At 44.6% G+C, this 60,481-nt stretch overlaps 10 protein-coding genes, 1 long non-coding RNA gene and 2 other non-coding genes across 34 annotated transcripts; 3 read left to right on the top strand and 10 right to left on the bottom strand.

The window, feature by feature from the left end:
- Positions 1 to 1,729: 1,729 nt before the first annotated feature.
- MIR7732 (microRNA MIR7732) lies at positions 1,730 to 1,834 on the bottom strand. Its single transcript, NR_127017.1, has one exon. It is a non-coding gene; the product is annotated as a microRNA MIR7732 (primary transcript).
- A 1,143-nt stretch (positions 1,835 to 2,977) lies between these two features.
- LOC106866489 lies at positions 2,978 to 7,510 on the bottom strand. 13 transcript variants are annotated; one of them, XR_002964304.1, is made up of 7 exons: positions 6,852 to 7,507; positions 6,692 to 6,771; positions 6,404 to 6,491; positions 5,848 to 5,883; positions 5,708 to 5,756; positions 5,577 to 5,612; positions 4,729 to 5,478 (listed from the first exon to the last, which is right to left on the bottom strand). It is a non-coding gene; the product is annotated as an uncharacterized LOC106866489 (long non-coding RNA). The 13 variants fall into 13 exon arrangements; XR_002964310.1 differs by having other exon boundaries at positions 4,729 to 5,042; positions 5,429 to 5,478; positions 5,721 to 6,491; positions 6,852 to 7,496; XR_002964309.1 differs by having other exon boundaries at positions 5,835 to 6,491; positions 6,852 to 7,496.
- Positions 7,511 to 7,519: 9 nt separating this feature from the next.
- Positions 7,520 to 12,227, top strand: LOC100832560 (E3 ubiquitin-protein ligase CCNB1IP1 homolog). Of its 6 annotated transcripts, none has more exons than XM_014900310.2 (10): positions 7,520 to 7,696; positions 8,990 to 9,086; positions 9,703 to 9,790; positions 9,905 to 9,977; positions 10,277 to 10,322; positions 10,419 to 10,449; positions 10,711 to 10,966; positions 11,055 to 11,218; positions 11,444 to 11,711; positions 11,878 to 12,227. In XM_014900310.2, exons 3-10 carry the CDS (start codon positions 9,721 to 9,723, stop codon positions 11,882 to 11,884), a joined length of 915 nt encoding a protein of 304 aa, XP_014755796.1. In that variant the 5' UTR covers positions 7,520 to 7,696; positions 8,990 to 9,086; positions 9,703 to 9,720; the 3' UTR covers positions 11,885 to 12,227. The 6 variants fall into 6 exon arrangements, with proteins under 6 accessions (XP_014755796.1, XP_014755797.1, XP_010234083.1 ...); XM_014900311.2 differs by having other exon boundaries at positions 8,959 to 9,086; XM_010235781.3 differs by lacking the exon at positions 8,990 to 9,086 and having other exon boundaries at positions 11,471 to 11,711.
- A 1,998-nt stretch (positions 12,228 to 14,225) lies between these two features.
- Positions 14,226 to 15,991, bottom strand: LOC100826451 (heat stress transcription factor C-2a). The gene is made up of 2 exons (XM_003571097.4): positions 15,580 to 15,991; positions 14,226 to 15,299 (listed from the first exon to the last, which is right to left on the bottom strand). The coding sequence occupies exons 1-2, from the start codon at positions 15,802 to 15,804 to the stop codon at positions 14,580 to 14,582; spliced, it is 945 nt and encodes a 314-aa protein (XP_003571145.1). The 5' UTR covers positions 15,805 to 15,991; the 3' UTR covers positions 14,226 to 14,579.
- A 7,574-nt stretch (positions 15,992 to 23,565) lies between these two features.
- Positions 23,566 to 23,639, bottom strand: TRNAV-AAC. Its single transcript has one exon. It is a non-coding gene; the product is annotated as a tRNA-Val (tRNA).
- Positions 23,640 to 25,589: 1,950 nt separating this feature from the next.
- LOC104583484 (dirigent protein 1) lies at positions 25,590 to 26,413 on the bottom strand. Its single transcript, XM_010235779.3, has one exon. It carries the CDS (start codon positions 26,371 to 26,373, stop codon positions 25,786 to 25,788), a length of 588 nt encoding a protein of 195 aa, XP_010234081.3. The 5' UTR covers positions 26,374 to 26,413; the 3' UTR covers positions 25,590 to 25,785.
- Positions 26,414 to 27,687: 1,274 nt separating this feature from the next.
- On the bottom strand, positions 27,688 to 31,450 carry LOC100829812 (trifunctional UDP-glucose 4,6-dehydratase/UDP-4-keto-6-deoxy-D-glucose 3,5-epimerase/UDP-4-keto-L-rhamnose-reductase RHM1). 2 transcript variants are annotated; one of them, XM_003571780.4, is made up of 3 exons: positions 31,276 to 31,450; positions 28,602 to 30,162; positions 27,688 to 28,466 (listed from the first exon to the last, which is right to left on the bottom strand). In XM_003571780.4, exons 2-3 carry the CDS (start codon positions 30,150 to 30,152, stop codon positions 28,014 to 28,016), a joined length of 2,004 nt encoding a protein of 667 aa, XP_003571828.1. In that variant the 5' UTR covers positions 30,153 to 30,162; positions 31,276 to 31,450; the 3' UTR covers positions 27,688 to 28,013. The 2 variants fall into 2 exon arrangements, with proteins under 2 accessions (XP_003571828.1, XP_010234080.1); XM_010235778.3 differs by having other exon boundaries at positions 28,602 to 30,157; positions 31,276 to 31,449.
- Positions 31,451 to 34,870: 3,420 nt separating this feature from the next.
- Positions 34,871 to 37,880, bottom strand: LOC100827388 (putative nuclease HARBI1). Of its 2 annotated transcripts, none has more exons than XM_014900230.2 (3): positions 37,700 to 37,880; positions 36,148 to 36,668; positions 34,871 to 36,058 (listed from the first exon to the last, which is right to left on the bottom strand). In XM_014900230.2, the coding sequence occupies exons 2-3, from the start codon at positions 36,628 to 36,630 to the stop codon at positions 35,360 to 35,362; spliced, it is 1,182 nt and encodes a 393-aa protein (XP_014755716.1). In that variant the 5' UTR covers positions 36,631 to 36,668; positions 37,700 to 37,880; the 3' UTR covers positions 34,871 to 35,359. The 2 variants fall into 2 exon arrangements, with proteins under 2 accessions (XP_014755716.1, XP_003571822.1); XM_003571774.4 differs by having other exon boundaries at positions 36,148 to 36,644; positions 37,700 to 37,879.
- A 123-nt stretch (positions 37,881 to 38,003) lies between these two features.
- On the top strand, positions 38,004 to 42,835 carry LOC100824302. Of its 2 annotated transcripts, XR_002964296.1 has the most exons (3): positions 38,007 to 39,188; positions 41,310 to 41,498; positions 42,308 to 42,835. XR_002964296.1 is itself a non-coding variant. In XM_010235777.3 (2 exons), exon 1 carries the CDS (start codon positions 38,064 to 38,066, stop codon positions 39,168 to 39,170), a length of 1,107 nt encoding a protein of 368 aa, XP_010234079.1. In that variant the 5' UTR covers positions 38,004 to 38,063; the 3' UTR covers positions 39,171 to 39,188; positions 42,308 to 42,835. The 2 variants fall into 2 exon arrangements, 1 of the variants encoding a protein (XP_010234079.1); XM_010235777.3 differs by lacking the exon at positions 41,310 to 41,498 and having other exon boundaries at positions 38,004 to 39,188.
- On the bottom strand, positions 40,694 to 42,142 carry LOC100826146 (protodermal factor 1). The gene is made up of 3 exons (XM_003571771.4): positions 41,794 to 42,142; positions 41,270 to 41,495; positions 40,694 to 41,183 (listed from the first exon to the last, which is right to left on the bottom strand). The coding sequence occupies exons 1-3, from the start codon at positions 41,906 to 41,908 to the stop codon at positions 40,862 to 40,864; spliced, it is 663 nt and encodes a 220-aa protein (XP_003571819.1). The 5' UTR covers positions 41,909 to 42,142; the 3' UTR covers positions 40,694 to 40,861.
- A 1,719-nt stretch (positions 42,836 to 44,554) lies between the features above and the next one.
- On the top strand, positions 44,555 to 45,403 carry LOC104583979 (protein GRIM REAPER). Its single transcript, XM_010238040.3, has one exon. The coding sequence runs from the start codon at positions 44,697 to 44,699 to the stop codon at positions 45,114 to 45,116; it is 420 nt and encodes a 139-aa protein (XP_010236342.1). The 5' UTR covers positions 44,555 to 44,696; the 3' UTR covers positions 45,117 to 45,403.
- A 533-nt stretch (positions 45,404 to 45,936) lies between these two features.
- On the bottom strand, positions 45,937 to 47,514 carry LOC104583978 (transcription factor bHLH162). Its single transcript, XM_010238039.3, has 3 exons — positions 47,198 to 47,514; positions 46,735 to 47,085; positions 45,937 to 46,570 (listed from the first exon to the last, which is right to left on the bottom strand). The coding sequence occupies exons 1-3, from the start codon at positions 47,372 to 47,374 to the stop codon at positions 46,493 to 46,495; spliced, it is 606 nt and encodes a 201-aa protein (XP_010236341.1). The 5' UTR covers positions 47,375 to 47,514; the 3' UTR covers positions 45,937 to 46,492.
- Positions 47,515 to 54,716: 7,202 nt separating this feature from the next.
- LOC104583483 lies at positions 54,717 to 60,269 on the bottom strand. 2 transcript variants are annotated; one of them, XM_010235776.3, is made up of 2 exons: positions 59,903 to 60,269; positions 54,717 to 55,089 (listed from the first exon to the last, which is right to left on the bottom strand). In XM_010235776.3, exons 1-2 carry the CDS (start codon positions 60,120 to 60,122, stop codon positions 54,758 to 54,760), a joined length of 552 nt encoding a protein of 183 aa, XP_010234078.1. In that variant the 5' UTR covers positions 60,123 to 60,269; the 3' UTR covers positions 54,717 to 54,757. The 2 variants fall into 2 exon arrangements, 1 of the variants encoding a protein (XP_010234078.1); XR_002964295.1 differs by lacking the exon at positions 59,903 to 60,269 and adding an exon at positions 58,232 to 59,896 and having other exon boundaries at positions 54,720 to 55,089.
- Between the last annotated feature and the right edge of the window lie 212 nt (positions 60,270 to 60,481).

The following is a 60,481-nucleotide window of genomic DNA, read 5'->3' as shown; positions in this document are numbered from 1 at the left end:
TCCACTTATTCAAATGACCACTACACTCCCCTCAAGTTCCTTTCTTCCAAGTCGCTTATCTCCCTCCCATATCTCTCCTATTCTATGTAGCCACTACATTGGCACTTGGATCCATTGTCCTCCTTGCTCAATTCGTCTCCCCCCTTTTTCTTAATCAATGTCATGATTTTAGTTGCTTCCAAATAGCAACAAGCGTCCTCTGGCTCAACATCGGGCAATTATATTTGATCATTACGAAACATCAAATTATATGGTCACCAACGTAATGTAAGAAAAACACAAATTATGTGCATTCGAGATCAAGGTAGTCGACTTAACAAGACAAGATTCAGAATAGAAAATGGATTCATAGTAAAGAAATACCAAATATCTTGCTGAGCACGACGACGCATGTGGAGCTCCTTAAAAAACTCGAATACAGCTGCATAAAGCGGAAATAACACAAGAGGTAAATTTCTTGATATGAGATCTAATAAAGTATAGAGACATAAAAAAGATGAGCACGATGCACAAAATGTTATAAACCGATGGGCTAGAGCGAGCCCAAGTGGAGTCACCCACAAATTTGTATAGTGGTTTGGAGACTTAATTGGAGGGCATTTTGGTCTGTTCCCTTACTGTGTGGAGTGGACTGTTCTTGAATTTGAGTTGAATTCATTGACAATAATAGTTAGAACAACATTGTTGACACTTACTACCAATCCCGCGTCACACAAATTTAAAAGGAATTTAAAGAAGGTTAAAAAAAACTAGATTACGAACACATCCGTAAGAGAAGCTCATGCAATGAGAGGAGGCGCGGAGGAGGATAAATGAGGACAAACCTCATGGGCAACTGACAACCGACAATGACGGGATCGATGGCTCACTCGTCTCCCTAGTGCCTTACAGGTAATAACTATTCCCGGTCTCTCAAGGACGGGCATTTTTAGGAGGTGCTGCCCCCGACTCGACGCTAATGGTGGAACCACAACTATGTAGAGGTGCACGGCATTCAAACAGGGAAGAGGAGAGAAGGGCTGCGTTACGAGGAGAAAACAGGTAGATGGCACCAGCCAACAATGTTCAAGGGTGACTCCATCCACCTATCAAACACCTTGTGCACAGACCTTCACCTTGAACCACACCCTGGAGGCACCACCACAGAAATGGCACTGCCGCATTTCAGCATTAATGCACTATCAACCAGCACAAACTTTTCACCGCCAACAGCAAAGATTGGAGCAATTGCGAATACTGAAGAGCTAAAGTGAGGATGGTTGCGGCACTTAACTGGATGGTTTTCCATTTAGCGCGTGTGGTTGTCGCTGTTCTTTGTAGCTCCATAATCACAAAATCGCAAACCACATCGGCTTGACAGAGAAGCCCAAAAGATAGGTCATGGTTGTGCCTAGCAGACAGTACACAATATCATCAATCTGGCAACATTCTCAGTACAGAGAGTTGTACAGAAATTACAGCCACCTGGAGCTGTCCTTACCTGTCGAGGTTCTTCGGCCCGGAGAAGCGTGCGGCGGGAGCGAATGATAGCACGCAGTACCCTACTTGGTCTCTGAAGAAGAAGCCGAGGGGAGGGGATTTCTGACGGTGGATGCGGAAGCGGCGGAGGAAGACGCGGCGCCGGCGCCTGCAGACGACGGCTGCAGACCTCCAGCAGCAGGTCCTCGTCGTCCAGCGCGGTTTCCACCGCCGGCGAGGCCGGGAGGAGGGGGCCGCTGACTCGACGCGTAGAAGTTATCAGGTTCCTCCACGATCTCGATCTCTGGAGACTGGCTAGCCGGAAATTCCGCCGCCCGAATCCGAGTCTCCGAGATCTTGGAGGAACCCGACATGTTCCCGCAGGAGGACCTCGTCGTCCAGCAGGGTTTCCACCGCCTGCCACCGCCGACGAGGCCGGGAGGAGCGGCGGCGGCGGCGGCGGCGGCGACGGATTATTTGGAGCTAGGGTTTTTTACTTTTGAGATGATTTGAAGGTAGGGATACTCCTTGCAAAAAACAAAAAAAGCTGAAATTGGTCGGATGGGCTGGAGCGGGCCCAATCGGAGTCAGCCACGCAATTGTATAGTGTGCTTTGAAGACCCTTTTTTTTTGATCGGAAGTCTTCGCCACCGGAATTTCATCGGTACCCTTCGCATCCTGGCGCTATCTTGAAGCTGTGAGGTGGGGAAACTTCAGGTCCTCCTCTACACATCCAGAATATTGATAGGATGCGATGCCATCGAAAACGAAGGTATTCTAATTTTTTTTCTGCTCCGGCGGTGCCTGTTCTAGCCATACCATGGGGCTAGACAGTTCTACTCCCCGCAGGTTTGAATCTGATTATGCGGATTTTGAATTTATGTCCTCGCAGATTCGTTCATACGAATTTGATGAGTTTTTGTTACCGTGTTATGGTGCTTTCGTTGGTATAATATTTTGCGGCTCCGGTGTTCATGTCTGGTGTCCTAGTGAAGATTTTGTGATTCGACGTCCTGTACTTTTAGGGGATCATTTCCGGCCCAATTACGTTCAACGCTCATGGTTTCTCATCTTCTTGGATGGGCCACTTAAAGGGTTTTCTGATACCTGTGAAGGTAGTCAACTTCATACAGGGATACGAGTTGCTGCTCAAGTCTAATTGCAGTCTCTTTGTTGAAACCTTGACGAAATTTCATGTTGCAAATATTGATATCGTGAAAAAGATGTCTTTGAGGAATTTCATTGCAATTCTTAGTTATATGAGTTGCTTTGTAATTTCTTGGGTCTATGATTCGAAACACGGTACCTGTAACGATTATTGAGTTTAATAAAGTTGCGGGTGATTCTAAAAGAAACTAGAGGGCATTTCTTGTGCTTGAATTTAGTGACAAAGATGTTTAGAACAGCATTAGCATTGTTGACACTTTTAACAAATCTCATGCCACACAAATTTAAAAGGAATTTTAAAAAGTTGGAAAAATCGAGATTCCAAATGTGTCCGTAAGAGAAGCTGAAGTGGCGAGATGAGAAGCAGCAGGAGAGGAGAAGAAAAAAGAGAAGGATGAGGCAAACCACATGGACGACCGACAAGAAGCAGTAACGGGATCAATGGATTTCCTCTCTTCCCTTGGTGCCATACGAGCAATACCTCTTTCCCGCTCTCTTAGGGGACGACATTTCTAGAAGGTGCTGCCCCCCTCCCTCGACTCGACGGTAATATTGAGACTACAACTATGTGTTCAACCAAGGAGAGGACAAAGAAGAGAGGAGGACAAAGACACAAGGAGAAAAAAGTAAACATATGCTCAAAATCAAGAGAAACTAATATGCACTTATGTCGCAATAACTTTTGACACGGAAATGAGCTTCTGCAAATCTTCCTCCAAAATGCAGCCTCTTGTAACAGTTTTAGGGCTGTCCTTCACCAGTTTTTCATTTAACCTTCAAAAGAGGACAGAACAAGGTTTCGAAAAAAAAAAGTATGATCAGTGTAAGGAGCAAACAATGTTCAAACAACCTGTGCAATCGACGAATAATCATCACATCACATTTTTTTCTTGTCAATAAAAATAAATTGTTTTAGTTCCACTGTTTTGCTACACGTCCTGTCTTGCCCTCTAATATCATCTACTGAGCTTAGATGATTTTCAAAGAATGAATGTGTTTGGAATGGAATATTTGTAAGTTTGCAGCTCGTTTTCCTTGTATGAAATGGAGGAGTAATACATTCTAAGAAAGAAAACAAGGTGAAATTTTATTCTACTCAAAGAAAATCGTGATGGACTAACATATAGGTCGTGTATATCTCTCTTTGGCGGATCAAGACGGTCACATGCGAGCATAGCTTTCAATTGATAGAGGGAGGATAACACGGTATTACGAGGACGCTTACGCACCATAAACCAATAATGCAACCAAAGATCCTGGAAGAAAATTGCAGATTCAGTGGGATATCTCTTTCGCTCTCTTGTTACTTAGCTAAGCATGGATCTAGCATGCATTTGCCATTTGGATCTGTAGGCTGTTTGTAAGGATGATCGAATCTTTGCAAGGAATTGTGCTAAAAGCCCATTTCATTGTTTGGATAAATGCAGGAGAAAGGCAATTTTGTTTGACAGATGCGAAGCTGGTATAATAAAACAAAACAATGGTAAAATGAAATAAGGTTAATGTGGTTAGTTAAGTGTCAAAAAAGCTCGAGCTCGACGAGCTATCCGAGTTTGGCTCTCGAGAGTCCAAGCTCGAAGCTCGAATAATTCGACATCGCTTGCTTAGATGCATAATTATGTAACTTTTTTCAATTTTGTCGAGCCTACTCGAGCTTTCCGAGCTATATCGATTTTTCTGTTTGAGCTTAATCAAACAAATTCTAAGTTTCAGATGAGGAAATGTTGTTACGCATAAAACAAATTCACATTATCGAACTAACCATGAGCCAATAGGCGAGCTTGCTCTACTCACGCAACTAAAAGAGCAAATGTAGTTTTTTTTTGTCAAGCTTTATCGAGCCGAGCTCGAAACTGTTATCAAGCTTGAGATCAATTTAGGATAGCCCAAGCACGGTTTAGGATTTTATTGAGCTCGAGCGGAGCATGACAGGGTTCTCTCAGGCTCGGCTCATTGACAGCCCTGGTTAATACTGCATTTTAGACATAGTAAGGTGAAAATTTAGGTACTGAAAATATAACAAAACTAGTCTTTTGCTTTGGCTTCGGCAACTTGACCAGTGTTGAAGCAGCTGAGCTGGCCAGGTTGGTGCAATGCATACCATAACAGATAAAGCATCATGCTAGGAATTCAAACAACAGGTTCATACCATCCAGGAGAACAAGTGCAATCGATCTGTTAGCATCATGACATTAAAGTTCATGTTCCTTGCTCAGAACTGACACTAAGCATATGTTTATTGGAATTCTACAGCAACCAGGAAGCGTCACACACTCTGAATCGCAAAATCACCTGACACAAATGGAGCAGTTGTGAAGGCCATTCGTTGTCATGAACGCCAAAATCCCTAGCCGGTGATCAGATCACAAAGATATCACGCAGATAAAATTATCTTGCCACCCGGAAAGCAGCTCTACCTGCGAAGCAAAAGGAACTCACCAGTCAAACACAATTTTCGTTGCTAATCATGCAGAGGATCATAAGTTATCAAATTTGGGTCAGTTTGAACAGCAAGAAACCAGCTCGCACAGTAGAACTATTTCCAGTTAACTTACAATGGCCATTTCCAGGAACTAACCATATAGGAAAGACAACTGAGATGTGTGTTATAACATGTATCACAATGATAGCAACATAAGCTCTTTTCAAAATCAACAAAGGACCAAGAATCATGGGGATGCTTCTTTAAAATTATAGCATTATAGTATTTACAGATCACCTTTTCAATACAATGAGACACAATGCTTTTGCGTTTTCTCGAAGAAGAAAAAGTATTTACAGATTCCCAATATATAACAAAAACCTGTGTATATTCCACAGTATCTTTCTTGAAAGTCTCATATACACAGGAGGCTGCCAAAAGGAAAAGAAAAGCCATATGTCTCATTACTTGCAAGGAATAATAGCTTCAGATGATCAGAAACCAACGATAGGCAAAAAATAATCATCACCTGGAGAGGAGACCGCATGAAATCCCTATAGTTCATCTGGAATAAGGAAAGTAACATAAGATCAAGAAACATGCCAGTAAAAAAGTTAAATCATGGGTTATCAAAGAGAGATAGTCTGCTAGAGTGGATACCTCAAAGCATTACCTCAAATCATTCTTGTGCAGGATGTGGATCCATCCTCTGACAGAGGTAGGCGAATATCAAGTCAACCACAAATATGAGTTAGGACAAAGAGAGATAGTCTGCTAGAGTGGATACCTCGAAGCATTACCTCAAATCATTCTTGTGCAGGATGTGGATCCATCCTCTGACAGAGGTAGGCGAATATGAAGTCAACCACAAATATGAGTTAGGACAAAATAATACTGTAATTGTGAAGGCATAAGCGAAAAAATATTTGTCAATGACGAGAGACTCGTGCGATTGAAGATGGCAGTCAACAACTCCTCAGCTAAGTGCCCACGAGATTGAGAAGCAACATGAATACATATGTTTTCAAGATTGGGGGACAATAGCTAATTTGTCAAAAATATTATTTGAAAACTAATGATCGTATGCCATGTTACCATGATTCAAGATATGAATGTTGGCACTACACAACATAAGAATCACTTTACCCTTGAGAACCTGACATGCCAATTTCGAAACAAAAAACAGAAATAATTGAATCTTGAACTTTGCTCCCAAGACAATATGAGATACCTATACTCCCAAGAAGCACAGAAGTGCATTGATTTTCTGTAGTAATGCACAAAGCTCGGCACTGAAATTTCATAGATATCATCGTCTTTTATTTCTGCTACCAAAATATAAAGACTTGTGATTACCTGACAAGTAAATGACGTCAAACAACTTATTGTAATCCCTTTCTAGATGCTAAACTCATAACGCAATCTTGTTTTGATGACCTCTTGACTGCCATACACAATGAATCAAACATCATGTACGGAAAAGAAAGCAGAGCAAGTCAATGATTACAATGACACAGGATGGATTGGTGTCACTTGCTTATTTTTTACCAGAATAACAATGACTGAACCCCATATTTCAACACTTCCTAACCATGCACATAACAATGTCCAAACAGCACATTTGCATATATTGTGCCAACTCACCTTGGCTAGAGCTTGCTGGTCTTGATTGCAATCTCGAGCCAGAGTATCACTCAACTCATGTTGATCCCCCGACACCATGTCTAGATTAGATAAAAAAAAACTGATCAAGGGCACTATAAGAAGTGTAATCTGATGAAGATGATAAAGCCACCAAGCTCACCTGAGAGAATGCCGCCCATGAGCTTGCTCAAGTTTGCCATAGCTTCAACCGCAGGCTTTGGCCGCCAATCCTGGCTATGCATTTTGTCGAATATCTTGGGTGCAGCGCGCAGATAAGTACATAGACCACCAATCCCCCTATTCGTGATTCCTTCTCTCTCTCTCTAGAAATGGCATCGAGGTCATCCACAGCCTCCCAATTCTCCCTGCCCCCTCCCCCCTCCCGAATGCTTGGCTGCCCCTGGCCACCTGCATTCCCCTCCACTCCTCCTCCCGAGCCCATCCCCCTGAACGAAGACCATGGCTACCAAGGCGGCTCGGGCACGATGGGGGTTGGAAGATGCGCCGGTGCTTCATGCTGAGGTGCAGGAGCGGCTGTGGGTCGCTGCCCGGCACGGAGGTTGGAGGCAGGGAGAATGACCGTCTGGAGAAGGCCAGTAGGCGGTGTGGAGGCAGATGCGGACAGCTTGCGACCTAGGGAAGAAGACAGATAGAGCGGGGAGTGGAGGCGGGGATCACTGCGGGACGCTCGGCACTGAGCCGCCGCCAGCCGTGCGGTTTTGAAAGAAAACACAGAACCAATGGGTACGCGGCTACGCGCGGTTGGACGAAGAGGGTTTGACGAGGGGTTTAAAGGCCTGAACGGGAACCTTACGCAACAAGGAGGAGATTTTCCTTCGCACCCTTCCCTCCCTCTCGCAGTCTCGCTGCCGAGCGCCCCAGCTCCCTCGCTTCGTCGCTCGTCTTCCTCCTCACGCACGCCACCACCCCTCCCTCCACATCCTGCTGCCGGGCGCCCCAGCCCCCTAGCTCGTCTTCCTCATCGCGCGAGCACCTTCAACGCAGGTTCGTCTCCCCTTCGATTCTCTCGCTCCCGAGTCCCGACCGTATCTCATCCCGTCATCCCACGAACGGATTCCGCCCTTTAGCCCCCCGTTTCATCTCCTAATCCTCCCCAAATCGTACCCTGCTGGGTCGTCCGCCCGTGGCGACAGCTATGCCACGGTGTTGGGTGAGGGTGACCGTGCCGCTGTGGAGAATGCCGTCGTGGATGGTGGGAGGGGGTGCGGGAGTCCGTCCCGCCGTGGACGATGCCTGGAAGGTGGGTGAGAGGTTTGAGGGAGGGCCAGAGGAAGAGCGGGCGGCAGAGAGGGGCCGCCGCCCGCCGAAGCCACGAATCTGGCCAGAGCAGACAGCAACAAGAGCTGGGGCATGAACAGTAGAGGATTGGGTCTGGGTCCAGGAAGAGATGGCCAGTTCGTTTTGATGATTTTGGGTGGCGGCCAGTTTGGTCTTCTGGGATTAGATTTCAGTGTCATTAAGCAGGAACATATTAATATTGGCATACTAATACAATGCAGTGCGAGGGCGAGAGGGGCTGTTTTTAAGGACAATTTTGACTGTTTTGAGGAGGATTTAGTTGCAGGATGCCCCCCCCCCCCCCCCACTAGTCTTACTATTGTAGTGTTTGTTTGTGGATGCGTTTGGTTGTGAGCTTTGCCAGAGGATTTTTTTTTTTCCTAGCTGCGGGTTTTTGGAGTCAGTTGTGCAGTGCATGGTCAGCTTTTGAATTCAATGTGGTTAATTAGCCTCGCTGCCTTCAATTTGGCGCCTAGATGGATCATGTCATTCAGCTGCTCTATCTTAGATTGTGATATTTTAACTCCTGGAGACTTAGATTGTGATTTGATTTAAGTTTACAAATCAGCAGAATCAGTAGCCAGGTGACAATATAGATGAAATATCAGGAGAAGTGCATGTCAGGATTTCTGTATGTATCGTATTCCAGTATATGTTGCCTATATATGGGCAGACTGCTCCTGTCCTGCGTCATGTGAGATCTGACGTTCTGAAAGCCATTAAAAGGGCACATCTAGTTTCTGTAACATCTTTTGATCTTCATATATTTTGCACATAGCATTGTGACGAATGTGAACTAACAAAATATATGAAGGAATTTAGAGCATTATATTTCTACCTAATTGCTGAAATTCTGCACATAACATTATTCCCGTATATTTCCATTTTGTTGTTGAGCCCAAGTTTAATGTAGGAAATTAGAGCCGGAGTTTTATTGCATGCCTATTTACATCTGAATTCCTGATTAGGAATGCACCATGACAAGCAATTTTTTCAAAGACAGGAGAAGGGTTCTGAAGTCTGAACAGCTACTAGCTGAAATCTGAAACATAGAAAATCACCTAAGGATATTCAGAGAACATCACAGCAGACCCTTGTAAGACCATTTACTTTTTGTTTTTACGAGGGTTCACTGGAGAAACTAAGGATTCTTAGGTTTACTTTTTGAGAAAGCAAATACGTATAACTTTTGATCTCACATCCCTGATCTGTGATGTATAGTTCAACACAGTGTAGTCAAGCGTGAGGTAATGCAAATGGAAGTAATATAAACTGTGAGTTGTACCTCAGTGAATGCTTGTTTGTTTCCACATTTTCATCTTAACTGTCTTGTTTGTAGCTGAACTTTTCCCAGTGGAAAATCTATAATGCTTGGGGAAGTTCTGGTACACTCATATGGTATGTTACCATGCTATGAGTGATAACTGTGATGCACAATAAAAATGTGATTCATAGTTAATTTTGTGTATTCAAAGCTAATAGATCTGGCCATTTATTAGGCAAGTGCCTGAATGATTACACGTTACATCAAGTTAAAAACAGTGAATACAGTTATTTGTGCATTTGCTTTGTGATTTTTACACTAATCATGCATTTTTGTGCTTCTAGCCGAAGTTTTTTTCCATTTGATTTAGTGCTATAGGGCAGAATGCAATAGAATGGCTATATTCAGTTTGTCTAGTGCATGCCGTAAATCTTTATCTTACCTGCAGGTATTAAGCGAGACAAAAATGAAATGTAACGCATGCTGGAGGGAGATGGAAGGGCAAGCCATATCTACAACCTGTGGCCATCTTTTATGTATGCCTTGCCCTTTTGTTTAATGCAGTTCTGCTTCTAAAGAAGTTAAGTCCATGTGGTCTGCAGCTATGGCAGAATATATATTTGATTTGAACAGAACTACCTATTGTGCAGGTCCGGAGGATGCAAAGAAAATACTCAGTGCTGATGGTGCATGTCCAATCTGTGATCAAGTGCTTTCAAAAAGGTCACGAGTTTACCCTTGATATAACATTCATTAGTGCATAGCTAATATCTCATCTTTCGTGCATGGTACATTTCTTATGTCTTGTACTCCCTCCGATCCATAAAAAGTGTCGCCCATTTTGTATTAAGTTGGTACAAATTCTGTACTAGGTGGGCGACACTTTTTATGGATCGGAGGGAGTATCAATTTATGGTACCAAACGATAAGAGTGTGCCCCTGAAACATACATAACGCATGCGCACATCACGTGCTTGTTTTATTATGTCAATATCATCTATACTTTTTTTTTTGTTTCTCAGCCACATGAAGCCTATTGACATAAACCCAAGTGATGAATGGACAAATGTAAGTATAATTTCATTCGTAATAACAGTATGTATGTAGTTTAGTTTACTGCAATTCATCTTTTCTGATCACATCATTTGTTGTCTATTGTCTCAGATGTCAATGGTTGGGATTTCTCCACAGATACGTATCCTTATTATTTCTTGCTTTCTCTGGATCTACAGTGGGATTTGTTTGACTTATTTTTATCTTGGATAATGTCGATATCTTCTATATGAAATGTAGTCCCCAATTGTGTTCCAGTAATTCTAACAAACATATGGTTCAAAAAGAACCTTGCTAAAGTCAGACAATGATGGCAGTGTTTGTGTTACTACCGTTTAAGTCTGATTCTTTCCTTACTAGCATGATAATCGTCTTGCTTTTCCTTAAACGTGATACGAATCAGTTATGAAGAGTGCATACAGAAGTGTCATGTTTTACATTGGACAGAAAGAACTGGAGATGCAATACAAGATGAATAGAGTTCTTGGTCAATGTAGGCAGAAGTGTGAACATATTCAGGCAAAGTTCACTGAGAAACTGGAAGAAGTGCATACTGCATACCAGAAGATGGGCAAAAGGTGCCAGTTGATGGAACAAGAGATTGAAAACTTGACGAGGGATAAGCAGGAACTACAAGAAAAATTTGCAGAGAAATCCAGGTTAGTCTAGTTCACCGTTATTTTCCTTGAAAGGAACAAAGTTCTGCTTCATCCAAGGTGTATGAACTGATTGTGCTTTCCTTTCCAGGCAGAAAAGGAAGCTCGACGAGATGTATGATCAGCTGAGAAACGAGTATGAGTCGGTAAAACGTTCAGCCATTCAACCTGCAAACAACTACTTCTCAAGAGCTCAACCAGACTTGTTCTCAGGCATGCCCAACATATTGGATAGCGGCAACCCTCTGAGACAAGGTAATTTGAGGCATTAGGGACTTGGTTTATTTAGCTGTTCAGTCTATTGCTCATTCTGATTAAGCATTTGTTCAAGTACTTTTGCTTTCAAGAGGCTACTGATAGCTACTTTTGCTATACATCCAACCAGGAATATGTTAAACATGATGCCTCATCTTTCTAGTAGGCTAGAAGCATATAAATACTTTTAGCTCTCCACAAAAACAGTTCATTCACTGGTTGCAGGATCAATTGATCCTCCTGAAACCCCAGGGCGCAGAGAGGAGGGATGGGCTCCACAACCAAGGCAACGTCGTGAGAACTCTGGTCCATTTGAGCTCTCTGCGGGATCTCCTGGTCATACTGCAGCACCTCCAATGGATATGAGACCCAGACAGCCGGCACGGTCCACCTTTGGAGCGAACATGAACAATTCTTCCGCAGCTCTGCGAAATATGATTATCTCACCAATGAAGCGTCCTCAGCTATCCCGTAACCGTCCACAATTGTTCACGTAATATTCTCTATTTTGCTCACACGTATACCTTCATATATAAATGGTTAGTTTTCTAAGGGAAGTTTACACAGTTTGCTCTAGAGCTAGTTGTTTCAACGTTAACATGAAATACCTATGCTTGTCCCTGTACTGTATACTAACTTGTGAAACTTTGGTATGTCAGGCTGTAGACTGTAGAATTGGAAGAGCTGAGAAGACTTTCTTCTTTGAGTCTGTCATAATCTTGCCATGGAAGGGCTGAGGATTGTGTAAGATCAATCTGTCTCCGGTCTCCCTTCCTCCCTGTTATTTTGGCACGTTGTTTCGTGTAGAAAGTGTTGCAGGGGATCAATCAGTAACGTAGTTGTGTCCTGGAAATGCACCTGGCTTAATCAAGATGTATTGGCACTTCGTCATTGTTGCAGTTACATGTATATGGATGATATAGCTGACAGCCTGACACTGTAATCGAACTTCCGGACGCATGTCCTGTGATTTGGAAATAAACATCTAGTAATTTACTACTGCACTCAATGACGGAAGGTTGTTCAGGTTCGGCTACATTTTGTTACTTTTTAATGGTGTGATTGAACTTCTATAATGAGCCAACTCAAACTGATTTGTATTTCGTAAAGTATTTTGTTCTTCAAGTGGCAACTAGTGACACTAGTTACTTACAAGACAGGCGTTCTGTAGTTGAAAACTAGAAAAGAGATTCTCTATTGTTTTGTATAAGCTAGCCTGGGACCAGTAATACCTGTGGGTATGGTTCTTCTTGGATGGCATGGTCTGTTATGCACACCACCTAACCGTGGTCCTTTATGGCGTATACGCCTTTTTATAATTGCATTCCCCTTCTCCAGTCAGCAGTCTTATGGCCTTTCTGCCTAATTGCCGAAATTAAGTGCCAGTGTAAGCTATCTTTGGCTGTTCCCTGAGGACTTCAGAGCACCGGTAGCTGCTGAGTGTGTTTGTTAAATGATATTTGGCTATTTTTACGCCAACAGGGCAGGTGCGGCCCAACCGTGCTGGAACCTAGTCATTGGCTAATACTCCTTTGACAGCGTTTGTTGACAGGTGTTGGCTCTTTGATGACATGCCGTTTGACTCGGTTCTCTGCGCTCGAAGTCTCCAATCCTGGAGCTGGAGAATACTGTATGCGATTCGCGTTGCGTGCAATCTTTGTACAGTTCCACTAGTAGAAGTCATGAAAATCATAGAAAAACAATTGTGCATGTACTCCAGGGCTTATTCTACCTACGAACATTTTTTTTGGAAAACATTACATATGCACAAAATTTCAAGTTCAACGATAACCTATGTAGGAGTGGAGGATTTAGTGAAGTTAGTGCAGGTGACTTTAGGCGGCTCACGTGTGGGTCCCACAGGTCAGCCAGCCAAAGTCACCTGGAGTACTGCACCGAAGCGGCGTACGTCAGGAGTACCAAAATAAGAGAACTGTCAGAATTTTGCTTTTGATTTCGAATTTCATACAAGTTTGGAGCACATTCTTTTTTTTTTTACTTGCCAGTCGGATTGCACTAACACGTTGTTGCACACAATACGCAGAGGCTTTGGTTTTGAATTTTTAGGCCGAAAGCCTTGAGCCTGGAATACCAATCTGATAATCTCTCCGTCCAACAAAGGATGTCTCAACTTTTACTAAATTTAAATGCATCTATACACTAAGTCATGTCTAGATACATCCAAATTTTGACAAACTTGAGACATCTTTTGTTGGACGGAGGGTACTACTCCCTCCGTCCCATATTAAGTGTCGAAATATTACATGTATCTAGACGCTTTTTGCATATAGATACATCCATATTTAAGGAAATTTGAGTCATTTAATATGTGACGGAGGGAGTAGTTTAATTCGAAAAATGATTAGGTCCTATTTGTATTCCCCGGTAAAGTTTTTAGTATATAAGTTTGAAAGTTCAAATTTGAACAAAATACTGAAGGTCCAAAAAACAAATACTTCCTTGAATCCAAACAACGCCTTAATTCTGGAATGTTGACACCTTTTCATGTTTGGGCCTGTTAAAATCTCCCTAGGCCTGGCCTAGCAGGGTACCAAAAAGAAGATACTCGCTCGGGGTTGAAGGTTGATCTCTTCCTCCCTGTTTTTTTCCTTTTCGGCAGAGCGCTAGTGAGGCCATTACACGACCATTTGTAGTGCGAGGGGGATTAGATAACGAAAGCAATTGTCGAGATTGAATCGAGTTGAATTTTTATCATGTCTAAGCTTACAAGATACCTGTATGTGTTTGCAGAGTCATGCAGTGTTTTCCGGCACAAAATACTTGCATATATAGTCTTGTCATATGCCAGCTTTGACCACGACGAGTTCGAGCCCATCCCCAAACTGGGAACCTCAAGTAACTCACAAGCTTTGATTGATCCAAGCTCTCGAGTCAACAAGCGAAGCTACGATCGGTGTGTCACTCGACGGCCGACACCAATCCTATGAATAGTACTCCCTCCGATCAAATCAAATATGTACGTATATACGTTTCAGTGCGCTTCACATGGAGGGAATCAACTTTTTTTTTCTTGAACAAACAGGGAGGGAAATCAACTAAATTTTGCTGTCTACACGGAACGATCTCACACATCTTATTTAGCGCGCGCCTGTACACTCGGTTGCCCCAAATACAAGTCAGGGGCGCACACCGAAAGGAGAAACCTGACTAGTATAGCAGTTCAGTGGAGTACTACTGTACCAGCTACAAGCCTACTAGGGGAGCTACCTAGCTGAATTCCTTTCTTTACACAGAGAGCAGCAGCAGTTCGGTTCGCAATTCGCCGCAAAATACGTACACAAATCGGCCGGCGAAAAGCACACGATCCAAACAACAAGAAGAGGCAGTCAGCGATGAGCAGTTAGTAGCCGCTGTCCACGGGGAACGCGTACGGCAGGTCGCCGCCGCCGCCGCCAGCGTCCACCTGCCCGTCGCCGAACCCGTCGCCGCCGGTGTAGAACCCGGTGAAGTCGACGCTGTGCTCCGGCGCGAAGGTCTCCTCGCTGACGCCGTAGAACCCGTCGCGCCTCACGCCGACCCCCGATCCGATGCCGATGCCGACGCCGTCGGCTGCAGGCGATGACGACATCTTACCGCCGTGCTGGTGGTCCCTTTCGAGAAGCAGCCGCGGCCTCTTGACCTCGGCGCCCTCGGCCGGGCCGCCGCCGCCGTGGAAGGCGACCTCGCTGCGGTCGCTGCCGCCGCTGGAGCTGTTGCTGTTGCTGCTGCTGGTGTTGGCGACGAGGCGGCGCAGCACCTGGGGGTCGCCGACGACCTTGAGGAGGAAGGCGAGCATCTGCTTGGGCCGGCGCTCCGTCTCCTGGACGCGGCGCCACATGGCGGCCACGCGGTCCTCGATGGCCTTCTGCTCCTGCTTCAGCCGCATCACCTCCATGGCCACCATCGTCGTGCTGTCGTCGTCGTGGTCGTCCGCGCCGCTGGCGCCGGCGCAGCCACCGTCGTCCTTGCGCTTGCCGCTGCTGCTGCTGCGGCGGACGATCTGGCGGAGGAGGTGCGTCTGCCCCCGCAGGAACGACACGTGGGCGAACTCCCATTTGTCAGGATCGACCTTCCTGAAACCCTGGTACAAATACATGATCATAGATCAGTTACAGAAGAGAAGAAACAAGAGCCTCAAATCACTTGCGGCAATTTACGCTGAAGTCGAACTCGAACTCTTCAGAAAATTCGACGGTGCTGACAAAATTAAATTGACAATTTACACTCAGTCTGACAAATTCGTCACTACCACCACGGACTCGATGCACTCAATTGGGCAGGAGGACGAACACAACCCAGACCTTCAAGACGCAGCAAGAATTTCAAAACTGGCCGAGAGGCGGATCGACATGTATACGTACATAGGTGTTGAGCTGGCGGACGAAGCTGGAGAAGTTGGAGTGCTTGAAGTGGGTGGGGAGCAGCGTCTGGGAGAAGACGAAGGGGTCGATCACCACGAAGCTGTTGCTGCCGCTCCCCCACGCGATCACCCCGTTGGTCGCCGGGTCCTCCACCATCCCGTACGTCTTGGCCACGAACGGCGCCACCCCCGCCGCCTCCCCACCGCCGCCGCCGCCGGTCATCATCACTCGCCCCCTCTCAAAAAAGCGCTAGACCACAGCTGCGTGTGCGTGCGTGGCGTACTCGTGTGTCGCTGATTCTGGCAACCGGGTGAAAGGGAAAGGGGGAAGAAGGAGGAGTTGCGGGCGTGGAGTGGGAGCCCGGGATAGGTACCGGGGAGAGAGGGGGCGTGTCGAGATATATACGGATGGATGGATGGATCTCCTGGCTCGGCAGCGTCGGGGAGATGGGGATGCAAGGGCAAAGGGAGGCGACGGGGGACAGGTGCCAAGTAAGGATGGACGCGTGTTGAAGCGCGGGAGCCCTGCGTGGCGAGCTGTCCAGCCATACGATTTTCTAGCTTGGCTCGACGCTGAGTCGACGTAAAGCGGAGAGGAAAAAGCGCGCGGTTCGCTTTGGACGCTTTCGGATATTACGACTCCTGGTGTAGAATATTTTTGCCCTTTCCCCTCGCCTGTCTGTCGTTTGGGTGGAGAGAAATCGGAGGTGGCCTCTGCCGGTTGATTTTGCTCGTGGACTGGGGGATCGACTAGTACGAGAGACGAGTGTCCGATGCCGGGTTGGGAAAACTGTGGCGGGAGCGGGCGGGGATTGGTCATGGTAATTTCTTTCTGTTCTTCTTGTTGTTGTGTTGTCTCGGGGACGGTGCGGGCCCAGGGAGGGCGAACCTCGGCGTGACACCTAGCACGCGGCACAGGTACGTGGCTCTTTCTTGTTGAGCGGGCGATGATTCGCAGACTAAATTATACTCCACGAAGCTCGATCTCGTTTACTTACCGTGTAAAGTCTCAGATTTTTATCAGATCGATGGTTCTCCGATTTCTATTTTATTTTTTTAATATATGTGCTTAGCAAGTTAGCATACACTGTCGACGGTGAGCTTTTTTCGCAACGAATATTTTGTTTAGATTTTTCTCTTTTTTTGCAGAAGTCTCAGACGTTTATGTGACTTGAGAATTCGGGGTACACTTTCCTCCCAGCAACACTTGGTTCCATCCAGCTGCTCGGCACCGAACACAACGGCCTCGGTGCTAATTCGCCGTTCGGGGCGCTCTGGCGCAGCGCGCGAGACACCGCCTTTCCCCCATGTGTGCGTCCCCAAATGGTTCCACGAGCACCCGCGACGCGGCACTTGGCCATCTGCCCAGTGCGCGCACGCGGCCCAGCCGCGGCAGGCAAGGGCGTGCTAGTACTGTACAATACGTCGGCGGTCCGTACAAGTGGCCGCTGGGAGAGCAAAAGGTCCCCATCCGCACGGGAGGGGCTTTTACCCGGGCGCGCCACGCTTGCCTGGGCGTCTGCGCCCGTGGCGCCGCGCATGCAGGCCGCGTCTTGCCCGGTTGCCCCTGCACGTTTCTCTCACGTTTGTTTATGCAACGCCAAGGGACCCGTCCCTGTCGTACCGGGGCAGCTGGACGTTATTGGCGAAGCTAATCTTATCCTGTGTGCAGTGTAGTACTTAATTCTGGTCCTGTTTACTAGGCCAGTGTCCCCTCCGGGGACAGGATGGCGCGTGGTGAGTCACACGACTGGCTCGCTCACCCTTTTCGATTAAATAAACAAGTTCATCTTAGCACTGGACGGTTGTCAAAAACTCAAAAGAACGGTGCATTGGATGCCCATATGATTCATAAACATTGGCTCGGACGTCGTACATGATGTTTAAATTCTAGCGGAGTACGTACGTGCCACGAGCGGAGGAGGTTGAGGATCACCGATGTATGAAAGCCACGAGCGGAGTATACTGAGCGCATAAACAAAGTGCAATGAGTTTTCCAAAGGCCTTAGACCTTAAGGCATTGGTCAATAGCGCCATGCGAATTTTTGTGCACACCTATCTACTCTTGACTATGTACGAAACTGCGATGGCCATTCGCAGTTTTCCATGTAGAGCTGGGTGGAATTTGCACGTGCACCAAATAGGATCATGACATCCACGACGTGGCTATCTGATCTGAACCCTGCACCGCGCACCGCACCGCTCCGCTTGCTGGCTGTCGTCAGTCGTCGTTGATAGTGTTAAGAATAATTAACAGATATCCTCTTATTCTAAATTCTTGAATCAAATTTACTCAAATATGGATCTATCTATTCTTAAAAAGCGTCTACATACATGTAATATTTTAACAACAATTTAGGATCAGAGTAAGAATCACTCCTTAACCGTGGCATCCCACGATTCCTCCAAAACTGTCGGAAGTTGCTATTCGGGAGTCTTGTCTCCAAGGAACTGCCATATTTGAGTCTCGATATATTTGTGCAATCAATCATCGGTAAAGATTACGGTTCCATTCTTGTCTTGTTTACAATCTACTTACAACACGTCATCAGCACGCTCTCAAAGCCCTTGGAGAAAACACAGAGAGGAAAAGGCAAAAAAGTTTAGAATCATGTCTGGGTTGCTCTTCCTGTTTCTCACCTCCTTGGTAACGACGGCCGCCCTCGTTGTTTTGCCCGTCTACGTCACCGCCGCCTTCATCGCCACCAGTACAGTACAGTACAGTGCATGCAATGAGTTTTCCAAAAGCCTGCCCTTAAGGCATTGGTCAACGGCGCCATGCGAACTCTTGTGTATTCCTACGTACAAAATTGATTTTCTTTTTTCTTTTTCTTTTTGAAGAGTAGAAAAATTGATTGGGATGGCCATTTGTAGTTTCCCGTGTAGAGTTCGGTGGAATTTGCACGTGCACCGGATAGGATCATCCAGGACGTGCAGTGGCGGAGCTAGGATTTCCAAAATGGGTATCCAAGGTTGAGTTTTTTCTTGTTACACACTGCATAAACACGATATAATACTACAAAGGATCAATTAATAACTTATGGATCATCCCTATTTTCTATTTTTAATCACAATTGGGGAAAACACAAGATCTTACATGCGCCGACGATCATATCAGTACTGCAGAGATCAGAGTAGAGAACATGCTGGACGTGCTGCAGTTTTGTTTGTGTGTTCTTCAAGCGAGCAGGTGACAATCCGATGCATCAATGCTTACCTGCCTCGTTGGTTAACGAGCAGCCAAGGAGAATTCACAAAGGCCCAAGTGACCTAGTGCCGAAGTAATCATGAGGCATGGCTTTGAAACTGAGGACGTGAGAGGCTAGGAATAGATCAGAATTTCTTCTTTTCTTATGTGGTACACATATATGGACATATATACTGTTTTTTGTTTGGAAAAACACATGGGTATGCCTTGCATACCCAGGCGTTACTCTAGCTCCGCCCCTGAGGACGTGGCTATCTAAATCTAACGGAAATTATATAGCGCGTGCATCCGCGAACTGGCGCTGGCGCGTTGCTGTTGTGCTAACGGCTTTCGCAATTTCTGATGTTAGCGTGTGTGCTGATGGCTTGCATTGCAAGTGGCAGCTTAGCTTCCTCCCCATGCACGTCTAATTAGTGGGGGTTGCTTGCTGCCGTACTGATGCATGCATCATTATGCCTTACACTAACTATCAGCTCGTGCTGCAGGCTGGTTACGCACGCCCACGAGGACGGAAAAGCGATCTGCCTGCGACCAGCAGCGGTTAGGGTTTGCAAGCCCTCCGCCGGCTTCAGTCAATCCCGCCTCCGATGGCCTTCAATTCCTGGCCTCGGAGGTGCGGCAGATCCGAGCGGCTCGTCGGCGGAAGAATTTTCAGGTTCTAGTTTTTGGTTTTTCGAGAGTGTTCTTCAAGACAGCGAGACAGGTGATATCTTGTAGTCAGAATAATGTCTTCCCTGCACTGTCCTCGCTCTGGTGGTGTGTCTAGCGCCGGCGGAGGTCATGTGTAGCTACGTGTCCGGCAAATCCTTTGGGATCCGGCAGGTGAAAAATCGGTATGGTCGACTAAAGGGAGGGGGGGAGGGGTTGAATAGGCGACAAACAAATTTTACTTTTTAACTTTCTTTTCTTGAAAGATACAAACACTTAATCCTAGGGTTCACTAAATTCTCTAAAAGAAATGCAACCCTAGTATGAAGTGCAATAGCCGAAGCAAAGTATAGACAATGAAGTAAAACAAGTAAGTAAAAGGGGCAAGTATGATACCACACGGGAAGACGAAGATTTTGCCGGAGTCCCACCTATTGGGATCGGCGTACATCTCCGTTTGGAGAAGTGCTCTACCACAAAGGAAGAGACGCCACGAAGGCTCACTCTATTCTCCAACTCACCACATCACAAAGGTGAGATGAGCTCTTACAACACTACAAAAGCGAGGTGAGTTCCACTAATGGCTTCCTTGAAGGCGAACGTCAAACCTTTACAAACATGAGGAAGGGCACGAATCCACAACTAAATTGGAGACTCCTTCCCAAATCCTCAGACACCTCCTCACAAGATTGGAGTGCTTAAAGAGACACCTTCCGGCTAGTGATCCCAAAATCCCAAGAGTAACAAAACCCACCAAGAAAAACGAGGGGAACCAACTTTTGATTTGGTGGAACCCTAGATCGAGCTCTTCTCGACCCTTCCTCAAAGTATTGGCTTGGGGGATGCACTAGGGAGAGAGATCTCGAGATTTGAAGCTCTTGGTGTTCTTGGGTGAGAGAATGGGGATGAACTGGGTGTACTCGGGCAAGGAAACCCGTTGGGGACGAAGCCCCTTTTATACCCCATAGAAATCCAGCCGTTTGGACACATTTCAGTAACACCGGTGCCAGGGCGGTAGTAGACCGGAAGTTCTAGGGGGTAGAACTTCTGCCCTGCTACCGGTCTCCTACCGCTATACGCAGTAGGATTCCCGTAGCGTTTCAGTACTAGACCTGTACCAGGGCAGAACTTCCGCCCACCGGACCTCCGGCGGTAGTACCGGCTACCTCTAAAAAAGTCTGACAGGCTTAGCAGGATAACAACAACTCTCAACTCAAAACTGGGTTTAGGCTTTATGTGGGTGCAATTTAGTAGATTTGTGTACGTGAAGTTGATTCACACCAAGCATTCCCAAATGGACTCCCTCTTTATAGTACGGATTTTCCTATGACTCAATAAAGTAAAAAGGCATAAATCCTTATACTCTTCTTTCCTTTTTGAGGGCGATGAATCGTGTCACAACACTAGTTATAAAATCTGAAAACACTTGGCGCACGATTAGTCCACAAGTTATGTTATCATTAATACCAAAACACTTAAGGATCGAAATGCCCTTTCAACAGGTTTTCTGGGTTTTCGGGAAACCCCTTGGGTTTTAGTTGGCTTTCGTGTTTATTCATGTGGTTTCAGTGCAGGCTTTTCCGATCGATGGTTCTCATCTTTGACGATGTATACTGCTTCGGTTCACTGGTCTTTTGGGGCCTTAGCACAACAAATATCACACCGTCTACTAACACAAGCTCTCTTTTGGCAAGCTCCCGGCAACCGTGATGGAAGGGCAAGAACGGTGGCCTGCCGGCTCGTTCTAGTGCTTGTTGGCGTTGCTAGGTGGTCCAAAGACCACATGGCAACTTGCTACTACGTGGTAGCAACTTATTACTACCACCGTGGCAACTTTATATATTATTGGATGGCAACTATAATATACAAATCATCACAGTTTCTTGTATGAATTTATCATGTGGTAATTTGTTACTAACAAGTGGCATCTTGATATATTATTGGGAGGTAATTTTGAAGGCAGAAAAATGTTGTCAAACATACAAAATTGTGACCTTTTTTGCCGGAATATAATGCACAAGTTACCATCTTATTTTAGAATAACTTACCACATGGTAATTTGTTACTAACAGGGGGGCGACTTGGTATATTATTAGATGGTAACTATTAAGACAAAAAAAATCGTCGAAAGATATAAAGATAAGATTTAGTTTCGAAGATCTCATCGAGACAAAACTAACCGTGAAGACGGATCGTAAATCAGGTTCACGGTGTAAAAGTTAGAACATTTTAACCTCATATCGATAAGCTAGCTAATCATCGCAACATGCATGCAAACTAAGCAGCCCTGGCCACTTACTATCGTACGCGCTGTATGCCCCAGGCGCGAACGTCGTGCGCTAGTCCTTCCCTAAATCTAAACCCTTCACTGCACCGCACCGCTTGCTCGCTGGCGTCAGCTGGCGTTGATAGATAGGACCCCATCCGCTTGCATAGTGGCATGCGCGCGCAGACCCCTTGACCGTCACGTGGCGGGCGGCCGATGGCTCACGTGCGTCGCGTCTCCCTTCGCCAAAGCTCGATCGAACCCCGCCGAGCGAGACTACTTGCTGGCTTGGGCCTTGGGGGCTGCCCCCCGGCTTCCCGTCTCGTGTCCGGTACTCCCTACTTTTCAGTTTGCAAGGTTTGTTTGAAAACCTCAAATTTTAATTCCAGTATGTAAGCCTGTTTGTCTTGCGAACAAGCAAACTTTGTTATATTTTTTTCGACTCAAATTCTCGCATGGTTAACTCTGGCAGCCTTAGATCATCGTTTATCTCTAGTTGTCCCACATTCGTAGCTAGGTAGGCTCATGGAAAACATCTACGGTGATCAAATATGGTAGCATGATATACCGGTTCGTTGTAATTTGCTTTTGAGGGTGTCTAAACGTCAATGGAAAAGGAAATACGTTTCGGTCGACCTTTGTGCCTGCCTATCGTAGTCCCTTCCAAAAAACAACCCAAGTTTCGTCAGCATCATCAATATAAAACGATGCATGGCTTACACATCCATAGCCGATTGGGCATGCCCTTTTATTTTTATACGTCGACATGACAATACTCCTGCTGTCAAACAAAGCGGCAAGTGCAATTTTGAACTATCAACTTTCCATTTGTTTAGTCATGTCACTTCATCTGGACATATTCTTAACCTCTTTTGGTAACCAAAGAAACGATTTAATGTGTGGCCAGGGGACGAACAGCGGAACAGGTTGTTCTAAATACGGGCTGCTAGGGCCAAGAGAAGTTAAAGAAGCCGCTCGGTGCCAAGAGAATCTTAAGATATGGTGATGAAATCGGGGGGGTTCGGGGTGGCTCGGTGCCCCTCCCCGGTTGGTTCCTCGGAATTATATACTCCGCCTGTCTTTCCTGATTTAGCTTTCTGGCGTGCCGATTGAGAGCGACCCTGTGCTGTGACCCCCTGCCTTGGCAACATATTACGTCGAGTCATCGTCGAAACCAGGGTACGTGGCGACCAACTGCGCCTGGTACGGTGGTCCAAGTTATCCCAGGCGTAGCATCAACGTTGTCGTTTGTATATTGGTATTTCGTAGATCTCGTTGTAGGTTTTTCTTGGTCCTGGAATCAGGGAAAGAACGATGCTATCGTTGTTCCGTATGACGTTTTGAGATATGGGCGTGGTCCATGGCAGACAACTTTAACCATGAATTGACGCGTGACATTGTCACAAAACTAAATATATTCGGTACGTCATGTATGAAATTAGTAGTACTACTACCGTATCAAATATTTATAACGAACACAAAATACAAGGAGACAGAAATTTATTGTCAGAAAAGTTGTCTAGAAAATAGTCATGTACTCTATACCTCTTTTTCTTCGAGCAAAGTAATTTTAGGATGTTACTCCTAATTTTTTTTTGAGCAATTTTAGGATGTTACTTAATGTGCTAAGAACGAGGATCACGGGAGAGGAGATTGATTGTGGAGCTCGGCTCCAGCGAAATGTTTCAAACAATTTACGACGTATGGCCTATGGGGATGAGAGTATTCCCACCGGCCCATGATGGTTTGGGCCGAAGGTAAGCGGCGCAACGGCGGTGGAAAGCCAATTCAGAAACATGGAAAAAATAACTAATATTGGCTTCGTCGTTTGCCGCGCGCAGCAACATGGAAAAATGGGCAAATATTGGCTTCGCCCGGGTTCGAACCGGAGACCTTCAGTGTGTTAGACTGACGTGATAACCAACTACACCACGAAACCATTGTTCTTAAATATACGAAAGAAAAGATTTTGTATTTATACATACGGAGACCTTCAGTACCTCGAAATTTTATATGCCGCTCACTTCATGGAGAGAGAGAGAATATCCTTGGACTGAGCCACTGAGGGTGCGTTCTTTTCTCATGAAGTGGCTTCTTAGGAAGTTAGGTGACGACAGATTTTCAGAGAAGCTGGGTGTAGAAGCCGAAAAGAACGCACGCTCAGTTCCCCACTCAAACGGTGCTCTGTCCAGTCTCAGTCTCCTGCGACTCCGCGAGACCTCGCGGCTCGCCATGCTCTGGAACTGCCGTGCTCCTCGCGGCCTTGCTAACGATGCTCTGGTCTCCTTGTTTTGGCTTAACCCCTCCCCAGTAGTCACATGGCTCGCTTGAGCAGAAACACGCATGACCCTTTGCAGTGGCGGATCTAGGTTTTCAAGTCAGGATGGTCCAATGTATAAAATTTTATCCCAATATAAATTATAACCAGCAATTTTTCTTCTCAAATATACTAGTAGTATTTAATTGGGCAAGAGAAAAACAAGGCATTGGAACAATTTTGCGAAATTTCAATTCGATCAATGAGCAAACCTTAGTTCGATTCAAGGAAAGGCCAAAAAAATGTGACGGCTCCGTGTAAGCTGCTGCCCCATCGCGTGCTCGCGGTGACACAACGTATGTTTGCCGTCATCTGACAGGCAGCGACGATCGATGGCGAGAAATACGATGCGATGTTAGCTGCTCGTGCTCGTATGCTAGGCTGCTACACGGCCCGATCCGTTGCGGTGATGCGTACATACATAACAGAAAGAAAACGATAACTAGCCGGGGAGATGGGCTATTTGCTCGAGCTGATTTTTCTTTTTTGGTGGGTTTAAGATACACTACTAACTAGTGTATATATGTATATGGGCTCTATTTCCAGGGCCACCCTTTGGATCCGCCGGTGACCCTTTGGATCAGCATGGAAAAATATCAAATATATCCTGTGAAATCAGGGTTGGATTTGAATGGTAGTCCAGTTTCCCTTATAAAGTACTGGGGTACGAAAGAACTCTTCTTCAATCTTCCTTCAGGATGTCAATGGATAGTCAAAATGTGGATATCCATGGATATCCAGCCCATGGATCACGGGTATGGATCGGATTTTCAATACATGAATATCCATTCACGGATACCCATCAACTCATGGAGCGGGTACGGATATCACATTCGATCCATGGATACCCGGTATTTAATGAAATAAATAAATTACTGACATTGATATTGAAAGTTTCTATTCCAGTTCTTTTATGCCATGTGAAAGATAACTTGTGTCTTATCTTTGCATTAGGTGTTATTGATATTGATCTTCTTCAAACTGTTCTTGAGGAAGATGAAGAAGAAATGGTAATGTTCTCATTGCAGCATTGCTCATTTCTATGTTTTGTGTTATTAGTTTTAGGTATTTAATTTATGTTTTCCCAATTCCCATTGTAGGAAGCCTAGCAACTAAATCAATCTTTTATATTCACCTATCAACCGTTGTGTTGTAATAAGACCTATTTTCTTATGCAATTGTGTGAGACTTTGTGTGAGCTATGTAGTGCTATTGTGAGACATTTGTGAGGCTTATATTGAACTCATGTTATACTGCTCTTTGCTGCTGTTGTATAGTGCTGTTTGCTGCTGTTATACTGCTGTATATGCTTTTGCTGCTGTTTATGATGTACATTGCATGGATATGGATAATCCATGGATACCTGATGAATATGGATGTGAATATTGTTTTGGATTCACGGATATTTTCGTGGATGGATAGCTGGTTTGACGATGGATATGGATATGGATATGGATGTGGTCGACCCGTCCAGACACGTCCCGTTGCCACCCTGAATCTTCCTTTTACTTCTCGACACAAAGAGTGTCCAGACTCCAAAATGCAGTGTTTTTCTCAACATAGAAGTGTAGATTGCGGCAAAGTCAAGTCTGTATTATATTTAATTTGATCAATTGAATTCGAATTAACAGGTGAGCAAGTTACAAGAACAGCCGCGCGCGCTTTAGAAAAAAAGCACACTTGGAATTCGAAAGCAAAAAAGCACCCAAACATTGCTTGACGGGCACTTCACCCCGTGCTTGCATGCAAGCGTTCAGGAATCAGGAGTTCAGGACGCCTGACGCTGCCCGTCGCCCGCAGAAGCACCACCCGGCACGGTAGCGTAGACATCAAGCTCGAGCACCATGTGATCCCTGGACTCCATCTTAGCCGTCCGCCACAGGACGTGTCCCGTGGCCTTCCGGAACGCGCCGGTCCCGCCGGCCACCGCGAGCTCCCTGACGCCCTCGGAGACGTCGTCCCGGCCCACCACGGCGACGGTGCTCCCGTTGTACGGGCCGTCGCGGGCCAGCGCCACGGTCATGGACACCATCAGCACGGGCTCCCTGAGGCCCGCCAGCATGTAGGAGCCCTGCGCCCGGCCCACGGCCCGCGACGCCGCGCTGGGCCCCTCCGTCAGCAGGTCGTCGATCACCGTCGTGTCGCCGAAGTGGGCCCCCGGCATCAGCGGGTGCGACGGGCCGGGCCCCTTCACCAGCTGCACCGCCGTCTGCCCCGGCCCGCCCGTGATGTCGTGCATGTAGAAGTGCAGGTGGATCGGCCGGCTCCCTCGTCCAGCCGACGCGGCCGGTACGGCTGCCGAGGAGAGGGCCACCAGCAGGGAGACGAGGAACAGGGCGCGAGGGATAGTGGCCATTGGACGAACTGGTAGGAGGAAGGATATGCTAGGAGCTGTGTATTTATACTCAACCATGGACTGTTGTCAGTACGTAGTACTGGTAGTAATTCATACTCCGTATATGGTTAGCGTACAAGACATGTATGACCAGGGCAGACTGTGAAAGTGCGAATCTCTTATCTTTTAGGTTGCTGCTACGCCACTCAAAGCCATACTGCCAAAGCTCTCTGGACTTTTGGCTCTCGCGCGGGCTTGCCTTCGCAGAGTCGTTCGATCTCGACGCATGTGGACTTTGCAAGTTTTTTTTTCTTTCTCTTCTAGTTCTAGAGCAAACAATCTAGCTTTATTGATATCACCAATCAACATATACATCCTGCCCAAAGCACGGTCAAACCAAATTAAACCACAAGCAGAAGTAAAATCGTAATATTACCATGCCACTAAATATACACTCGTCTCTTTCCTACAGCGGAATTAAAAGAGTTTTAAGTTGAAATCATGCGTTTTTCAGCAATAATTCCTATGTTTTTCCGTATCTTGGAGATGAACTCGTTAAATCGATTTAAGAAAAAAAGTAAGGTGCATTTCAGGTTTCTTTTCTTGCCCCGTCCTGTGAAATTAATCTGCAAGCATTTTTCTTGAATCCACGTACTTAACCTCAATTTTGTATCGATGTCGTCAGTTATCTTTGCAGTATGGTGGACACTGGAAGCAAAGTAATCCTCCGTCCGCATTGAGATAGATCAAAGCTAGGTTCAAATGCTTTTTCTAATGTCAAAATGCCACTTACAGAACAGTATAAATGATGCCTTCAAAACTTTAGGCCCTGTATGAGTTCAAGTTTTAAGTGTTTTATGACTAGTGCTGGTGCACGGCATTGGCACTTCAGCATCGCCTGCACCGTTGCACCAGGATACTATTCCAAGAAACTGAAGCCGCCACCTTCGAAAAAGAAGAGGAAAACACCGACACTGAAAGTTGTTGAGATTACACGAGACGAGTCATGTGCAAGTCAGTTCTATCACATTTCTCCACACGAGGTTGCCACCATCACTGGCCAATCTGGAACATGGGTGTTGCCTGGCCTTCCAAGTCTCGAGCTTTAGTCTTTATGCCATCATCATGATGCAGCTGGAGTGGACACAAACAGAAAGTGATATCTAGTTCTGGAAGCAGTTAGAGTCATACAATAAGGGGAGGAATGAGAAGGAAAAACTGATTGCTTCCATCTACTTGGATTAAAATAAGGCTGCAACTTCCTGAGTTTATTGAAACCTCCTGACAAAACATAAGATGTCTAGCAAAAGAGAAACATAAAAGGGAGATTTAAACTGTCAACTTTTTGTCCAAATGCTTCAGTCCCAGGAGGAAAAGCCATTCACATAAAAGTCAGCAGATCAAAGAGTATACAAGATGCTGGAGAGTCGTTTCTCGACACAACGGACATGGTTCACGCAAACTGAATAATTGAACTCATAAAGTAGGCCTCTACAACAAACTGGGCCAACAGATTGCCAAATATATAATCGAAACACTGCTGTGAATCTATAGTTGGGATACGCTGTGAAGTATCGTGGAAAAACATTCTAATGAATAACTGTGATGAATTTCTACAAGCTTACATTGCTTGCTGTATTTTCTATATTACCTTTCGGGCTTCAATTTGCTGGGACCTTCCTGTTAGGCTCAAAAACATACTTAACCAAAGAGTCTTTGATCGATAGCAGTTCAGGGAACTCTTTCTTCAGCTTTGTCGCGTCCATCTCATTGTTGCTCCGAGGTGCAACAATGACCTTAGCCTGTTCTTCTAGCGTGAAGTTTGTCCACTTGTAGCTGGGATCAAGGTACTTCTTGTACATCTCCAAAATCTCATTGTGGCTAACTACACCAGGATTGGTGAAGTTCCAGATGCCCCGCAAGTTCCTTTTTGCCATCTCAACTGAAATTGGCAAAAGCTCATCCAATACAGTCATGCTGTTTGGAATATTCACCACCTTGTTGTACCGACTAATCTTTGTGATGAAGTTTCTGGGATTGTTGAGGTCAGAGGATATTGGCATCCGGACTCGCAGGGTGCAGACATTATCATACTCCTTCAACAGTTCCTCAACCTGCATAGTCCAGGGAGGAAATAATCAGAAGTTACTCCCACCGTTCGCAATTTAAATTTACAAACGTAATATCACCACAGAACAATGCAAGATCTACAACAAAGTGAAATCATTGCAAATGGAATAAGCAATTACCATTGCCTTGGTCTTTGAGTAGAATGAACCAGTAAAATTTGGTTTATCCTCTTCTTTAAAGCCGATGCCTGACCCTTCAGGATGATTTGCATCATACTCAAATATGCACCCAGTAGCATAGTTCATCACCAATAACCCATGTTCCCTACACACATCAGCCAGGGTCAAGGTGCCTGCAACATTGGTACGTATGGTGTCCGGCTTGTGAGACTCGCACCAATCAACATTGGGCCTGCCAGTAACACCAGCAGCATTGAAGACATGTGTTGGCTTGACAGTTTGGATATCCAGGATGAGCGAAGAGCGCTCTTCCAAGCGACCTTTTCCATATTCATGTGGAATTCCTTGCTTCTCACATATTTTTCCAAGAAGTCCACCAATCCATCCTGTCCGACCATATATCAAGAACTTGAGAGAATGAGTTTGGGAAGAACCATTTGATGTTGTAGTCTTCATCTTCGTCTGGTTGTTAGTAAACAGATTTAGCATTCCTTTAATTTCCTCAGAGCCCTCACACCCAGGCATCATCAATGTCCTTGGGTGAGGCAGCAATGCACCAGAAACATCACCCCAATAGTCAGAATTAGCTACGTACCATTCCATCGTCTTCCTTAGGCCCTCCTCCCATCTAGTGCGCTCAGACCACCCAAGACTCTTGAGCTTCGCATCATCCAAGAAGTACCTCTGATCATTAAAAGGTCTATTATCCACATACTGGATGACTTTGTCAGCTTCCAGATTAAAAAGCTTGCAGACATCCTTTGCCACATCAGTAACCGTCCTCTCTCTCTTCGTTCCAATATTGTAAACATGTCCAACCTCTCCACGATGAAGAATGACCTCAAAAGCTTCAGCTACGTCCTCACAATACAGATAGCTCCGAACATTGGATCCATCACCATGAATTGGGAGGGGCTTTCCTCTCATAGCCAAAAGAATGAACTTCGGGATAAGCTTCTCAGGAAACTGATTAGGACCATACACATTATTTCCCCGAGTAGTGATAACCGGCAGACCATAGGATCTCCCATAAGCCATAACAAGCATTTCTGCTCCAGCTTTGGTGGCTGAATAGGGATTTGTGGGGAGCAGCTGTGACGCCTCATGGTTGCCAACCACAGCATCCTCATCAGTCTCCCCATAGACCTCATCAGTGCTGACATGGATGAACCTCCTGATCTGACCAGTGACCTTGCAAGCCTCTAGAAGAACATGAGTACCGTAAATGTTGTTCTTGGTGAATTCAAAGGAGTTTCCAAATGAATTATCGACATGTGTCTGGGCTGCAAAGTGCATTATAGTATCAATGTTCTCTGTGACCAGTAGGAAGTTGACAAGATCAGCGCTGGCAATATCGCCCTTGACAAACTTGAAGTTTGGTGAAGAGCTGGCAGGGAGCAGATTCTTCAGATTGGAGCAGTAATCAAGCTTGTCAAGGACAACAATCTTGTAATCAGGGTAGTTCCGAACAATCCGGTTTGTGACATGGGATGCAATGAACCCAGCAGCTCCCGTAATGAGAATGCTCTTAGGTGTGTAGGGTGTCGCCATATCCTCTGAACTAAGCAAGAATTAAGCAAGAAACAAATCAGGATATAGCCCGTATGGAATGAAATGATTTATCTAGAACATAAATGTATGGAAAGTTTTGAACAGTAGGAACAAAATGCCATCACAAACTGAACCAAGCCCTCTCAAAAAAAGGAAAAAAGAATGTGGACATGGAAAATCAGTCTCAGGTCACAACATAAATGGGTAGCTGCATCTATTTCACACAAGCAGAAGTGCATGATCTAAATACAATCCTGAAATTAGAACTGTGGGATTGTAAACAAAATGTGGAGAAATGCAATCATGTAAAACAAGCATACTTCACATTCCGTATGCAACACGAGATGATATGGCGCTTATATTTGTAAAGAGCTCAATATAAAATTTATGAGTACACGACAAAGTTTCTGTTTTATTTCCCACCAGGTTAAAACAACAAAAGTAGGACTGGAATTTGATTCAGATTTAAAACCATGTCATCTGCGTACAAACACTAATATAATAAAACGCTCGTATGTTCAAGAGAATAAAACGCATATCAGAAATCTAAGATAATTTAAATATTCATACTTTCCTACCAAACAACACAGAACAGCAATATCTCGTATTCACTGTAACAATGTTTGTACCAACAAATCACATACTCCTAATACAAATAGCGATATAAGAAATAGAACGTGCACCCAAATCCTAGTCATCTACCTGAATTGTTTAGAACGAGATCTGAACCTAATGTGCAAGTGCATAATATTGTTATTAGCGATCCACGTGCCAACTGCCCCCAAAGCACGCCCAAGAAATCCAAAATCTCGTCAAACACACTGGCCCACTATCCATAAATCTCACAAAGAGCCAAGAACTTTGGGATCTTGACCGATCTACAAACGAGAGTTGCAAGAGCTTTGGGATCTTGACCGATCTACAAACGAGAGTTGCAAAACAAAGGAAGCAGAGCACGGGCGGAGGACCCAGTAGGGCAAGGTAGGTTGGCCGCCCTACCTTGATTTTTGCCTCAGTTACGAATTGGGGAAGATTAAGAAACGGGGAGCTAAAGGGCGGAATCCGTTCGTGGGGTGATGGGAGGAGAAACGATCGGGAGCGAGAGAATCGAAGGGGGATCAACCTGCGGTGGAGGCGCTCGCACCAGGAGGAAGACGAGCTAGGGGGCTCGGACGCTCGGCAGCGGGATGGGTGGCGGCGCTCGCGCGAGGAGGAAGAAGATCCACGGAGCGAGGGGGCTGGGTCGCTCGGCTACGAGATGGGGCAGAGGTATGTATAGCTGGGCCAACTACAAAGAGTAGACGAGAAGAGATCAAGAGAAGACCGAGGGACTATTTACGTGTTAGATGATTTGGGTCAAATCATTGGCTATTCGATTAATTTTAAGACAAACTACTAAATCTTTGTTAGATGTACATTTGTTTGGTCTTTAGAATTTGTATTTGCGTTTCTGTATAAAATAAATTTGCAATTTTTTTACTAATTTTACTTTGAATCATTAGAGGCAGTGATAGCGATGACTTGCAAACGGTCAGTCTGTTGGGCTGCTGCTACGGCGGCGGCAGGCCGCCGCTCGATGGGAGAGAGAAGTTTTGAGAGGAGAGCACAAGGGAGAGATGACGTGGTACGTCCGCGCGCTACGTCGTAGAGGGTCGGTTGATGAGGCAGGGGAGAGCAGAGCAGATATGGGGATTTTCCCGTTCGGTCGATGACAAGCACGGCGAAAAAGGTGTTTGGGGTGGTGGAGAAGACGCTCACGCCTGACTGCTTTTATTGTTCAGGTGGAGGTGTATATTCAAAGTAAAATGTAACTTTTTTCACATTATGGATAATGATCTTCCATTCTTAAACAACAAATAATTAACAAACTTATAAGGAGCGAATGTTCATTTTTTAGAGCGTTCCTATGATCGCGCCACGTGTCAGTGGCAACTTTTCGGTATGGATTGGCAACATTTAAAGTATGGGCGGCATGATATTAAAAGCAAAATGTATTTTTCAAATTTTGGCTAAAGATGTTTCCCTTTTTAAACAATATGAAATAAAAAAATTTGGTGCCTATGGCGTCGGTCGGGCGGGGATTTAAATTGGACGCCGCTCATCCCGTCAGATCTGCTTAAGCAAAGAATCCTGAGTATCCGATCATCATAATGAATTAAATCCATAATTCTTTTTCATGCATAATCAATATCGTTCAACAATTTCCCATCGTGCACTAAAAAACAAATCTCGAGAAATATTTGTATTTTGGAGACTGTCAATATTCATGATTGGAGCAAAAAATTCAGCGCCCCAAGAAAAACACGTGAAATAATGGTATAACTGAAATTCTTGTGAGTTTAGTTCCAGAGTATGACTGTACTGAGTCCTGCACAAAAAAGACAATTTTTTCTAATTTTATAAACATATGTTTTGTAGCATGACTATACAAATTGTTCTAATTTTATAAACATATGTTTTGTTACAAATTTGGGATCCAATGGCCAGAAATCACCCAAAAATCAGGCTAATACAACCTAATATGAACTAACGCCATTCCCATCTGGTGGTGGACACACGGTGCTACCGCTACGCACCAACAAACATTAGTTTTTTTTCCTTAGAGCATCTCCACCAGCATGAGAACAAGTGGAGGAGAAAAACAGGTCTTTGGGAGTAAGAAAATCTAGTTTTTTCTCCTTCACAGCTTTCCTCTCCACCGGCACGAGAAAAACTGGCTCCCTATAATTTCCTAACTCATCAATTGCAAGACCAATTTGATCAAATTTCATACAAAATGCAAAGTGTAGACTACACATTGGCCAAAATTGCATCAATTCCATACAACATTGCAATACCATACATAATGCACAGTGTAGACTACAAATTGGCCAAAAAATACCGTCGGGTTGGGCATGGCGGCACAGCCATGGTGCCGGGAAGGCAGCGGGAGGAGCCCAACCGTCGGGTTGCTCCGGGGCGGCGGAGCAGCTGCCGGCTTGCCTGCCCCCTTCTTCCTACGGGAGGAGCGACGCCTATCTGAAGGGAGCGGCGTCTGTCAGGTGAGGTCGAAGGAGGGAGTCGACTGTGGGGCAACTGCCGGGAGGGGGGACGAGCCGGGGGCAGCCGCCGGGGGGATGGGGCGGCGGATCGGGGGAGATAGCCCCTGTGGCAGGCGACGAAGCGTCCTGCGGTGGGCGACCAAGCCCGGGCTCCGCGACCAGGTTGACGCGGGCAGGGCAGGTCGAGGTGAGGGCGGTGGAGGGGCGGGGAACCTCCGGGTTGGGACGGGGAGGGAGTCGGGGCCGACGGTGACCATATGGTGGCTGCGCGGGCGAGGATTTTGCGGCGCCGGGAGGTAGTTGGCGGCAGTTGGGAGTGAACACGGAGGAATATTTTTTGTTCTCCTCTAAGTGTTGCCTCCCTGTTTGGAGGGAGGAGGAGAGATGTTTTTTCTTCTTCCCAAAAAATTTACTCATTGTAAAGTGCTTTAGGGGGAACTAGTGGAGTTGTTTGGAGAAGAAAAATCAATTATTCAAACGCTAGTTTCGCACCGACAATCTTGTTCAATAACACGGACAATCCAACGCGTCTCCATTAAAAAAGGAGGGAATCGAGGGCCCATTTCGTTTGCGTCTTCTTGGATTGGATGGATGCCCTTATAAATTTGTAACGCACGCAAGGAATTTGGTCCTAATAAATAAGTGGCCCACTAATCAGCAAGGTAATCAGTTGGTCCTGGGTGTTGAATTGTTGATGGAACCAGTCAATTACTTGGACCATGGAGTAGCTCGTGCTCATGTGGCTCTAGTTTTGTTGATCAAACCGGTCAGTGTTGCATTAAGTGGACCGGGCCTACAGTCGCTAAACACCAGATGTGATCGATGCATAGCGACCAGCAATGGAGGAAGCCCGTGCAAATCATGTTTACCTTGTCGGTCGGCAGCAGGCAGTGATCTAGTCACAGCCAGATCGGAGCGGACCATAGCAACGTTCAAAATCTTTGTCATTATCAAAGTACTAACTTCGTTTCTTAATCAAACTTCATAAAATTTGACCAAATTTATAGAAAAGGAGGGAATAGTGGTTTTGGCTTGTAACCCTTATTTGGATCTTCATCTTTGTAGTAACCATTTTCTCTGTCTCCTACCGTCAGGCACGCAGGGTTAGCTGAATAAAAGCCTGAAACTAACTAATATAACGCTGCTGAATGCTCATGCTTTCAAAGTGTCAATTCCACGAGATCTAACGCCCAACCACACGCTGCAGCTGCACGTCCTCCGGCCTCCTCCTCATGACTCCCACCACGTGTATTTCCACCCGAAACTGCGTGCCTCCACGGCTCCACCACACCACCACGGATACTTTGCTCTGCTGGTAAGGCAGTATCTAGCTGACATTTCTTTCGTTCTTTCTTTCTTTCTCTCTAACCTCATGATTTTTATGTCAGAAAAGTAGGGACATATTTTCTTTCTTTCTCTCTAACCTCATGATTTTTATGTCATAAAAGTAGGGACATATGATCTCAACGTTGATTATTTGTAGAAACAGGAATGTAGAACAACTGATTATTCCAGATCTTGTACTGACAATTCTCTCGTGAGACAGCACCTGGATTTTGCGCTGATTGACAGAGAAAATTGGTGGTCAACCGAACATTGCTGACATGCGTTCAAGCCTAAGGCAAGAAAAAGCAGAGTCCACAAGGCAGTCTCCACGCCAACACAGTGCTCCATAACTGCACCAAATTCTTCATCCGGAACCACAGAAGATGCATCTTCGAACAAATGTTCCAAATACCTATACCTGAAGTCCTCAAACAGAGTTTCTTAAATACAAATTAACTGACAGCCGAAGGGCATGAAATTGTCAAATAAATACATGCATGTCCACTTCCCAACTTCAACCAGAGTCTTGATTCACAGAAAAGATATAGTCCATTGATACTGTTCCATTCGAAAACAAAAGCACAAAATGCAACTGGTATGGCAATTTATCCACGACATCTAACAATCAAAGTACCTCGAAACTGATGACTCGTCATCCACTTCATCTAGCACATCAAAGCACCTCGAAACCGACGATTCTTTGGTTGCCTTCATTCTTCTTTCGGGCCAGCCTGTCCCCTTACAAAGTCCAGGTAAATTTGCTTCTTTTTTTTCAGAATGCTTGCACAATTTTGTTTTTTTTCTTCTTCCTGTTTGTGATTTGGTCCCAGATATGTGCAATTACCTGTTTCTTCCTAAATCTGCCCACATCTTCTGTGCAATATCATCCCTTAAAGTATTGCCCATGTCACACTGATTGTTAAATGACGCAATACCGTTGCCATATGCATTATCCCCACTAGGTAAAGAGACAATCTTACGGGTTGAAATTGGAATTGTTTGATCACTTGACCATTCTACGTCACCTCCTTGCCTCTGAATTATATTGTGCAACACCACTGCTGCTGCTGGAATTTTCAGTTGAGTTTCTACTCTGTAAAAGGTTGCAACATTTAATATTGGAAATCTCATCTTCAGTAGACCTACAGCATGCTTAATGTGGTTATACAGGTGTGCGTGGCGAAGATTGAACAACTCCTTGAAGTTTCTTGGTTGGCAATTTCTCTGCTCCTGTTCTTCACTATGGTAAGCGACTCCGCTATAAGGAGCAAGAAAAGAAGGTGTGTTTGGATAACCCCCATCTACCAAATAATATTTGCCTCTTGGAACTTGGAATCCAGATTCAATAGCAGAATACAAGACCGCTGCATCAGATGCAGACCCTTCCTGACCACAGAATACATGGACAAAATTTAAATCTAAATCACAAGCAAGCATCACGTTTTGAGTAAGGGACTCTTCTCTATTTCGATATGGAGCTGCTTCCCTATCTGATATTGTCATTGGGACATGAATTCCATCAATTACCCCTATACAGTTCTGCAAGAGAAAAATTATCCTGTTATTAATGGAGATGTAACAGAAAAGCGTATAATTGAAAAAAATATACAACCATAAATTATAGTTACCTCAAAGTAAGGCCAATAATGTGAATCAGATGATATTTTCCAATGCGGTTCAGCAGAACAATACTTCACAAATTCAGTTTTCAATGATAAGATTGTATCAAAGCATGCTTTGATATGTCTATGTACAGTCTCTCGGCTGCGCTCAAATCTTTCACTCAATTTCTCAAAATTGGCATTTCGTGAGAGCATGTACACAAACATGCCAATTTGCTCTTCTACAGAAACACCTCGTGTATTCCGCAAAAGAGATTTTGATCTAACATAATCTGCAAATTCACGGAGAATATGAGGCTCAATTCGAAGTTTTTCATAGCCTTGACCTCGGTCATCTTCAAGAACTTCACATATCCATTCTACACCACCAAGCTTTGATGTACTTTGTGTTTCACAACGAGTGGAAGCTAGATATAAAGCTGGGAAAACAAATAGCATCATCTCATCATCTTCTTCTTCCTCAGATTCGCTGAGATCTTCAGGGTCCATTTTCCCAAAATATTCTAGTATTCAGAAAAAAGTATTTTCTAAAACGAAGAATTGGCAAGCAAAGACATTTGTATAATCAAAATTGGTGCTCAAAAACAATAATCAAGAGATACCAAGAAAAAGAGCATAAACATTTGTATTGCGACAAGGAATTGTCCACAGCAACTTAGTTTACTTTATTTCATATCATTGAATAAAAGTAATTGCTACTCCCTCTGTGCCTAAATATAAGATGCTCTAGCTTTGTCCTAATTCTTGAAGTTTGACGAAGTTTATAGAAAAATCTACCAGCATCTAGAACTCTAAATTAATTTAGCGAAGTGTGTCATGATATATCTCTCCATACTATACTTATTGGATATTATAGATATTAGAATATTTTACTATAAACTTGGCCAAACTTTTTTGACTTAGGACAAAACTGAAACAACTTATATTTAGGAACAGAGGGAGTATAAGATAAGGAATTGGCAACTCATATTTTAACCACAGATATGACACAGTTGAAGCAGCTGTTCATATTTATTTATTTTAAAATCAAGAGGCATTAAGTACTAGCAACAAGTAATCCACCGTGTAAACATGTAATCAATCTAAGAGAAAACAGAACGATCCCTATAAGTTAGTGCAGATGCATTAAGTACTAGCAACAGTGCAGATGCAGATACAGTTGCCACAATCCATCCTATATGTTAGTGCAGATGCATTAAGAAGTAGCAACAGTAATCGACATGTGACATTTGATGCAGCATCAGTAAAAATCAATCTAACAGAAAACACAACGATTGCTCGTGTAATTAACGAATGATGCTGGTAAATCACTCATCGGTAACAAGCGAAAACTGTCATCGTCGTCGCCGGTAACATTAGCTAGTGGCTGTGAAATGGTTGCCCTAGCTGGTTACATGTTTTTTTAGGGTCAGCTTAGCTAGCTAGCTAGATGTTAATCACCATGTAAAACGAATGATCAGCATCAAGCATTAGTACCAGACTAACAGCAACCTAAAGCACAAGAAGCACGCTCTATCAGAGCCAAGGGCCAAGGGTTCGTGAAGGCATCGGGCGGTACCTGAGGATGCGGACCGAAACGATGTGTTTCAGAAGGGAGCGGTGGACGATGGAGCCGAGGCCGCCCAACTCGTCGTCGGCAAGGAGGGAGGGCGACGGAGTCGAGACGGACGAAGGAGCGGAGCTCTTCTCACCGGCGAGGAGTGACGGGGAATGGGGAGAAAACAAACAGGCGACCGGCCGGCGGCCGCCGTCGGTGAGGAAACCCCTTGTCGAACCAGGCCGGGCTGTGATAACAGGCCACCTTTTGACATGGGCCGTATTTTCACGCAGCCCAACTGTAGAAAACGGCCGTTTCTTCCGGGCTTGATTCGTTTCGTTCCCCTTTCTTCTCGAAGCAAGTCAACTCAGTCGCTCCGTCGTTAATGGTCTCCGCCATTCCCAACCAAATCTCCATTAGCGTAAGGTTAATCACGCGCACGATGAACGCCATCTTCGCTACGATCCCGCGACCCCGCAGGCCGGGCGCCCTGATCGCCTCCTGCTGCGCGCTAATCCTCCTCGCCACCGTCGTCCTCCTCCCCCGCGCTCCTCTCGCGCCGCCGCTAACCACTAACGCCGCCGGCGCCGTCCGCCTCGACCCGCGCGTCGCGCGCAGGAGCGGCAACGAGGTGCTGTGGCAGCTGCCGCCGGGCCCGCGCCCGCCGCGCGCCGCCGTGTTCGTAGCCCCCGGCTGCACCATCCGCGCCACCGACTTCTTCGACGCCTCCCCTGGCTGCCCGCACTGCGCGGGGCTCCCCGAGGAGCGCCGGTTCACGAGCGCCGCGCTCCGACGCAGCTACGCCGTCCTCGCGGTGTCCAGCCGCGCCCAGTGCTGGTCCCTCGACGCCGCCGGCGAAGACACTGAGCTCGCCGCCGTTGAGTCCATCATCAAATGGTTGGTCAATGAGGAGCACCCCGAGCTCCGCGGCCTCCCGCTCATCGGCATCGGCGCGTCGTCAGGCGGGTACTTCGTGTCCGCGCTGGCGGCGAGGGTCAGGTTTAGCAGCGTCACCATCATGATTGCGGAGGGCGTGTTCGCCGCGATGGAGGAGGTCCCTGCCGGGTACCCACCAGCGCTGTTCGTGCACATGCCCAAGGACTCTGAGAGAGCAACCTTGGTGGTGGCAAGCATAAGTAAGCTCAAATCAAAGCATGTTGAGGTGCGGGAGATCCAATGTGATGCCTTTGCGGTGAGCGCCGAGTTCTTGGCAGCGAGGATACCGGGATTGACTCGGGCTGTCGCCGATGGGCTTGTGGACGTGCTTCGACAGAAGTCATTCCTAGATGAGAAGGGTTTTCTGAAGAATGATGGGAGGAGCACGCCATGGAAGGAGGCGGCAGAAGAGGCGGAAGCCTTGCCGAAGCAGTTCGGGTTTGACAGGCATGTCACAGAAGAGCTGAATCTTGCATACGCATACCATGAATTTACCAGCCAAAAGGATGAAGAGATCTTTGAATGGTTTGAGTCCCATATGGATCACAAGATTTGAAGGAGCTTCCTCGCTACGGTAATTGATGACTAACTTGTTGTCGGATTCATGGCATGTTGCTGATTTTTTTAGAAGATGCATGGTAATGATTCCTGGGAGTTGGAAAGAAAGAGCCAAATATTTTGTAAGGATTATTCTCATAGCTTCTTGTTTACCATACCCACTCGTAGTGTCTATATGACCATGTTTTAATTTGCCACTGTGGTCATTAGTGTAACAAGCAAACGTGTCCACTGTTCCCATTGTTGTTAACTTGTTATTATTGTAACTTGTAGCACAGAAATCTCTTGAGACTTAAGGAACAATAGAACTTCCGATAAATTGATCCTTCCTGCGCAAATATTTTTCCGTGCAGCCATATTTCTCTTAGCTCCACTTCGATATCTTGTCTTTGCTGATTCTGACTTACTGTATATAATAGCCAAGTTTGTACTGAGTAGGATCTCATTTTTTCTGCATAATAACTAAGAGGTGTTGCTTAGTCAAACGTCAATCACTAGGAAAACTTCAATTGTCAACTTTCTTTACAAAGCAAATCATAGCTTTCTGCCTAGCGCTCAAAGTAGAACAATCGAAGAAATGACCATTGCCGGTTTTCCGATTTTGAGTTTACTCTGCTACTTACAATATCATCCCGCTTATAAGTGGATAGTATCATTTCATTGATAAACTGTCAATAAGTATCTCAGCATAGAGATCTGCAAAATCTGCTTGAAGTCACTTATCAAAATCTGGAAACATTTAATGGAAAATTAACTTAGTGACACTGCAAAGATCTGTCAACTAAGAAAATAGCATCCAAAGTCACAGTGATAAGTGGGCCCTAAATGCAACTTGCCAGCGAGGGTGTGAGGCACCAATGCTATTTGCCTACATGCATGATCTTTTTACTGTCTGCAAGCAATTTGTAGAGATGCAGATTAACTTTGAGGAAATTCTCATGACAAGGACCACAATTGTGTTGAGTTATTGACTGTACTATAAGTTATATACTCCGTATTAAAAATCAAGCATCGACAGATTCAATGATGGCAAGAAGAATACGTAGGACTAAAGTATTTTTTTCATGACCTCTCGCAGCTGTGATTAAGTTTTTGATTTTCTTCTTCCAGGATATTCTTGATTCGTTATGCTTGATGTTCAAACATTTTTTAATGAATCATTATAAGTATTGTTGCATCCATTATTGGACTGACTTCATAAGTTGGTAACTAAAAGCAGCAAAAAATGTCGACTGAATTCAGGTTAGGTTTGAATATTTTTCTAAAAGCATCAACTCATCTTCTTACGTTTCTTTGGCACTAGACATCATTTCCATGTTTTGTGTGAAGGTTTGTTTGTGGATTAGTCTGTTGGATGAGTTATCCAGATTTACGAACAATTGCTGTTAGTTCTTTCAGCAGGGGTTTTATTTACAACTTCCAAGATGTACTTTTGTGGGGGTGAGGGTGGGGCTCAAGAAGTTCAAAATTCAGCCTGTGATATATTGCCTGTCAACATGTTCCGATTGAAGCAACAGAAAATTGATGGATTCAAGCAACAGGAAAATTGATGGATTTATTACAACCAATATGTCTTAGATATTGATATTACATTACATACCAACAAATATGAGAAATCAGCCACAAGATAGCACCAATAAAAAAACGTGTAGGAAAAGCAATTTAGCCAAGAGACATCCAGGATTAAAACTAGTAGTGGCTTTCATTTGCCTTCTTGAAGACCCCAGCCTGGGCAGAAGCAGCACCATCAGAGGTCGCGGCGACGATGATGCAATCTTTTACCTGCTGGGTGGTAAAAGGAAATTTATGGTTCACGATGGAGTTGAGGTATGCAGCTGCTCCCTCCCGTATCAGGGCACCTATACCATCAGTTCTAGTGTTTGATAGGGCATCGTGCAGATTTTCAATCTTCTTGCCAACGATCAAACTGCATGCAACACCAAATGTCTTGCCGATGTTGCCAACTGATCCAATAGCTGCAACTATAGCATCTGGGTGCTTCTTCCAGTAGCTGCAATTTTGGCAAAATGAGACCATGTTAGCATTGTTGCTTTGAGATGTTTGATACTTGCTGTATTGACTCATTCGAGCTATTACTCGCAGGATCCAATGAATTCATGCTTCTTTGGAACTGCAGGGACATCATGGGATGGTGTGCTTGGAGTGCTTGGTGTAGTGCCATAAGATGGTGTTGGTGTAGTGCCGTAAGTTGGTGTTGGTGTGGTGCCGTAAGTTGGTGACGGTGTCGGTGTGGTGCCGTAAGTTGGTGTCGGTGTTGGTTTGTAACCTCCTGACCCGTGCGCTGGAGTTGGGGAGCCCCCATCTGGTAACATATAAAGAACAACAACTATTATTACTATGAAATAGTTTTGCAGCTATTGCCATTGTGTGATATAGGAAACTAGATAGCATGGTTACCAATTAAATCACAATTCTAAATTCCAATTGTTTAGAAACTGTGCTGTTTATGTTCAACATGAATATGTATTTTCATATGTGCATGAGCTAGGTAGATGCAGTGATCTTTGCATTCACCAATCACCTTAATTGTTGCAGTGCAGTACTACTACGCAAAGTAACAATTACAGTGGTACACATAAGTAATAGGGTTAGAAATATACAGTGGGGAGCAGATGAGTAGGTGTTCTGTTCAGACAACTCTCCCAGGCTCCTGCATGAGCTCAGTGAAATGAGACCCATCAAAACAATACTGATCAGGAGAGCCTTGCCACCCATCTTGCTCTCCGTGGCTGCAGAGAAGATAGAATAGGCAACTGAACTGGTGGAGATGCTTGGATTGATGGACTGAAGGGCCTCTCGATGCCTATATATACATGAGAATGCCACTCTACAATTGCGTTGATGCTATTGGATGCATGGATCTGCATATGTTCGTCACACTGTTAGTAGTTGGTTATCAATTAATGATTTCGATTCGTCCATCTAGCTCAGCATGATGGTGATCTGCTCAGTCTCTCTCTATTTTTTTTTAGCATAATGAAGTTCCCACAGTGAGCATCCTAATCCAATTCTTTATCTGAATTTTGGTTAGCTACCTCATATTGGTATATGGTAGGAAACACTGGAGCTTGGAGCAAGGCCGTCACATTAATAGCGTTCCTTTGTTTTGGATAGGTCTCTTTCCACAAGGAATGGAGTTTCCAGTCCCAGAAGATTTAATTGCGATCGGTGCTTGCCACCTACTCAGTGTACTGTGCATCGAGCTGGATTTCATGCTCCCTCTCCAGAATTGAATTTGTCGAATTCAATGGAAACACTGATGTGGTATGCTTCTTTGGTTTCATTGGAATGCCGAGTCCTGGATCCAATGACTGTTTTGGATTACTGAAATAGTTTTGTGGTCCAATTGCATTGGAGTAGTTGTTCTGCACTGGATTTATTATTTGTAACCCCAGAGCAGGTACTTCAGATAACTTATTTGTAACGGATTTGCACTGCAATTCTTAATGTTGTGTATTTCCATTTTAGGTGACAGTTGTAGGTTCGAAGTCTTGCATATATACTGCAGATTTTGGCTCAAAATTATCTGTTTCATGTTCCTTCTGATTGCATCAATCTAGCGTTGGTGGCTTGGTGCATACCCTGTACTGCTTCCCTGTATTAACTACAGTAGAAGACTCTAAAACAGAATGCCTCAGTCAACGGAATCGTATCTCTGTTCGATTTTTCATTAGCCTTGCCCCATGCCATTAGTCTTTGAGGCAGCAAGTTTGCTCAGCAGATTGGAAAAGATAAATTCAGCTGTGATATTCATGTTCATAACTGTATCTAAACTAATCGTCCTTGCTTAAATGTCTGGGCAACATATAGCATTAATTCATGTTATAGGCAAGCAATTCCTGCTCCTGAGATTGAAATTTGTATTGGTTGTTTGTATTTTACTCCAGTTGGAGTTACAATTGAGGAGCCAATAATGGGAGAATGGGTCAAGAGAGACCGGCCAGTAGCTGTGGCTACGCAAGAGGCGAATAGGCCCTGGGCATGCACTGGAACTCCATGTGACCTCTCGTGCATTTGCCGGGCAACGAGGCCAGCCAGCTAGCCAGGAAGCTGATTCTATGGTTACCACTTTCAATGAGCACTATTTCCTCGATGATTGTGGGGGGTCAGGGGGTGGTCTTTCAAAGCTGGAACACGCCTGTACATAAAAAAAAAGAGTTGAAGACATGTCCCTACAAACGATTCTGGAGAAAATATAAATATAAATAGATAAGGTGAATTAATGTTTTCATCGTTAACGCAGCTAGCATGAACAAAAACCTGCACCGATCGAGATTATCAAAGACACGATCACGTGCTTGCGCTTTATATTGATTCTCCCCTTCTCCCGCCGGCTAAACCGATCGATGCTCGTGTTGCGAGTTTGCGACCCGATGGAACATTAATACCGGCACTGGAGTCACGATGAAGTGATCAATGCCGAGAATCACGCCGATGCCCCCATTCGATCCGGAGGAATCCACCCGGCACCCGTGCTGCCTTGACGCCACCACCTCCCAGAGGCCAGAAGGCTGAAACAAAATGCCTTTCTTTTAGCGGAAGGAAACAAAATGCCTAGACCGATGGCTCTAAGGTGGGCCTAGGGCTAGACGCACCGGCCCATGTAAACAAGAGATGATATATGCATTATTTGACCCGGCCCAAAATCTGAAATCCGGAACAGTGCCAACCGTAGCACACATTGGGTCAGTTCATCCCCCTCCCTTGTCCAATACTGAGCCTGCTTCTGGCATGGACAACAAAAAGAAACAAAAACAGAGACAGTGGATCACCTTGTTAGGCACCCTCCCCTCAAAAAAAAAAAAACCCTTGTTAGGCACCCCCTCGAAGGCTCAAATTTCTCCAGGAGATTACCATCGAATTTGATTGAGTAACCATCCCAACATACAAATGGCACTACCCCCTCTACTGGATAGTACTAATCCTATATATCTCAAGAAGTTAAATTTGTATTCTGCATACTTGAGATTCTGTTTATAATTACTATACAATTAGCAGGCCTAACCTCTAATTCATGTCTCCACCACTTGGGGCAGCACCCAGCACGTGTCACCCAACGAGCACATTCCTTTCATATCACACGTACAATCCATGCTTGGAGGCTGAGTAATTTGCAGCCCGAAGGCAACTGAGCCTAATAGCGCGCGAAACAATCGATCGATGATCTGTACATCTCCAAGGAACCCAGCGCATGCATGCATGCAGCGTTTGACTTGATGAACCAATCAATTAATGCACTTATTTTATATACAGATCGATCGCATAATTCCCGGCCGGGTGCTTTGGCTTTTGACTGCGTAGAGCCGACGTTTTGTGTGTATAAATATTCCCCTAGCTGTAGGGGTAGCAACAACCAAGTACGGAGTAGACCACTCGTGTAGCTCCAAATCTCCAATTAAGCAGCACGCTAGCTAAGCTAGAGCAAAGGACTCAAAGCGAAGGTGAGAAGAGAGATCGATCAATATAGTCGAGAGGCAGGAGGAAGAAGATAGCTTTGGCGATCATGGTCTCTCCGTCTACGCGGCCAAGTCCCCTGCTTCTCCTCATCGTCGTCTTCATCGTCGTCTGGGCGATCGCGTGCTCCTCGGCGGCGGCCCACGGCGCGGGCGCGAGACGGTTCCTGGCCACGGTGGGGGGCGGGGCGGGCGGGGCGTGCAACCCGGAGATCGGCAGGGCGTGCTCCGGCGGGCGGCCGGTGCCGGGTCAAAAAAGGCAGCTGCTCAAGTGCTGCGGGCGCGCGTGCGTGGACGTGCTGGAGAGCTGGAGCCACTGCGGCGCGTGCGGGGCGCGGTGCGGCTTCGGCACCACGTGCTGCGGCGGCCGGTGCGTCGACGTGGCGCGCGACCCGGACAACTGCGGCCTCTGCGGCCGGGCCTGCTCCGCCGGGCTACAGTGCGCCTTCGCCATGTGCGGCTACGCTTGAGCCAGCTTATATCCGTATTTGCCACAAGCGCATGGTTGACAAGTCGAGATCAACTCTCCGATCGAGCGAGCAAGATCTCTCTGCTTCCGAGATTAATTAAGTGGAGAACTGTTATAAACTGTAAATTGGGATCGATATTGTTGGTAACTTTTCAATGTTATATACATATATTGTGTCGTTGTGGTCCAACTTGTGATCAGCCTGATCTGAAGTGTTCGAACTTCCTTTTTGGTGCAAAACTATGCAAGATTAGTAGAAATTTGTGTGGCAAGTGGCAAGTGATGAATTAGGGCCCGAGTACACACGTGTCACGTCTGACTGGTTGGCCCCACATGGCAGGAATCCCATGGAATGGTCTAAAGTGGGTATATACTATCGGAGCCTCTCCTATGATTTCAATAAAAAAGAAGGTCTAAACTGGGTAATTACGGTTCTGTGAGAAACTTTGCCTGAAAAATGGGGGTTGTTTGAGATTGTTAGTGTTAACTGCAGTCCTGTGAGAAAAACGACACAAAATGTGTGGTTTTATAAAATTTACTCTAGTAACAATGGAGTCTATGATGATATACTCCCTCTGTCCAACCAAGAATGTCTCAACTTTGACTAAATTTGAATACATCTATACACTAAGTCATGTCTAGATACATTCAAATTTTGACAAACTTGAGACATCTTTTGTTGGATGAATGGAGTAATAAAGTTTGTATATATACGTGAAAGATGAGATTGGTTTCTAAAATATTTAAGATGTACTAAGAGACGGCTCTAAGACACGATGAACCGTACGTGAGCAGCCTGGAATATGTACATTGGACACCGCTACAAAAAATTGAACAATACGTATTGCCGGAGAGAGTACACACATTCTTTTTCGACTTACAGTACTGAGTACAGAACATATATTGTGCATAACTTGTGCAAATTTGTCCTCGCACGTCAATTGTCAACACGTACGTAGTACGTGTTACACGAGCGAGCGCGGCCACAAGTTGCGCAAATGTTAGGATCGGTGCATGCACACAACTCATCCGCAATACAGGTAACCACAATTACCGCGTCAAAGCCATGCAGTTTCGTTCGTCGGTCCTTTTTGCAGTACTACCAGAGAGCAGGTAGCTAGGTAGGCATGCTCTCTGTGCTGCATGCCGCGTTGACTGACAGATGGCCAACGCGTTAACGAAATTACTCTAAGGTTGAATTATTTGCATGCGCCATGCATGCAGACCAACTAGCGAGGATAGTACTACTACGATTAATTTTGGCACAACTTAACTACTTTCACATAATTAATCAATCTTGGCAGAACTTCCACATGCATGGAATAGTTTGATTTCTGCCTCTGCCGTGTTGTTGTGGACAGGCCCTTAATTTAGGGCTTAGCGTCCACCATGTCCACGCACAGCTTCCTTGAGCCTTTGCACCACCCTCTCGATGCTGCCCGGTTGCTCCCCCACCTACAATTCAGAGATCACAGCTGGGAATTAGACAAGTGTAGTTCGGTCGAATCAACACAAGTTAATTATCCCATGTAAGTTTGAGACGAAAATGATGTAAATACGCGTGTTAATTAATGTAATAATGTGTGATGGTTAACGAGGGATGGATGAGAATTCGGTACCAGCGCATGGATGGTGTAGACGGCCCTGGCGGCGACGACGGAGAAGTGCGCGTTCTGCACGTCGCCGCCGGCCTCCTCGACGGCGCGCACGGCGCGGTGGAAGGACGCGCCGTCGCTCGGAGGACCCCCGGTGGCGAGGATGGCGTGCAGGCCGGAGCCCAGGTGCTGCACCTGCACTTCCAGCTGCTGGGAGGATCCGGAACCCGACCCGGAGCCGGAGCCGGCCTCGGTGGTGGTAGCCCTGGCCGCCGTCAGCTCGCGCTTCCTCTCCTTGAGCCTCTCCACCCGCTCCGCCGTCTGCGTTATGTACGCCGCCGCCTCCCCGAGCCTGTCAGGCCTCGTCGCCGCCGGCTGCTCAAACAATTAAACATCATCATACACACACTTACGTATTGTAACAAAACATGAGTTAAATACGTAGTATATGCATGGATGCAATGTATTATGTGCATGTGTCACGAACTGCGGGAGAAGGCGCGGCGCCGCCGCCGGCGCGGACGAGATTGTCGAGGCGGGAGTAGAGCGCGTTCATCTGGTTGCGGCGGACGCGCTCCACCGTCTTGCGGTCAGGCTTGCCGCCGGCCGGCCCCGTCGCCGCAGGACGGCGGGGAGGAGGAGGCGGCGGCGGTGGCATCTCCATGAGTACTGACGTGCAGTGGTCGGTCGGTCTCGGTCGTGAACGCTCGTCCTGATCAGTACGTAAGTTCGTTTCGCACCTGCAGGCTAGCGAGTCGTGACGTACGTACTCGATCACGAGTTAATTGGTTGCTCTTTGCTATGTGTGTTCTTCGTGCGCTCCCCGGCCTGCTATTTATATGGCTCGCGAGATCGAAAGAGGCTTCGTTCTCAGATACTGTGCGGGTCAAATGGGATTCGTATGAGATGCAGTGCACCCAGGGGAATTATATTATGCACTTCTTTTAGCTGCTTTTAGACCAAGGACCGTGAACGTCGTCGCTAGCTAGGTCTTGTTGGCTTGTGATCCAAATCCAAATCCAGTGGTTCCGGCCATACCAGATGCCGGAACTTCCGGACCAACTTCCGGCCGAACCTCCGGATGATCTCTATTACTTTTCAGAAAATTGCAGAACTTGCTGCGGAACTTCCGGCCTTCAACAGGAACTTTCGGTGTGTCCGTTACGAATCTGACTTGTCCTAATATTCCTGCTATATATATCCCTTGTATGCCGCCGTTTTGGGTAGAGTTCACACGAGTTGAGTTCGTGAAATCTCCCAGACGTTGTAAACACTCCCATATAATGAAATTTCGCTGGCTGGCGCCCGTGGTTTTTTCCTCTCGTTGTTTGAGAGGGTTTTCCACGTTAAATCCGTGTGTCCTTGTGCTATGATTTATTCTTCGTTCTTCGTTCTTGCTTGTCGCGTTCATAACAAGTGGTATCAGAGCCCCAGGTTCCGCCTAGGGTTTGTGACATGTCTACCTTGAAGTTTGATCTGCCGCAGCCGGACTACACCACACGATTCTCGTTGTGGCAAGTGAAGATGCGGGCAATTCTCGCCCAAACTTCAGATCTGGATGAAACACTTGATTCCTTCGGCAAGAAGGATGAAAAGGAGTGGACTGCCGAAGAGAAACGCAAAGATCGTAAGGCTTTGTCTTTGATTCAACTTCATCTGTCCAATAATATTTTGCAGAAAGTGTTGGAGGAGAAATCCGTAGCAGCCCTGTGGCTGAAACTGGAATCAATCTGCATGTCTAATGATCTTACCAGTAAGATGCATGTAAAGATAAAATTGTTCACCCATAAGCTGCAAAAAGGTGGATCGGTAATATCTCATATAACTATTTTTTGAGAGATAGTTTCTGACTTGCAAACTTTGCAGACCGATGGGTCGTCGTCAAAGACAGAAGCTCTGCAGGTTCGTGGCAGGACCAAGCAGAGGAACAACAACTACGGCAACCGAGATAAGAGCCGGGACAGAAAAGCTCGTTCAAAGTCCCGAGGAAAAGATAAGTTCTGCAGGTATTGTAAGAAAAATAATCATGTTATTGAGGATTGTTATAAACTGCAGAACAAGGAGAAAAGGAACGGTACCTACAAACCGAAAGACAAGTCCGATGGTAATGGTAAGGCCGCTGTCGTTTCTACCGATAGTTCTGAGGGTGAATGCCTCGTTGTTCTTGCTGCTTGTGCTTCCCGTGATGATGAATGGATTCTTGATACAGCATGTTCCTTTCATATTTGTTGTAACAAAGATTGGTTCAATTCTTATGAGTATGTGCAGACTGGAGATTTTATGCGTGTGGGCAATGACAATCCTTGTCATATTGTTGGCATTGGGTCCGTTCAGATCAAGACCCATGATGGCATGGCACACACGTTGAAAGAGGTGAAGCACATACCAAGCATGGCAAGAAATTTGATCTCACTTAGTACCATGGATTGTGACCGTCGTGTAGACTTTTGAAGGTATCTAGAAGTTCTCTTATTCACATGATAGGTGTTATGAATTCTGCCAAATTATATGTTCTTAGAGGTAGCACTTTGCCTGGTTTTGCTGCTGCCATTACACCTAATGATTCTGATGATTGTGCAAAAATGAATCTGTGACATATGCGTCTTGGGCATATGAGTGAACATGGGATGTCAGAGTTGGTCAAGAGAGAGCTGATCGATGGGTGCAACTTGAGTAAGCTTGAGTTTATTGAGCACTGCGTTTATGTAAGCACAAAAGGGTTAAGTTCATTTCTTCCGTTCATACCACTAAAGGCATATTAGATTATGTGCATGCTGATGTTTGGGGACCCTCCCGTAAGACTTCTATTGGTGGTGCTAATTACATTCTTACCATTATTGATGATTACTCAAGAAAAGTTTGGCCTTATTTTCTGAAACACAAATCTGATGTTTTTGGTGCGTTCAAGAAGTGGAAAGATATGGTAGAAAAGCAAACTGAAATCGATGTGCTGTGATTTCTCTCTCGTTGTTTGATAGGGTTTTCCACGTTAAATCCGTGTGTCCTTGTGCTGTGATTTCTTCTTCGTTCTTCATTCTTGCTTGTCGTGTTCATAACAGCTCTTTCACTGCGTGCATAATTTGCTTCAGAAACTTAATTTGGATAGCTAGCGTGCACATTTCTATTAATTTCTTGTGCGACTCTCAGTCGATGCTAACCGCTCGATCTGGCACCGAGATTGGTGCACAAGGTGTGCCCCTATATATTTTTATCAATGAATAATGTTTGCCGTGTGCATCAATTGATTTAGAGCCCGAAAGTCTTCCTCAACACTCATATAGTGATAAAACCGCTCTAGTGCATTTCTATAGGTAAGATGCATAGCTATCGGATAAATAGTGCAGTTTGGAAACATTAGACAAATTAATATGTAGTACTCTCTCTGATCCTAAATTCTTGACTTAAATTTGTTCAAATATGAATGTATCTATTCTTAAAAAGCGTTTAGATACATGCAATATTTCGACAACAATTTAAGATCGGAGGGAGTACGTAAGATGCACCAATCCATAGGGTTCCAATGCGTTATATACTCAGGGAGCAATTAATGAAGAAACATATTGCTGAAAATATTATGTCGTTCTCTGTTTTCCGACCGTTTGTCTCTGTCTTTGCATTGCAGGGTAGTATTGAATACTAGCCGTGAGATGTTATGTATATGTTGAAGCGTATAAGTGAATTATTTAGCCCTTTCCATCAGATCGATTTTTTTTGTTGCGTTGGCTAGCGCGTGAAGCTTGACATGGTATCAGAGCCAAATGTCTCAACTTCAAGTCCTGTCTTTCACAATTTATCTTAAAAATTGCTGTTACCCCTTCCGTCCATGTATTGACTTCTTGAGCCACTATAACTCTGAGTTTACACGTGTTGACTTATCTTTCCCGTCGCACGTGAGGGGGGAGGGGGGGGAGTGTAACATAGTTTTTTTCCTTTTATCTGTTACCGGTTTTGGTTAGCGGGCGGTATTTTTGTGACGCGCTCCTCATCGAGAACATTGGCCTCATTTTTTTGTGATGCGATTACCGGGCGGTAACCAAAACCCTGCTTCATATACATTCCCCAACTCTATAAACAAAACGAATAATAATATATACCAATTGTCAACACAAATTGAGCTATAAATATATTATGCCCATGATCCATTATTATTTTTCTCACCATGGGTAACAAGCTATTTTGCGGATTCAGCAGAGTGTTTTCCTCTTCTTCTTTTTTTACTCGTTGAATGTTTTATTTTGAATTCTCCTTGCAACTTGGCTTGGACCAATGGACTGTGTGCATTTGTTACGGAGAGAGGCCTATGTGATTGTATCATCGATGCAGCGTTAAGTCGGTAAATAATCTTCCTTTACCGAAAAAATGTGTCGTTTTTCTTTCACGATTTTTGCAGACTTACCGAGCTCAACGTGCGCCTTCCGGGTGCGCACCAGATAATCCCCGGGTGCATGCATACATTCTGTTCTTTCAGATGGGGTGCATGCATATTCTGTTCTTTCAGATTGGACGCGCATACAGGACAAATTTTGAGATGACGAATGCTGACCGCAAGACCGAGCCAGCCGAATCACCTGACCTCACCACGAACTCTCATTCGCGGCGGAAGAAGACGTGGACACTGGTCTCGTCGCTTTGCTCGCACGTGCGGCAAACTAGGCATCCCAGCTGAGGGGCTCTCGGATCGCCATCAGACGGCCAAGGATAGAAGAGGCGACTGCGACGCAGCGGCTGCTTGGAGCACCAGAACGGAAGTGTCCTCCTTCTGCACGGCAGGTCGATTCGACAGGTCAACGGATGACGTGGAGCTCCGTATTCTGCGATGACGTATGGCCGTGACGTACGCTATGGAGTAGTATCAACAGAGCTGGCAGCTGGCCTGGCCCGGTCCTTTTCTCTACCAAAAGCCAGGCCGGCCAACGGGCCGATCGAGGGGTATTTTTTCTCATCTCTTCGAGCGAAAGCTAGTGCGCGACAGCCCACCGAGATCCGCTTAATAGTTCCTCGACCATCCTCCTGTCCAGTCTTCCCCTCCTAATCTGAACGAAGCCGTTCGAGGAATCTTGGAACCAGTTCAAATGGCGGTCATTCACCTCAAAGAACCAAACACACACAAAAAAACAAATGGCGGTCAAAGAATCATTCGCAACAAGACAACAAAGGTTACATGTCGCTCTCTACCAACGCAGATTACACATTGGACTGGAGCACTCAAGTCTACGAAAGTTACGATGAAAAAGAATACTTTAAACTGCAATACATTGCTCCCTCCGTTCCATAATTCGTGTCGAAATATTACATGCATCTAGACGCTTTTTAAGAATAGATACATCGATTTTTGGGCAAATTTGAGACACGAATTATGGGACGGAGGGAGTATTGATTTAGTTCTTCTTTTTTCAGACTAATTTTGGTTTATCTAGATTTTCACACATATTTGTACGCACGTATGAACAGCGCACGAATTAGATGCTATATACGCAAAGAACTTTGGCAAGTTTTTCGGTCCCCTTGTACAAATTTGGTCGGTCGATTTTCTTCTTCTGTATGAAATCACACTAACATCGATCCTGCCGTACGACAACGTTGATAAACAAAATGCACCAAAGTAATAAGCGCTCAGTTCAGAAGTCAATTCAGAGAATATGCAATGCAACAAATTGTAAGTAACTACAGTGAGTCAATCTTGAGGGTGTAAAAACTGCACGAGTCGTCTGATTCTCTGCACGACTGATATCGGCATATTTTCCCTAAAATATAATAAACTGCTATAGCATATACAGGCATACAGCACTCACCGAGCATCTTCTCATGTCTTATCCGTTTCTCTTTGGGAGAGATAAGGTATCCTAGACTTGCAAAAGCATCTTGTCCTGTCTTTCTCTTGCTCTTTTGAGAGATAAAGCATCCTAGACTTGCGTACTGCTCCGGTATATATCTCTCTCTCTCTTTCAGATGGAGTGTCTCATAATTACGGGACCAAAGTACTATGAAGTTTTTCCTTCACAAAAAGTATTACTCCCTGAAAACCATAATAAGTGTGGGGGATTACAACTTTTCTGCTACATCCCGACACTTATTATGAATCAGAGGTATTAATTAGTAGATTTTCAATAAGTACCTCAAAAATCATGGTAGCTTACAAATTATCACTAGCACTTTTTCCTCTGTTTCTAGACAAGTTAACATGCCCTAAGAAGCACAACCCAAAAAGAAGAAAAAACTCTTAAATAGTTGGAATTTATAGCCCCTTTGAACCCCTGTGTAGAATCAATTGCGGGAGAAGCTAGTCTGGACCAGTTTCTTGAGCTTTTCCACAAGGTCCTTTCTAAACACCACCGGACTTCTACTACATTCATCCTCTTTTAGTGAGCGTGCACGTTTTCCGAAATTCAGTTTTGACTGCTAATTAGACTAATTATACATAGTTGCTTTCCTTAAAAAACTATATCATTGTACTCGTATTCGATAAAAGTTTTTAATGGCTAACTTTTATACTTATAACATACGAGTACATAACTGATGGTCAAAATAAAATTTTAAAAGACGTGTGCATCCACTAAAGGAGGACGAAGGTACTGGACGAAGGTAGTAGTAATTATGGACAGACTACCGCCACATTTATAGATAACCCTAGGTATTTTCGCGCTTCCCTCAAATCTCTTCCCGACCATGGACGGGCCCAAAAACAGGAAAAACAACCCAAGGAGGGGGGCCTGTCATGGGCTAAGTCCTTCCTGGTCTCCTGGATGAACCATCCTTGCCGCAACCTAGATCAGCGACCCCTGGGTGTGCCTCGATGTTCCTGCCACCACAAGCTAGCCTTCTCACGCTGAGATCTGTGACAACGCCCACCTCTCTCCAACGGCGCTGGGGACGAAAAATGAAAACCACGTCCCAACCTCGGCTAGCGGTCCCTCTACCAAGTTTCAAGCTCTATATATTGTTGATTGTTGTCGGGTAACCGTATAATTTCTGGTTGTTGATTAACGTGTGTTCACGAAATTAGGATATTTTGCTCTCGGATGAAACATCTTTTTTGTTAAACGCAACAACTGCTGCTTGTTGTTGTGCCATGTCCTGATGTTTTATGATATTCTAGTTTAGTTATGTTCTCTTAGAAGCAATGATTCTCAAAGTTTCGACAACGTGGTTCACTTTGAGCCCCCTATCGTGCCATGCCCCCTGAGATTCTAGTACCTCTGTCCTAGTTGGTGTAATTCCAAAATCTATTTGTCCCATAACCCTCCACCTTCTAGGCATAATTTTACTTATGGAGAGTAACCACACTCTACATTTATTCCAAGCCGGAGGTGTGAACTCGTTCTGTTTTTGCATGAATAAACTGCTCGCCTCCTCTCCCTGCTCGGAAGCCATGGAAACAAGGAGGAGATGAGGAGAGCTGCTTCTGTTCGTCTCCCATTTGCCGTGGATATAAAAAGATAGAAGATTGGCGTAGCAATTTCGTTTGAGTTTTGAAACAAACTAGATCAGCGCCAGAATTTTGGAGGCAAAATATTTGGTTTAGGAAGGAAAGCTGCGCGGGGAGCAAATTTCATAGTCACCATCACGGGAATTCTCGAAGGGAAGAAGCAAAACGCCGGCGCGATCCGGAAAAAACAAAACGAACCAGTGCATGCAGAGATAAATCCGGAATTAGTTTCCTTTTTCTGTTATTCCGGCAGTTAATGTTCTTAATCATGGAGGTTTATTCGAACAGATAAATCATCACAGTTAACGTCCTTAATCATGAAGTACTGGAGTACGTGAGAAATTAAGGAGAGGGAGAGAAACCAGCACCAATCGCGCTATGCCTTGGGCCAAGATTTTCAAAAATTACGCCCTGGAAACTAGGAACATAGGACATGTCTGAAATACTATGCATGTTATCAGTCCTGTATGCCAAGTTTGCGTGTCAAGTGCGTGGCCTAATAGGATCAAATATTTTTTTGGTTTAGCTACTTCCACCTAATACTCCAAAACAAATTAGGTCGCCGGCTTCTGCTACAGAATCATCTCCAAAACAAATACTCCCTCTGATCCAATATAACAGTCACAGTTTAGGCAAAATTAGGCTTAGGCAAAGTTTTGCATAAACCTGTGACAAACAAATCGGATCGGAGGGAGTAAAAAAATTCAGATATATTATGCCACCAAATATTAGTAGATTCATAGTTTCGTACACAACAAGATTGCCACAGGCAAGTTCTAACTTCTGAAATATTACAGGCATAAAAACAAAACTAATAATCCAGGGCTTAAGAACTTCTGTTTGGGCTCCAAGGGCTTCATTGCTCCTTCCACTTCTAGAGTATTTCGTCAGCCTGCCTCCGAGGAAATCTTCAATCAAGGTGGACACCATTTCAGGTGAGGGCCTTTTGCAACCTTCACTCCAAAGAATTAATCACCATCAAGTTTTCATTCTCAGAAATTAAATGATCAACTCAACAGTGATACTACTATTATACTGCTGAGAAATATATTCACGGAGTCCAAGGAAAACACTGCAATATATTACATTATTTCTTTTGGCTCTACTGGTGCTCTCGAGAAGTACATTGGCTCATGAAGTATCTCATTTGTTTATTTTATATTATGACCTATTGCCTACATCTTGATCTTTAGAAATGTTTTTTTTTTGCAAGTGATCTTTAGAATGCTGGTTCATTCACAAACAAGAGCTCATTAGCGATTCATACAAATTCATCTCACTTAACAAGAAAAGATTGAAGTGTTTTTTCATGCACGCAAAAAAACATTGTTAAGTAATTCACATTCACATAACATGAACTGGTGTTCTTAATTGAAAGGTTTAGAATTTCATAACTACTCCGTATTTGCATGTACCCATAAATATTTTTCAACACCAAGAAAATATATATGCAAATATCAAAGCTGCAACTAGAAATTTCATGATCAAATCTATGTAGTGTGGCTGTTACTAGAAATTGTAAGACATGTTCAGACCAGTGGTGCTCAATAATTTGAAAACTAAAGCATGAATGGAAGCCACGTACTATGTTAATAAACTAAATTCTAATGTATTGAACGATAAACCGTACCATTTGGGGTGGGGAAGATGTTCCTATGGTTCTACCTAAGCTGGGCCTCCTAAGCTGGCTCCTCTCACTATTTTCAATCTTTAAAAGATTTAACACACACGAAAACCTGAGAAAACTATGTATTTCCACGGCATCTAGAAAATGCACTGGAGTAGAACAACACTAACCTTCTTGGGGATCACAGCAAATTAGAGGAAACATTAACACACTAAACCTAATCATACAGTTCCAAAAATTCTCATGCTGTAGAAACAGTTTTTATTGTATGCAATTTGAATGAAGGAACGGAGTCACCTTGCATAGACTATATGTTAGTCATAAAGAAAAAGGTTAAATCATCTTACATGCAGGTGAATCCTACATAGAGAACTGTTAAACCAAACAATGAGAAAACTACGTACTGAAAATCTGAAAAATAAAGATGATACATACTCTGTTTTTGGCCAAACTAAACTTTTAACTAAAAGGCATATGATGGGGCAAGTAATGCATAGGTCTACAAAGATGTGGTAAATTTGAAAGCACCAGAAAAGACAATGAGGAGCCATCTTAAACAGTAGCCATCTACATAGACTATATTATAGGAAGCACAAAAGGATTAGGATCTACACAAAATAAGGACTATGGCAACAGCACCCACAGGTTACAAAAGCTCTTTATAGACTAAATCAGGTAATCCATATCTATCTATCTGTCTATCATTATAAAAATTACACTTACCAACACTAGGAAGATTGCTGAACTAACAATTATGTACAACATAAATTACACACAAATCAGTAAGCTATAAGACTATCGCAACACTTGGCATGCAAACTAGCAGAAGACGCTAGTACTCCTGGAAAGAAGTCGAACCCACATCACGATCAGGAGATTCCAGTACTTCCAAAGAAAGGATCAACAACACTAGATCAGCGCAGACAACACGAAAATTCATTATAGCTTAATGTACTTGAAAGAAGTTTCAGACAGAGCACTTCAAATGCACACTTATAGAATCCTTTCGGTAACATCAACCAGCTTCAATTACTACTCTTAGAAGGCAAACAAAACAAGTTCTGTCAATTTTCAGATCTTGAAATTAAACAGACCACAAAGTGATACCAAATAGCACCATACCCATCATGAGCATGTCAACAGTTCACAACGAAACAATCTTTGTTATCTACCACAGAATGTTTATGACAGAGCCCCCCAATATATTCCACTCAACCAACTTCGGATGATCTGACCAGTAAAGCTTGCTAGCCCGAAGCAAATGAACATCCAAGTGCTGCAAAAATTATGATAGACCAAGGGAAATCTTTTCCAGCCATGTCTAAATCTTTTTATAAGGAGCCGAAATAACTCCCCCTCTACTTAACACAAACCTCATATTTTCTTCAGAAAAAATCTTCTGACTTCTATCTAAACCATGAAGGTACAGGAGAGGCAAAAAAGACACTGCCAGGATACAGAGTACAGTTAATTTACTACGAAATATATTTTTTTGTACCGTTTGCCTACATAAAACACTGCCAGAGTACAATCAATTTACTTCAGTATGAACAGTAGTAAGCTTGTGTGGAAACAAGACAACAGCTGAAGATTAAAATGCACACTGGGTATATACAACTCTCTCTAATTGACATCCGTTTTCTTTGCAAGTATCTAATTAATTAACTTGGCTGTGCCTCATGAATGCATGGCTAGCTAGCTATCTCCTAGAAAGCTAGCTTTCCAGGACAAGTAAGGATTTACAGAAATTAGTGGGCACTAGTTTAATTAAGCTTTACAGAATGTTTAAATAATTCTCGGTGCTAGTTTTTAATCGACTGCAATTATATAATAAGTTCCTAAGGAGTCACATTACAGCAAGAGAATCTTAATGCTAACTGATTTTATTTTTTTCATGTGGGATAGGATATGCATGCAGTTAGCTAGTTCTTCTAGCAAAACAATTAGCTACTCCCTCCGATCCTAAATTTGAACTAAAACCATGACAAGAATTTAGGATCGGAGGGAGTACTAGACTAAGTGGTGGTTTGTGAGCCATGTCAAGACTGGAAGTACTGGAGTAGAGCGACACTAGCCTTCTTAGGGATCTCAGCAAATTAGAGGAAACATTAACAAACTAAACCAAAGCATGCAGTTCCAAAAATATGTGAGGTTGCTGCATCTCACGCTATAGAAGCATTTTTTATTGTGAGTAACTTGACTAAAGGGACAAGATGTAGCATATTGCATAGACTATTACATGTTACCCAATAAAATAAGGTTCAATCATCTTACATGCAGGTGAATCCTAAGTAGAAGCAAATACCTCAGAATGAATTTTGAGCATTTGTATTGCCTTATAGAGAACTGCTAAACAGAACAATGACAAAACTAAGATATAAAGATGCTACATACTCTGTAGTTTTTACCCAACCTAAACTCAAACTAAAAGCATATGATGGGGCAACACAATTTGTAAAGATAATGACCTTTGGAAAGAGTGAAGTTCAAACGCAGATATCTTTTCTAGCTTGCTAATGTTCAAGTCAAGAAAAGTCCTTTGAAGACATAGGCACATATGTCTAATATCCCTTTTTTTGTATATGCAAAACAAACGAAGAGCCATCAAGAACTTTTGAAACTAAATATAATTTTGCAAGTAATGCATAGTTCTACAAAGATGTGGTGAATAAGATAGCAGAAGGAAAGACTTATCAAAGCAAATCACACAGTTCCTATCCTCCCTAATGTTGCTATTGTCTATATATGGAAAGGTACAATCCTGTAAATAACCAGTGCAATAAGAACTCCTAAAACAAGCACAGATATGTACAGCTGCTGAAAAGTAATGAAAACAGATATCCTTCTTTTTTTCTTAGTTACCCTAAATTTTAAGTAAAAGCATATATTGGAAATGGAGCAGTGCAGTTTGGCAAGAAAATTTCCTTGAAAAATAGTGAGGTCAAACCCCAATTAATATCCTAGTATGTTAATGCCTGAAGTCAAGGAAAAACTTTTCGAGATATTGACACATATGTAAAAGAAACATTTTTTACACATGTAACAACAACTTAATCGCCAAGAGCTTTGCTGGTAAATATATTTGAGCAATTTATAACACGCTGGTGAACTAGAAAGCAGCATGCAAGTCATCTTTAAAGAAATTCCAGAGTTCTAATATCCCTACTGTTACTATTGTCATCTATGATAAGACATTTTCCTGTAGATAAGAATAATAAAAAGTAAGATATGATTGATAGCTAATTCACAAGTTTTAAGTGAATTTGATTTATGAAAAGGAGTAATGAATCAAAGAATGAATCGATTCGGTAACACTTGTAACAGGATTGTACTTATTAGAACCCTACCACAAATTTTCATAATTTTTTTGTTTTTGTATTTTAGAATAAATTGCAACGGAAAAGAACCATAACAAACCTTAATTAGGTAGGTTTCAATTATAGGAAGGCCAAATAGAAATATTCTGTATAAGAGCAAGGCACGGCCTTGCCTTCAGCTTCACTAACGACCAATTCGGTAACACTTGTAACAGGATTATACTTATTAGAACCCTACCAGAAATTTCCATTTTTTTGTGTTTTTTTTTAGAATAAATTGAAATGGATCTAAGCATGACACATTGGAAAAGAACCATAACAAACCTTAATTAGGTAGGTTTCAATTATAGGAAGGCCAAATAGAAATATTCTGTATAAGAGCAAGGCACGGCCTTGCCTTCAGCTTCACTAACGACCAATTCGGTAACACTTGTAACAGGATTATACTTATTAGAACCCTACCAGAAATTTCCATTTTTTTGTGTTTTTGTTTTTTAGAATAGATTGAAATGGATCTAAGCATGACACATTGGAAAAGAACCATAACAAACCTTAATTAGGTAGGTTTCAATTATAGGAAGGCCAAATATAAATATTCTGTATAAGAGCAAGCCACGTCCTTGCCTTCAGCTTCACTGACGACCGTGCTCTGCCCGTTGGGGCTGGGGTTGTGGACAGTGACGGAGACTGTGGTGCCATTGGAACTGGGGCTGGGGTTGGGGACAGTGACGGAGACTCTGGTGCCATGGGAACTGGGGCTGGGGATGGGGACAGGGACGGGGACGAGAGTGGTGCCACGGTAAAAAGAGGAAGGGGGAGTACCTCGGCGGCGGCGCAGAGACGTGATGTAGTCCGGGATGGCCGACGACCATCCACGGGCCTCGACCTCATCGGGTTGCTCGTCACGGGCTCTCTTCGCGACGCGGTCGCGCCGCACCGCGATTTCGACGGGGTCATCCGCCGCGACGATAGTCAGGGCGCCGTCGATTGCATACCAGGTGGAGTTCGCGCGGGGAAGGGGAGACTCTACGGCGGCGGCCATGGTGGATGGTGGAGGCGGCAGCGAAATGGAAAGGAATCGCGCGAGATCGGAAGAGGGCGAGAGAGATCGGAAGAGGGCGAGAGAAACCCTAGGATTCGACTTTATGACTTTATCCTAGGAGTTCGATCAGAACTCGGACAGGGCGGTTGGCTACTTGGCTCGTACCGTCGGCTCGGCTCGGCTCGTAGGTTGAAAATGAGTTGGGGAAAGTGGGCGGGCCGGAATAATGGCTTCTCACATCGTCCGTCGAGGACATAGAAAGTCCGGCGGGCTTGGCCCGGCACAAACTTAATTGGGCCGGCCCGAGGCTTTGCCTGTGCTGCGTCTGGGCCTCAATCTCAGGCCCCCGGGCTGGCTCG

The sequence above is a fragment of the Brachypodium distachyon genome, chromosome 3 (genome assembly GCF_000005505.3).
Source record: "Brachypodium distachyon strain Bd21 chromosome 3, Brachypodium_distachyon_v3.0, whole genome shotgun sequence".
NCBI lineage: Eukaryota > Viridiplantae > Streptophyta > Magnoliopsida > Poales > Poaceae > Brachypodium > Brachypodium distachyon.
This window is presented reverse-complemented; position numbering and strand designations above follow the sequence as displayed.

Bases quoted from the DNA above. Each gene is read 5' to 3' on its own strand.
- LOC100832560 (XM_010235780.3), top strand. From the start codon at position 9,721: ATGAAATGTAACGCATGCTGGAGGGAGATGGAAGGGCAAGCCATATCT. The intron at 10,323-10,418 runs GTAAGTATAATT...CTATTGTCTCAG, and splicing joins CAAGTGATGAATGGACAAAT to ATGTCAATGGTTGGGATTTC. The intron at 11,219-11,443 runs GTAATTTGAGGC...CACTGGTTGCAG, and splicing joins CGGCAACCCTCTGAGACAAG to GATCAATTGATCCTCCTGAA.
- LOC100826451 (XM_003571097.4), bottom strand. From the start codon at position 15,804: ATGATGACCGGCGGCGGCGGCGGTGGGGAGGCGGCGGGGGTGGCGCCG. The intron at 15,300-15,579 runs GTACGTATACAT...TATTTGTACCAG, and splicing joins TCCGCCAGCTCAACACCTAT to GGTTTCAGGAAGGTCGATCC.
- LOC104583484 (XM_010235779.3), bottom strand. From the start codon at position 26,373: ATGGCCACTATCCCTCGCGCCCTGTTCCTCGTCTCCCTGCTGGTGGCC.
- LOC100829812 (XM_003571780.4), bottom strand. From the start codon at position 30,152: ATGGCGACACCCTACACACCTAAGAGCATTCTCATTACGGGAGCTGCT. The intron at 28,467-28,601 runs GTAATTGCTTAT...TGGACTATGCAG, and splicing joins ACTCAAAGACCAAGGCAATG to GTTGAGGAACTGTTGAAGGA.
- LOC100827388 (XM_014900230.2), bottom strand. From the start codon at position 36,630: ATGGACCCTGAAGATCTCAGCGAATCTGAGGAAGAAGAAGATGATGAG. The intron at 36,059-36,147 runs GTAACTATAATT...TTTCTCTTGCAG, and splicing joins ATTATTGGCCTTACTTTGAG to AACTGTATAGGGGTAATTGA.
- LOC100824302 (XM_010235777.3), top strand. From the start codon at position 38,064: ATGGTCTCCGCCATTCCCAACCAAATCTCCATTAGCGTAAGGTTAATC.
- LOC100826146 (XM_003571771.4), bottom strand. From the start codon at position 41,908: ATGGGTGGCAAGGCTCTCCTGATCAGTATTGTTTTGATGGGTCTCATT. The intron at 41,496-41,793 runs GTATATTTCTAA...ATATGTTACCAG, and splicing joins CTACTCATCTGCTCCCCACT to ATGGGGGCTCCCCAACTCCA. The intron at 41,184-41,269 runs GTAATAGCTCGA...CCAAAATTGCAG, and splicing joins GAATTCATTGGATCCTGCGA to CTACTGGAAGAAGCACCCAG.
- LOC104583979 (XM_010238040.3), top strand. From the start codon at position 44,697: ATGGTCTCTCCGTCTACGCGGCCAAGTCCCCTGCTTCTCCTCATCGTC.
- LOC104583978 (XM_010238039.3), bottom strand. From the start codon at position 47,374: ATGGAGATGCCACCGCCGCCGCCTCCTCCTCCCCGCCGTCCTGCGGCG. The intron at 47,086-47,197 runs GTTCGTGACACA...TTGTTTGAGCAG, and splicing joins GCGCCGCGCCTTCTCCCGCA to CCGGCGGCGACGAGGCCTGA. The intron at 46,571-46,734 runs GTACCGAATTCT...TCTGAATTGTAG, and splicing joins TCTACACCATCCATGCGCTG to GTGGGGGAGCAACCGGGCAG.
- LOC104583483 (XM_010235776.3), bottom strand. From the start codon at position 60,122: ATGGCCGCCGCCGTAGAGTCTCCCCTTCCCCGCGCGAACTCCACCTGG. The intron at 55,090-59,902 runs GTACTCCCCCTT...TTTGGAGTGAAG, and splicing joins GTCTCTGCGCCGCCGCCGAG to GTTGCAAAAGGCCCTCACCT.